The following is a 71,464-nucleotide window of genomic DNA, read 5'->3' on the forward strand; positions in this document are numbered from 1 at the left end:
ATACAAAGTAAGAAAAACACAAGGGCACCAAACTTGGAGTTTTGGGTTTTCTTATTTTTTTTTTTTTAATAATCTGAAGGATTGGAAGATAATTAAGCAGGAATGGCCTTCCTTTCTTTGTTATTGGACAGCATCAGCTTATTTTTTTTCCACTGATGGTGTCACAGGGCACCCGTTGGGATACACACATGAGGGATTGGCAAGAGCAGACCCATCTGGTGCACAGAGCCCCTGGTTGTTGGGTGGGGAACGAAAGGGAGTCTGCATGGAGTCAAGGAGACCTGGTTAATCCATGGCAGAGTCCAAATTAGGACTCCAACCCTATCCTGGACTCCATGTATCATAGTATGCCCACCGTCTAGTCCTTGGGGCCTCCAGTGCAGTGGGGACAGTGCCAGCCCTACCACTCCTTGTGTCCAGTGGGCCTTGGTCTGAGTTTCTCCCCACTGTGACTTGGGATAGGCTCCTGACTCGCAGCCTCACAAGCAGCTACTTGCCCAGCTCAAGTACTGCTTGCCGCTGAGGTTGTGAATATAAAGGTCAGGGGAATTCTCTTTAGGCTCTAGAAGTCAGGAGGTGCATAGGCCCTGAGGGTCACAGAGGCCCACAGGGCCATCCTGTGGGATACTTGAAGGTACATGTGAGTGTCTGCAGAATGTAAGACAATTTCAGGGCTGTGTGGTTCTCTCTCTCTCTCCCTCACAGACACACACACAAACACACACACACACACGCTTAATCACAGAAACCATTAAGGTCATCTGTGCTTGATTGGCTAAGCGTGCTCACGGCTGGCCATTTTCTGAAGCCCGTGGAGCTGAGTGGGGAATGGGGCCTCCCAGACTGCTGCTCTGGGGATGGTTGTGAAAGGCACAACATGTTACCACAAGATGAAGCTCACAGCTCAGCAGTCACCAGACTTCGCTTGTGGCTAGATCTGGGCACACAATGGAGATGATGTCACTAGAGCTTCACGTTATTTCATCCAATTAACCAAGAGTTAATTAGTATGTCCGGAGTGCTTTGAAGCTGAAGAGCGCTGTTTTTTCACGACTGGGGTGGAAGCAGTGAGCTGAGAGGCAGCACCAGGAGCATGGACACTGGAATGGGAAGATGGGCCAGGTTTCTGCCCCTGACTGGCTGTGAGGCTACTAGGATACAGGTGTCAAAGTGTTTGTATGAGTGTTCTGAAGCTGCCACAATAAAGTGCCACCATGGTGGGAGTAAGAGGGGAGCTTAAAACAACAGACATTTATCTTCTCAAAGTTCTGGAGGCCGGAAATCTGACATTAAGGTATGTGCTGGGCCATGCTCCTTCAGAAACCTCTTGGAGAGAATCCTTCCCACGTCTTCCAGCTTCTGGTGGCCCCAGGCTTTCCTTGGCTTGTGGCTGCATCCCTCCCACCCTCTGCCTCCATATCCACATGGCAGTCTGTGTCTCTCCTCTCCTCATTAGGGTCTCATCTTATTGCATTCCTCTCCTCATTAGGGTCTCATCTTATTGCATTAGGGTCCCCCTGAATGCCCTCATCTCAACCTGCTCTACCGAGACCCCATTGCCATGTCAGGTCATGTTCAGAGGTACTGGAGGTTACGGAGGAACACAGTGGCCCTTGAGTGCTCCATTCTTGTGACTTTCCCTCCCTTGCTACTTCCCTCAGCACAGGCTCCTACAAGGAACTAGACAGAAGACTCTAGGAGGAGATTATCATTATAATAGGTATTCTTTCATGAATAGGCTTTTCTTCTTAGACCAATCTCAGCCATCCCTGAGTGTTGGCCCCTTATCTGAGCAATGAAGGGGCTGACCTAGGTGCCCTCACTCAGTTACAGACCCTGGAGGAGAAAACTTGGCCAACTGGATGCTGGAGTTTGGCTCTGGCCCCAGAAGACTGCTACACAGAGCCTGGCTCTTCCCAGGCAGTCCTAGGCCAACTAGGATTCATGGAACATGGTCCTGGAGAAGTCCCTCAGCCCTGGATCATGCCTGTTTTCTCATTACTGTGTTGCTCAGTTTTCATGCCAGTGGCCTCCTACAGCAGAGGCCTCCTCTGGCTGATACCCCAGGAAGTTTCTGCCTCCCCTTCAGTTCCATTTAGCTCAGATCTATGGAGCACTCACACTGAGGTGGGGAGAGGTAGGCTCCATGGGGCTGGCACGGCAGGGGTCACAGGGAGCTTCTGAGCAGGCCCTGACTTGGAGGACTCTTTAGTCTAGGGGGACACAGAGAGAAGAGCCAGGAATCTTGGGCTAGAGCCATTGGTGGAGGAAGCAGGCACAGGGCGAGCTTCAATTGGCCAGGCTGCTGGCCCAGAAGAGACTTGTAGGAGTTTGCCAGCAAAGGGGACAGGAGGCATTCCAGGGAGAGTCCCTCTAATGATACCTGGCTGTAGATGTGAGAAGTTCTCTTGGGACCCCACACTGAAAACAGCCACTCAACATCCAGCGGTCTGAGCCAGAACTGGATTTGGAAAAGGGAGTAATCTGACAGTTGTGTTAACAGGACAGGGACCTCTGGAGCCCTTGAGCTGCAGTGGCACAGGGTGCCATCTCCCATCTCAGAGCCATAGGACCTTGGGGCTCGTCCCTGCCTCTCTTGCAGGGCCAAGTCTCTACAGGCTTGGTCTCGGTACCACTGGGGCTCATATTGGGAGCCCCTTCAGTTCACTGTGGCTAGATGGCCTTTGGCTGCATGGCCTTAGCTCAGCCTCTGAGCTTCTCTCTCCTGAATACTAATCCCAGCCCCAAAAAGGGCACAGAGAACATGTCCAAATCCCAGCCCCTCCCCTACTGGGACATGAGGCACAGCCCTAGGATCAGAGGCCTAGTCCTGGGCCTGGAGGCAGTGCTGAACAAAGACTTGTTCACCTGGGACATTGGATTCTCAGGCCTTTCTGAACCCACCCTACAGATCCACCCACATTTCCCAGCACCTTCTAAGCCCATGCCATCATACTAGTGACCTCTGTACAGGTTTGACAACTATCACTTGGTGCCAAACCAGCCCAGTGAATGATCTGAATAGTATTTGGCAGACAGGGCTCCAGGGATCTAGCACTTTACTCAAAGCCCTTGGCCCATCAGAGGCAGGTTAGAGCATTAGGTAGGCAGCCCTTTGGCACTTTACCCAGGGCCTCGCCTCTCCAAGCTCTGCGGGAGCTGCCCCACCCTGGATTCATGGCTGCTGAGCCTGCCAGGACTTGTCTGCCCTTTGGCCCCCTCTTCCAGATGGAGGCCTGCCACATACCAGGGCCTGCCTCAGTGGCCTGCTCAGCACCCTCTGTGTGCATCTACCCACAGGGCTTCAACTCCCCCTGGCCATTGCTTAAGTGAGTTGTCTCACTGTCTTGTCCTTGCATTCAGATAGAACCTCACGCTTGACTGGTTTTGGCAAACCTTAGAGGACCAGGACATTCCTGCCCCAGTGACCATCAGGCCACAGTAATCCTTTTCAGAATCCCATGTACCTCATTAGCTACTGTGATAGGTTGATTGATGGCTCCCAAAGATGTCTACACGTTGGGGAGAAAGAGATTGGCAATGGAAGCAGAGACCTCCACTTTGAAGATGGAGGAACCAGCTATAAGTCAAGGCTTACAGGCAGCCACTGGAAGCTGAAACAGGCAAGAGAATAGATTTTCCCCCTAGAGCCTCCAAAAGCAACCATCCTGTTGGCACTTTGACTTTTCTTCAGTGTAACTTATGTGGAACTTCTGACTTATAGTCCCTAAGAGAATAAGTTTGCATTGTTTCAAGCCACAATATGTAAATGAATGAACGTAGCTGTGTACCAAGAAAACTGTATTGACCAAAGCAGACAACAAGCAAGACTTGACCCTGACTTCACAGTTTGCAGACCTCTGCTCTTGAGGAAAGGAGCATTTGAGTTGTTACTTTGTCTGTGGGACTCTGAGTAAGGGCTGTCTTGGTCAATTGTGTATCCCTTTGGACTTAGCAGGGAGTCTGTTAATAGTTTCTGAATTGATGGTCCCCAACCCCTGCCACCCCACCCCCACCCCATGGAGAAGAAAGCCAATGGCTTTTGCATCTCCTAGTACCTGCTAGACAAGGTATCTTGCAAGAGTTGGGAGATATGCTGCAGTATAAGACAAAAGGAGGGACATTCTTCTCTCCTTTTCTCCCCTACCTAGGTCCCGCCAGAAAGTTCTCTGGGCTGAAGGAGCTAATGTGAAAAAAACTCCTGGGGCTGAGTGAGAGTCAGGCCCAACAAAGGGAAGTCTAATTTGGAGTCTTCTGAGACCATCAACTAGGCAATGCTTGTGAAAAGAGGTGGATGCTGGTGATGGAAGGTTGTAGTGTTTCCATTCCTAAACATCTATTTGTGTTCATTGGGCCCTTCACTTTGGAAAGCCTGAGATGAGAACCTCTGTCCCTTGATCTACAGCGTAAGGTTGGGTGCACTGGCCTGGGGAACTAGGAGCAGTGCTCAGTGCATTTGCCTGAGGCTCCCCCAGGTGGTCAATGTGGCTATTACCGCCTTTCTCCTCTCAATGCCCATGAGTCTAGTGACAATTACTGATCACGTTCTCAGCTATGCTTCCCTCATAGCTCAGTTGGTAAAGAATCTGCCTGCAGTCAGAAGACCCCGGTTTGATTCCTGGGTCGGGAAGATTCCCTGGAGAAGGGATAGGCTACCCACTCCAGTATTCTGGCCTGGAGTATTGCATGGACTATACAAAGAGTTGGACTCGACTGAGTGACTTTCACTTTTCTCAGGAGTAAGCACCACCCAGGACTTCAGGGACAGAGAAATGCATCAAAAGCCCCTGGCCCCTGGCTCAGAAGAGAATGGGAAGCTAAGCCCATGAGTACTGTATGACTGAGGAAGGGCTTAGATGGCATGTAGGGCAGGCTCTGTGGGAAGCCAGAAGAGAGACATCTTCATGGGGGAGAAAACAATGTTGGAGGTGAGGGTTGAAAGCAGAGGCTGCAGGCCCAGTTGTGCAGGGGAGAGTGGTGCTCAGGAGCACAAGGAGCTGCAAGCTTAACTTGCTGGATTGGTGGAGGGATGGAAGGTGAGGGAGGTCACAGAGAGAGGCATTTCAGTTCAGTAGAAGGGAGAGCTTCTAACACCAAGCTGTCTCACCCAGCAAGCAGAGAGGAGGCCGAGAGCTCCTGTCAGTGGGTAGAAATGCACACCATAGTTTGGAGGGTTGTGGTCAAAGGCCTGAACCATTGCTGCACTGTCTGCCAAGCCAGCCTCTGCCTTGGTTCCAGTCCTTCCCTGGTTTGGAGTCAGGGACCCCACAGATGGAGGAGCTGGCCATAGGCAGCCCCCATCCCAGGCAAACACTCTGGCCTCTGCCCCCTTGGCTTTTCCCCTTTGGACCCTCCGCCCGAATCAGGCTTCTCTGCAGCTGCTGGCCCCCATCCCCACTGGCTCTAATTTTGTGTTGGGCCACAGTTATGTTTGAAAAGCTGATGACGGCTATGTGCCTCACCTGCCAAAAGACACACACTCACAGATGCCCCAAAGCCTGCTTCCAATTTATGGGGTTCACAAGACATCCTGAATCCACACAAGAATGCCAGGCCTGGAACCTCTGCTCCAACTAGGCCCACTGGCTGCCCTGTTCCCCATTCCTTGGGCTGCTTCCTTTGCTTGCAGCTGTTATTCTAGGATGCCAGGCCAGGCAGGTGGTGACCTGTCTCCTGAGCTCCGGTCTCCACTGTGGGGACACTAGTTGGCTCTGCCTGCAAGGAGCTCCTGGTCCGGGTGGGGAGACCAGAGGAAAGACAATTTCCAGTCAGGAGAATCAGGGTAGCATGCATGACAGGGGCAGAGAAGGTTGGCTGGAGCATGGCAGGTGTCAAGCCAGGGGGAAAAGCTGGCAAGGTGGGCTGGGCACAGGCTGTTATGGATAGGCCGCAGAATGGATTCAGGAGAAAACTGCTGCTGCTGCTAAGTCGCTTCAGTCGTGTCCGACTCTGTGTGACCCCACAGACGGCAGCCCACCAGGCTCCCCCATCCCTGGGATTCTCCAGGCAAGAATACTGGAGTGGGTTGCCATTTCCTCCTCCAATGCATGAAAGTGAAAAGTGAAAGTGAAGTCGCTCAGTCGTGTCCGACTCTTAGTGATGCCATGGACTGCAGCCCACCAGGCTCCTCCATCTGTGGGATTTTCCAGGCAAGAGTATTGGAGTGGGGTGCCATTGCCTTTTCTGCAGGAGAAAACTGGGCCCCACTAAAGTGTTTTTGGCAGAAGAGAGGCAGGGTGTAGATCTGTTTTAGGGGAGGACACCTGGATGGGTGTAGAGTCTGGACCAAAGCAGGCAGACAGATCAGCTCAGCCGTCCCAGTATCTGACCCAGGTGTGGATGGGCCAGGGGCAGAACTAGGTCAGCCCAGCTGGGGAGGGGAGAAGGCCTGAAATGAGAGAGCTCCCCAATGGACATGCAGCACTGGGTCTGTAGCTGTTCCCAAGCTTGGAAACAAGGGCCTTCCCTCAGGCCTGATTCTGCAGACAGAGGTGCCAAGGGGGAGAGGCACAGACTGGGTCAGTTACCCAGGGGTCATTTTAGGGATGTGTGCTCCGAGGCTATGATGGCGGGAAAGAAAACAGGATGGTGAGGTGGGTATGTTCAGCCTTACAGGGGCTGAGGTGAGGTTCTAGCTGGACTCACTGACCTGCTGGGAGACCACTTCAGTGGTTCAGAACCAAAGGTGGGGCTTGTGAAACAGAATCAGTTCTTTGGTGGCCCCCCACTTTCTGACAAGTCCCCAGGGGTGTGTGGAGCCCGTGGTTCCCTGGTGGTCACACTTTCCCCAAACAGGTGGGGGCCCAGAGCATTTTGGTCCTCAGTGCTCCTCAATGAGGTCCACCACCTTCAGTCTTCCCGGCCTGAGACCTTCCTTCCAGTGGCTCCAAAAGTGGAGTCTTCCATTCTGTGCCCTGGCCTTCTCCTCCCTCTCACCCAGCAGAGGAATCCTACAGCAAGCTGACTCCTTTTCAGGGCCTTCCACCAAAACTCCATTTCTAGTTCCATGGATGGCTGCATCACTGCTTGAAGTGTTACTTCCTATCTGGGCTCCCAGGCTCTTTTTAGGGTGGTTAGAATGTTGGTGGCTTTTTGCCCCATTGCTTGAACTGTCAATGATTTCCCAGGCTGATAAGATAAAGTTCACCCAACCTCTTTAGCTTGACCAAACTTCTACTAGGGCTTCCCTGACGGCTCAGTTGGTAAAGATCTGCCTACAATGCAGGGGACCCCATTTTGATTCCTGAGTCGGGAAGATCCGCTGAAGAAAGGATAGTCTACCCATTCCAGTATTCTTGGGCTTCCCTGGTGGCTCAGCTGGTAAAGAATCTTTCTGCAATGCAGGAGACCTGGGTTCAATCCCTGGGTTGGGAAGATCCCCTGGAGAAGGGAAAGGCTACCCACTTCAGTATTCTGGCCTGGAGAATTCCATGGACTGTATAGTCCATGGAGTTGCAAAGAGTCAGACACGACTGAGCAACTTTCACTTTCAAACTCCTACTGCTCCATGTTCCTCCAAGTCACAGGATGCGTCCATACTTCAGAGACACAACACACTGCTAATGAAACTATGACAAATCAATACCCGTGAACCTGACCTTTTACCTTGAAACACCATCTAGGGGCCTGTACCCAGTGACTCTTCAACCTACACGGTCTTGGCTGGAAGCCATGTATCCCTCCTCAGAACTTACACCACCTGATCTTATTTCCTGCCTTGTATTACAGGGCCTTCTGAATGTATCTTAACTCCTCTATTCTAAGTGCCTTAGGCCAAAGATCTGTCTTATTTCTGTCTGTGTTCCCTCACCCTGGCAGTTCAGTTTCCCCCTAGGTTGAGATGAAGTTTGTATCACACACACTGCATGGCATGTACAATACCTTCAGTTTATTCCAGTCTTCCCAGGTGCCTCCCCACCCTTGGACAGAGGTAGAGGAAAAAAAATAGACATCTTTAAGATTACATTTAAATAAGTCTAAGAAGAAACCAGGTTCTGTAAGAACAACAGAAAATAAAGAACACTGATTCACTATACGTGCTGATTTTGGGGAACTGCCCTAAAGGGTTCTGTGAGCATGAGCTGTGAGGAAATAGCCCTTTCTGTACCATCTCCAAGCAGATAAAGGAGAGGCTCTTCTCTCTGACCTTTCCCATGGCTTCCTGTCCACTGGACAAGTGTCCCACCTTGCCATTAAAAGGACAAGAGGGCTCTGTGGATGATAAGAAAGGTGTACACGAAAGAATGCTTTATGAAAAATAACGCAGGCAGGCACAGCAGCTGTACCTGAGAGAGAACTCCGGGGCATGCAAGGAGGTGAAAAACCAGCAGTCTTTTCCCCATGGGGATTGGGGGTTTATAGTTGTTCAAGCTTTCTAAGCTTTTTCTCTCAACTGTGTCTATTTGAAATGTACATTTGATGCCTCACATAACTTCTGCTTTTCTCTAGAGTATTTGTCATCTGTGGCTCCTTGAACAGTCTGCATGGAAATAAATCTAGGACCCCCTCCTCAATCAGCAAATGGCTGTTTCTTCCCTACAGCTTCTTCGGTTGTGCACAGGGGACACTGGAATGATTAAGGAACCCAGGAGTGGAGAGAACACAAAACACTTAGAATAGGAAGCTGCTGCCCTGTTTTAAGAAATCAACATCCAGTCCCACGAAGAAGACGTGTCTGCTAATTTAACTGTCCTCTTGGTCACGGAAGGGTAGATGTGCTGTCATCAAACTGGCCGGGGTAGACCTAAGCTAAGAAGATGATCACTGGAAGGAGGTTAGTTTATTGGTCTCCAGGGGAGAGAGTTATCAGCTAGGGAATGCATCAAAGGGCCAGGGCTGGGGGCACCTCACATGACCTTGCGCAGGTGGTGAAAGCTCCTCACGGTCTTGTCCACAGCATCATCCATGGTGACCAGCGGCCGGTAGCCCATGAGTTTTTTGGCTTTCTCGCAGCTGTAGTAGTGGAAAGTGCCGGCCAGTGCAACCCGCATGGGCGTGAAAGTGGGCTGAAGCTGGATGACAGGACTGATCACCATCACCAGGAGGGACACAAGGAGGGCTAGATAGTAGGCCAGCCAGTAGGGGATGTGGTACTTGGGGGCTTCGTAATTGAGGCCTGTCAGGATTCGGGACAGGAAAGTCCAGAAGGGGATGGGCTCGTCGTTGGTGATGTGAAAAGCCTGCAGAGAGAACCAGAAACTAGGAACTGCTTCCCAGCAGCGTGGGGAGCAGGCCATGCTTGGAGTTCAGCCGCAGCCTGCTGGCTTAGCCAAGACCAATATTTTGAGAAGCCAGGGGCCGCTCCCTACCTGCCCACCCCAGTTCCTTCGCAGGGCAGCTCAAAAATAAGGTGGAGATTAAGCCCACACAGAGTGCAGCATTTCTCGTGGTCCTCAAGTCTGCAAATGTCAGCCAGTGAGTGACAGGCCTTTTGGGTTTGCAGCTACAGGCAACTTTCCGGTGTAGTGGGGAAGGTGATCAAAGTTTAGCTGTGGGCCAGGATTTCAAGTGAAGCTTAGACTGTACTTGGGAAGGTATGTTGGTTGTTTTAATAACTGTGTTAATCATGGTAAAGGATCTTATCTTCAGATGCTATGAATGGGTCGTATGACCTTTCCCAAATGTGCTCCCTCCCCCCTCCACATTGAGAGTTCTGGGTCAGAAAAGGGCCGAAATCCAGGAAAGAAAAATGAGACCCCAATGGGGAGGGGATTCCAAAATTGGGAGTGAGAAACAAGGAAGGGGGACCTAGGAGTGTGGTCTCCCATCTCTGTGTAAGAGCAGACCGTCCCTTGTCAGAGGGCTTGACCATGGCCCAGTGGGATCCTAAGGTAGGTCTTCCAGGAAGCAGGGTCAGAGAAGCAGTGTGCCAGCAGATGGCATCACAGGGACACACAGGGGCAGGAGGGCCAGCTACTGTTGAGCAGGTGGAAGCAGGTGCATTACCTTCCCACCCAAGGCGGTGTCCTGGGAGAGGTGCTCTGCAGCCAGGATGTGTCCGTGGACCACGTTCTCCACAAAGGTAAAGTCTACCAAGTTCTTTCCGTTCCTGCAGGTGCACAAGGAATGAGTCCCCTGTGCCTGGAGCACTCAGCTGCACACCTGGCAGAGTCCCTAAGCGTGGACCCAGGGCTGCGACCCACCTTGGCAATGCCAGCCCAGGTACACCTGGGCATCCATGAAGATGTGCTGGAGGCCAGGGCTCCTGGGCCTTCAGGGCCAGAGGGATATTTAGGGGCCAACCCATGAATCTGAAAGCCCCTAGCCCTGCCTGCCCCATCCTGGCATAGCCTATGCTGGTGGTGTCTTCTCTGGGCTCCAGTTTGGACAGCAGCTCTCAACTCCCTCCAGGGCACTGTAGGCCAATCCATTGCTCTGGCCTCAAGAGTTCTCTACTAACTCTTTCTAGTCCTGTGGCAGGGAGGCTGAGCGAGAGGCAGGGAGGCAAGGTGGCAAAGCACAAGAATAAGGGTGGAAAGAAAGGAAGAAAGGAGAATGAAGGAAGAAAGGATGGATGGATGAATAGAAGGAAGGAGGGAAGGAAAGCTGTACTGGGGACACAGAACCACTCTCATCACCTGCAGAGGCCCAGAGGAGGAATGTTAACACCTCCCCTTGCCTTCCTAGATGCAAGGAAAGTGGAGGGCCTAGCCCTTGACCCTGGGACAATTGTTTCCCCTCTGAGTCAGTTTCCTGAATTTCCAAACATGGACACAAATATTTTTCCAGCCTGCCTGAGAGGGTCATGGGGCAGAAATCAATGTCTCCCTGGAACCTGTGACTATGACCGTATCTGGAGATGAGGTCTTTGAATACATAATTAGTTAAGACGAGGTTGTGCTAGAGTAGGGTGGCCTTAAACCTAATGACTGGTGTCCTTATAAGAGGAGGGATCTTTTGGAAAAGACACACAGAGAAAAGCATGTCATGTGAAGATTAGGCTGAGATTGAAGTGACATGTCTACAAGCTAAGGGTTGCTGACAGCCATGTGAGGCTGGGAGCAAGGCCTGGAACAGACCCCCTCAGAGCCTCCACAGGGAGCCAACCCCACCAACACCTGGATTTTGGAGTCCTGGACTCCAGCACAGGGAGTGAATCCATTTTTGTTATTCTCCACCTCATTTCTTGTGGCAGCCACAGGAAACGGACAACAGGCAGAAGACAAGGCCACAGGAGAAAAGGGCCGATGGTGACTGACCCTTGTTTCAGGGGCCGGGGGGCATGGAGGGGGGCAGTCAGGGGCCAACTTACCCAATCATGAACTTCATCTTGCCTTTCTTGGCTGCCTCAATGAGAATGGGGACTAACTGGGGGTCCCTTGGGCCAAAAATACCATGAGGGCGGATGGCTGTGGTCAGGAAATTCTTCTCGGGATCATGGGCACCCAGGACTGCCTGCAGGAGAGCAAAGGGAGTGTGTGGGTTGCAGACACTGAAGAATTCTAGACTACTTCTCTGTCCCTTTCTCCACCCCAACACCCACATCTGAAGACACAGGACAGAGAGCTGTGTCAAAGCCGGTAAGATCCAATAGAAAGGACTGGCCTTAAAGTACAGAGAAACAGGGTTTGTCTCAAAAGGAACAAAACTTCCCAAAGATCTGTTAGGTTGTTGCTAAAAATGGAGATCGTGATGAAACGAGATGGCCCATGTCAACTCATTCTACCGCCTCACTGAGGGTTTCTACTCTACTGTGGCAAAATCCTTGCTCATGTTTTAGTCCGAGCGAGTTCAAGTTACCTGCCGACTGTTCACAATGATCGGAGTTACCCAAAGGGGTCTCACTTGTGTTGACTTGTTGGGTACTCTGCTGGAAATAAGGTAAGCCTGTAAACGCCTCTGGGAGGCTCTCTGTGCTCCAAGAAGCAAGGGGACAGACCCAGGATTGGAGCTTGCAAATGGCGAGGCCTCCACCCCTGCACTGAAAGGCCCTTGGGTTTCCCAGCAGATGAGCTCTTCTGGGACATTCCAAATTGGAATAATAGCAAACAGATGGGGGGCAGCTGGTGCTCAGGCCATGCAGGGAGACTCAGACCAATTCAGTGTTAAGCTTTTCTTCCACATGTACTGGCTATGAAAGGAAACCTCAGTGGGTGCGGTCCACTACCAACACCTGGGAGGGTCACTCACAGCTGCCCAGCTAAGGTAAGCTGCCCGTAGCTGATGAACACCCAGGGTCTGCAGTGTAGGGTGTCCGCCTGGTAATATTCTCCTGGACATTAGTCCTGGAGCTGGCAACTGTCAGAGTCTCCGTTATGTGGCCCAGACCACTGCTAAAATCAGGAGCTCCCTAGTGAAGCTGAGTTGCCAAGTGGAAAACCACTTTCCCTTAAAATAAAGCAAGATCCTTCCATTGTTTGCTTTTTTTTTTAAAGAGTAGGGGGTGCAAGAGTACTAGGAAGGTGTATTCAAATGAAAACACACTTGAGTGTTTAGCTGAATTTTGCCTGCCACTTTGGATTATCATCAATTGTCTGATTTCTGGAGCAGAGGTTGAGTGCAGGCTCTAGAGCTGCATGGCCTCAGGAAGCTTAGAACCTCTGTGTATCAGCTGTCCTCAAGTGTCTTCTGTAACCTGGTGAAGATCATAGTACCTGCCTTAAGGGGTCACCATGAAGCTTGCCTGGAAAATCCCATGGACGGAGAAGCCTGGTAGGCTGCAGTCCATGGGGTTGCTAAGAGTCGGACATGACTGAGCAACTTCACTTTCACTTTTCACTTTCATGCACTGGAGAAGGAAATGGCAACCCACTCCAGTGTTCTTGCCTGGAGAATCCCAGGGACTGGGAGCCTGGTGGGCTGCTGTCTCTGGGGTTGCACAGAGTTGGACACGACTGAAGGGACTTAGCAGCAGCATGAAGCTTAAATGAAGCAATCCCCTGTAAAACACACAGAGTAGCGTCTGGCCACATTAGGATATTCTGTTACTATTTTTTCTGTTATCATCTTTAGAACTGAATTTCATCCACAAATTTTATTTCACAAGTTATGTAGTTAGGCTTCAGAATACTAACATTCTATGTTCATAAACATTCTTCTTAAGAATCTAAATCCTAAAGAAAAGAAGGAAAAAAAAAAAGAAAAAAAAAACAAGGTCAAAAAAATTATAAAAAATATATATATGAAGTTTGCTTTTAAAAAAAGAATAGGGTCTTCTCTCTCTTTTTTTTTTTTTTTGCAAAGTAATCGGTTATAAAAGTGAAAATTAAAGGAATAATAGCGGACTTAAAAATTTTTTTTAAAAAAATAAAAAAAAAGAAAGAAAGAATGATCGTAAAAATAGTAAAAATATATCTAGGACTTTCTCCGGTTTTGTTGTGAGTATTGTGGGTTCAGTTCATTTTTGGCTAGTTCCTTGGTCCGACTTATATTTCTCAAGATCTATAGGCCCCTTCCTATGTAGTTGGTAGTAACCACAGGGTTTTAATCTATTGCCTGTCGCTTCCAAGGCGGTTCCCTCTGTTATAGCTTCTTCTGTTTGCTGGTCTCTTCAGTGTCTGGTTTCCGCCCTGACACAAGGGGGACGATGGAGGACACTTTTTTTTTTTTTTTAAGGCTCACTTGTTCAGTCGCGCTGTGGGGAGGTAGGGAGGGATGCTGCAAACAAATAACACTGGTGTGTGCTCGCAGTGCCTCAGCCACACTGGGTCTGCCCCCTGTTCACGGCACGTGTAGCCTCCCTGTCCACACTGCTCAGGCTCTAGGTTGCTCCGCCGGGAACCATCCGAGGCCGGCCCTGGGCTGCCTGCACTTCCCAGGTCCAAGCCGCACACATGAAAAGATGCTCAACATCACTCATTATCAGAGAAATGCAAATCAAAACCACTATGAGGTACCATTTCATGCCAGTCAGAATGGCTGCGATCCAAAAGTCTACAAGCAATAAATGCTGGAGAGGGTGTGGAGAAAAGGGAACCCTCTTACACTGTTGGTGGGAATGCAAACTAGTACAGCCACTATGGAGAACAGTGTGGAGATTCCTTAAAAAATTGGAAATAGAACTGCCTTATGATCCAGCAATCCCACTGCTGGGCATACACACTGAGGAAACCAGAAGGGAAAGAGACATGTGTACCCCAATGTTCATCGCAGCACTGTTTATAATAGCCAGGACATGGAAGCAACCTAGATGCCCATCAGCAGATGAATGGATAAGAAAGCTGTGGTACATATACACAATGGAGTATTACTCAGCCATTAAAAAGAATACATTTGAATCAGTTCTAATGAGGTGGATGAACCTGGAGCCTATTATACAGAGTGAAGTAAGCCAGAAAGAAAAACACCAATACAGTATACTAACGCATATATATGGAATTTAGAAAGATGGTAACAATAACCCTGTGTACGAGACAGCAAAAGAGACACTGATGTATAGAACAGTCATGGACTCTGCGGGAGAGGGAGAGGGTGGGGAGATTTGGGAGAATGGCATTGAAACATGTATAATATCATGTATGAACAAGTCGCCAGTCCAGGTTCGATGCATGATACTGGATGCTTGGGGCTGGTGCACTGGGACGACCCAGGGGGAGGGTGTGGGGAGGGGGGGGTTCAGGATGGGGGCACGGGTGTACCTGTGGCGGATTCATTTCGATGTTTGGCAGAGCTAGTACAATATTGTAAAGTTTAAAAATAATATAAAATAAAATAAAAATAAATAAATAAATAAATCCTACAGATGTTCATGGAACTCGTTTGTCACTGACTCAACCAGTTGTCAGGTACGTACTTTCTCTTGTAAGATCTTTGTCTCCGTGTAGTAGTCAATGGGTTTCATGGCATAAGGGAGGTCTTCAGTTCCATTCTTGATGTCAACACCCTCAAAGGTGACACTGGCACTGCTGGTTAAAATGAGTTTCTGGCAGAGGAGAAAATTAGATGTAAAAAAATGAGTCGGGAATGATCACTATATAAACACCATGAAGGTCACATAGGAAAGGAAATCAAACGGCACGTGTTCACTTTCTTACTACGATGCCTTCCCTTTTCAGGCCTTCTTAAAACAATGCAAAGATCACTATCTTTTGCAGGTATGAGGATTTGAGACACATTATGGTATGACATTCTAAAAGAGTAGATTTTACATTTTCCCTCATCTTATCACACTGAGGGACAGAAGACACTTCTGCTCCCAACCTTGGCATATCAGTATACACGCATAGGCGTGCATGCTGAAATGCTATTTGACAGGAAGGTGCTTTCTTATGAGGGTCCCCAGCTTTCAGCTATCTGGTTAAGGGCAGCCCATCCTAAACTGAATAACACTAGCTCAAATCACATCTCTATCACTTTTATTCAACATGGTCCTGCAAGTCCTAGCCAGCATGGTAGGATAAGGCACACAAGAAACTATTAAATATAATGATTTGAAAAGAAGAAACAAAACTATCACCATTTTCAAGTGTTGGAAATGTCTATATACAAAACACTACAAACATACAGAAAAAGTTAGACTTCAGCAAATTGCAGAGTACAAAATCGATACACAAAAATTAACTGTGTTTCTATGCAGTAGCAGTGGAAAATGAAAGATATTTCAATTACCAGAAGTGAGGCATATGGAATAAATTTAACAAAAGATGTACAGAACCTTTATGAAGTAAAGTAAAACGTCTACTGAAAGGCATTAGAGAGAGAGAGAAATACATAGCAAGACTCCATATTGGAAAAGATGTCCATTCTCTACCAAATTAGTTTTAGGTTTGATGCAATTACACTAACATTTCCAATAGGCTTTATCAAGAACTTGACAAGCTGGTTCTAAAATGTATATGAATGAGCAAAGGGCTAGGAATAGTCAAGCAGAATAGAGTTGGGGAGTGACTTGTCCTACACTAGATACTGAGGTTCATCCTAGGGCAGGGCACAAGGGCCTGGGCACAGACAGGGCCACAAAGAATGAGAGCCAGAAACAGGCCTGCAGAGACAAGCTGCATAGGGCTCTAAATATCAGGGAAGGGATGATGGTACAGTACATGCTGCTGAGCACCCAAACATCCTCTGCTTACCTCAGAACATATACAGACAGAAATTCCTAGTGGATTAGAGATGTAAATGTGGGAAGTAACACTTTAAGCCTTTGAGAAGAAAAGCAGTCAACGATTGTTTCATCTCTGTTGAGAGAGATTCCCTAAATACCACACAAAACCCCCATTTCCTGCACTGCTACCCACTTAGCTAACCTGCCACTTCAGTGATTATACCAGACTGTACTGTATTTCAAGAAAAAGAAATCTCAAAAACATAATGCTGTGGCAAGAACAAGTGCTTTATGAAAGAAGGCAAAAAAGGAATCAAGAAGAAAGTGGTTGACCCATTTTTCTAAAAAAGACTGGTGTGATGTGAAAGCATCAGCTATGTTCATTATAAGGAATATTGCAAAAACACTGGTCATGAGGACTCAAGGAACCAAAATCGCATCTGATGGCCTCAAAGGTCGTGTTTTTGAAGTGAGTCTTGCTGATCTGCAGAATGACAAAGTAGCATTTAAAAAATTTAAGCTAATTACTGAGGATGTTAAGGGCAAAACTGCCTAATTTCCATGCTATGGATCTTACTTGTGACAAAATGTGCTCCATGGTCAAAACATGGCAGACCATGATGACTGAAGCTCATGTTGATGTCAAGACTACTGATGGTTACTTGCTTCGTCTGTTCTGTGTGGGTTCTACTAAAAAACACAACAATCAGATTCAGAAGACCTCTTAAGCTCAGCACCAGCAGGGTGCTTACCTTAGCTGGGCAGCTGTGAGTGATTCTCCCAGGTGTTGGTAGTGGACCGCAGCCACTGAGGTTTCCTTTCATAGCCAGTACATATGGAAGCAAAGCTTAACACTGAATTGGCCTGAGTCTCCCCGTATGGCCTGAGCACCAGCTGCCCCCCATCTATTTGCTATTACTCCATCAACAAGAAGATGATAGAAATCATGACCTGAGAGGTGCAAACAAATGACTTGAAAGAGGTGGTCAATAAATTGATTCCAGATAGCACTGGAAAAGACATAGAAAAGGCTTGCCAATCTATTTATCCACTCCATGATGTCTTTGTTAGAACATTAAAAATGTTGAAGAAGCTCAAATTTGAATTGGGAAAACTCATGGAGCTACATGGTAAAGGGAGTAGTTCTGGAAAAGCTACTGGGGACAAGACAGGTGCTAAAGTTGAATAAGCTGATGGATACGAGCCACCAATTCAAGAATCTGTTTAAAATGCAGATTTTTAATGGTGACAAATAAAAGATCTAATTTGTGGTAAAAACAAAAACAAAAACATAATGTTGAGGGGAAAAAAAGCAAGTTGCAGGAAGATATATTCAGTATATTATTTTTACAAAGTTTTAGAATTTCTGTTTTGGCTGTAGTACCACATAGCATGCAGAAGGACAGCAGTGGCACTGAGGATGGGTCAGGGCAGGGCTGCAGCATCACTAGTAATACTGTCACCTCAACGTTGTGCTATATTATTCTCAGATCTTTTCTGCACGCCTGGGATGGTTGAATGAAAAACAGCAGAGTGTAATTCACAGAGCTCCAGTTAATACAGGCACAGTACAAAGTAGTAAGGAGTATGAGATTTACAACTGTCACTTGATTTGCTCCTCCACAAGTAACCAGGGACTACTAATGTTGCTTAATAGGTGAGGAACTAGATTTGGAGAACTAAGTGATGCCTTTCTGCTTGTAACTCAGACCAGAGAAGGTACAATTTCCACCATAATGTAGCTTGCTGCATTGTTATAAACCCTGGTTCTCTGGATCATCGTAATGGAGTACCAGCCACTAGCAAAACAGCGCCCCTATCAGCCAAGCCCTTGATGCTTGGGGCAGTGACAGTGACATATGCCACAGATGCCTTGCGAACAAGAGAAGAAAGCTGTTGACCAGCCTCTGGCATCACCAGTTGGGACAATAAGAACAGGCAACGTCTGGAAAAATATATGACAGCTCCTTCAGACAGTAACGATGATCCTATATGCAAGGTAGCAAAAGAGACACAGATGTAAAGAACAGACTTTTGGACTCTGTGGGAAAAGGCGAGGGGGATGATTTGAGAGAACAGCATTGAAACATGTATATTACCATAAGTAAAATAAATGACCAATATAAGTTTGATGCATGAAGCAGGGTACTCAAAGCCGCTGCTCTGGGGCAACTCAGAGGGATGAGGTGGGGAGGGAGGGGGGTTCAGGATGGGGGACACATGTGCACCCGTGGCTGATTCATGTCGATGTATGGCAAAAACCATCACAATATTGTAAAATACCTATCCTCCAATTAAAATAAATAAATTAATTAAAAAAAATAAAAGCTTAAACACAGAATTACTATATGATCCAGGAATTTCACTCCTGGATATTTACCCCAAAGAAGTGAAAGCAGAAAGTGGAGCAGATTACTTGAATACCCATGCTCACAGCAGCATGATTCACAATAGTCAAAACAGCCCAGGAATCCACCAAACGATGAATGAAGAAACAAAATGCAGCATAGCTCTCCAATAGGCTGTTATTCAGGCTTAAAAAAGAAGGAAATTTTGATCCCATTACAGCATGGATAAACCTGGAAGGTGTTATGCCAAGTAAAGTAAGTCAGACACAAAAGGGCACGTGTTGTATGACTACACTTGTGTGGGGTCCTTAGAGGAGTCTTATTCATAGAGACAGACAGAAGGATGATGGGTGCCAGGGGCAGGGAGAGGGGGAGTTAGTATTTAATTGGTACAGATTTCAGCCTCCTTAGGAAGATGAAAAAGTTCTGGAGATGGATGATGGTGGTGGTTGACAGCAGTGTGAATGTGCTTAATGCCACTGAACTGTACACTTAAAAATGGTTAAGATGGTAAATTTTATGTATGATATATATTATTTATGTTAAAAACATGCTTTTTAAAGCATAACAAAAAACACAAGCAATTTCTAAATTTTGTCACTCTTTAACCAAAGACTAATAAGGCTTAGGGTCTTCATATGGTTTGCTCAGCAGCTCCCAGGGCCGAAATTTTAGGCTCTTTGCAACACTTTAGGAAGCAGGCCTGGCTAGCCCAGGAAGTGAACAAAAGCCTTGGCCCCCATGCACTTGGGAAAAGCCATCACATGTTCTTGACAGCACTCATTCCAGCTTCCCCCTTACCTGAACCCCAGCCTCTTTGCAGGTTTCAATGACATTCTTGGTGCCAATGTAATTCACTCTATAAAAGAGTTCCTTGTTGTTATTGGATGGTGGGGGCGATGCACAGTGGAAAACTGTGCTTACACCTTTCAGAGCTGGGTACAGGTCCTGGAAAGCAAACAAAGACAAAAAAAAAATCACTCCTGCTTTATACAAGTAGACAGCCTCCTTACATTCCCAGTGTCCAATCTGGGGCATGAAGGTGTCTTGCCCTTTTATAAATCTCCAATCAACACAGAAATACATTCTCACTGTAAAAGATTCAAAGACACAGAAGTATATGAGGTAGAAACCATAATGTCCCTTTAACCACCTCCCTCCCCACTACCGTCGCCCCAATAAAAATTGGTTTGGGGCATGAGAAGCCTGTGGGATCCAGTAAAAATCAACATCTGTGCCTTTGTGCCTCATGGGTGGTGGATGGCGGGTGCCAGGTGGGTGGGAAAATCCAGGGCACCTGGAGTTAAGATTCTTGGGGAAGATGAGCCCAAAGATATAGATTATGCATCATATGAAAGTCCCATACTTCAACAGACAGTGTAAATATCCTATACACAGGAGTAATCCTTTCTGTGAAACTAGACATACAACAAAGAGTAACCAGAGATGGATTGCTACAGGGAAGCAGAGCTCCTGAGAGAAATGGTTGATTGCAGATCTGGGGTTGGAAACAGACAAGAATGAAAAGGACTCCAGAGCCAACCTGAAGACATGCCCACTGACAAAAGAAAGATGGGACAATCTGATCAAGCAATAGTCATGGACGGATGTGAGAGTTGGAGTACAAAGAAAGCTGAGTGCCAAAGAATTGATGCTTTTGAACTGTGGTGTTGGAGAAGACTCTTGAGAGTCCCTTGGACAGCAAGGAGATCCAACCAGTCAATCCTAAAGGAAATCAGTCCTGAACATTGATTGGAAGGACTGATGCTGAAGCTGAAACTCCAATACTTTGGCCACCTGATGCAAAGAACTGACTCATTTGAAAAGACCTTGATGCTGGGTAAGACTGAAAGCAGGAGGAAAAGGGGACGACAGAGGATGAGATGGTTGGATGCCATTACCCATCAGTGGACATGCTGCTGCTGCTGCTAAGTCGCTTCAGTTGTGTCTGACTCTGTGCGACCTCATAGACGGCAGCCCACCAGGCTCCGCCGTCCCTGGGATTCTCCAGGCAAGAACACTGGAGTGGGTTGCCATTTCCTTCTCCAGTGCATGAAGGTGAAAAGTGAAAGTGAAGTCACTCAGTTGTGTCCAACTCTTTGCGACCCCATGGACTTCAGCCTACCAGGCTCCTCCGTCCATGGGATTTTCCAGGCAACAAGGGACATGAGTTTGAGTAAACTCCATGAGTTGGTGATGGACAGGGAGGCCTGGCATGCTGCAGTCCATGGGGTCGCAAAGAGTCAGACATGACTGAGCGACTGAACTGAACTGTACTAAAGAATAAGAATTCCTTTTGCAAAGTGGCAAATAGAGTCAAGCATTGAAAAAATTTGCTGGAGTGGCAGCTGCGTGGTGGTAGAGTGGCTGTGAGGAGATAACCCACATCCAAGGGCAAAGGAGAAGCCCTAGCAAAATGATAGGAGGGGCGAAACTGCATTTAGAATCAAACACCATACCTGCCAGGGACACTCAGAGGGCTCAAACAAACCTTGTATGCATCAGGACCCAGAGACTCCACAGAAACTGAGACAGAACTGTGTTTGAACGTGTCCTGTGGAGGTACGGGTCAGCAGTGGACTTCCACAGAATAGGGGCTCTGGGTGCAGCAGACCTGGGTATGGCATAAGCCCTCTTGGAGGAGGTTGCCATTAACCCACCATAGAGCTGCCAGAACTTACACAGGACTGGGGAAACTGACTCTGGGAAGGCACAAACAGAACCTTGTGCACCAGGAGAAAGGAGCAGTGACCCCACAAGGGACTGACCCAGACTTTCCTGCGTGTCCAGGAGTCTCTGGCGGAAGCAAGTTTTAGCAGTGGCCTGCTGCAGGTTTGGGGGCACTGAGTGTAGCAGTGCTTGCATGGGACCTTTTGAAGGAGGTCTCCATTATCTTCATTACCTCCACCATAGTTTTAGTTCAGTTCAGTTCAGTTACTCAGTTGTGTCCGACTCCTTGCGACCCCATGAACCGCAGCACGCCAGGCCTCCCTGTCCATCACCAACTCCAGGACTTTACTCAAACTCATGTCCATTGAGTCGGTGATGCCATCCAACCATCTCATCCTCTGTCATCTCCTTCTCCTCCTGCCCTCAATCTTGCCCAGCATCAGAGTCTTTTCAAATGAGTCAGCTCTTCGCATCAGGTGGCCAAAGTATTGGAATTTCAGCTTCAACATCAGTCCTTCCAATGAACACCCAGGGCTGATCTCCTTTAGGATGGACTGGTTGGATCTTCTTGCAATCCAAGGACTCTCAAGACTCTTCTCCAACACCACAGTTCAAAAGCATCAGTTCTTCGGTGCTCAGCTTTCTTCACAGTCCAACTCTCACGTCCATACATGACCACTGGAAAAACCATAGCCTTGACTAGACGGACCTTTGTTGGCAAACTAATATCTCTGCTTTTGAATATGCTATCTAGGTTGGTCATAACTTTCCTTCCAAGGAGTAAGCGTCTTTTAATTTCATGGCTGCAATCACCATCTGCAGTGATTTTGGAGCCCCAGAAAATAAAGTCTGACACTGCTTCCACTGTTTCCCCATCTATTTCCATGAAGTGAAATAGAAGGCTAAGGTATAAAGAGAGAATAATAGCATGTTACCATTTTGTGACGTTTTGTGAAGCTTTCCTGTAGCTTAGATAGTAAAGAATCTGTCTGCAATGCAGGAGACCTGGTTTTCATCCCTAGGTCAGAAAGATCCCCTGGAGAAGGAAATGACAATCCACTACATTATTCTTGCCTGGAGAATTCCATGGACAGAGGAATCTGGTGGGGTACAGTCCGTGGGGTTAAAAGAGTTGGACACAACTGAGTGACTAACACTACTACTACCATTTTGTGAAATCTTAACTATTAATAATAAAATCTAAGAATGATCAATAGATACTAACATCGCCAAAAGAAAACCATGAATTATGTCCCTAGATACACTGATTATTAGCATTTTGCCACAACTTTCTCTATGTAGACACGATTTTTTCTTTGAAACCATTTGAGAGTAAGCTGCACATAGCATGCCACTCTGCCTCTCAAGTCTACCCCAGGCCTGTTCTAAGAACTGGTAATCTTCTTCATGATTAGATTAAGTCTTAATACTTTTGGCAAGAACATCACACCAGTGACATCATGCCTTCTCAGGGCATCACCCTAGGAGGATCAAGATGGCAGTTTGTCACATTGTTGCTAATGTTGATCCAATCATTTGGTTAAGGTGATGGCTGCCAGATTTGGGCCATCAAAAAAGTATCTTTCTCTCTGAGCAATCCAAAAGTAATCTATGGGGTGATCATTAGAGATCCTGTGAATATCTTACTCCCCAGCAACCTTCCACCAATTGATTTCAGCATTCATTCTTGATCCTTGCTTGGAACAACTTATTAACATGCTACTTGCAAATTGGTAAAATGTTTTTAAGTTTTATTTTTTAATTGGAATGAATTGCTTTACAATGTTGTGTTGGTTTCTGTCATACAACAATGTGAATCAGCCACCCCAACCCCAACCCCACCCCACCCCACAGCGGGCTACAATTCTTGGGGTTCCAAGAGTTGGACACAGATTAGTGACTAAACAAAAATGGTGAACTTTTAATTTTAGCTTTCATTTTTACTTCTTTACTTGGCATTCCTCTGTAATCTTTTTTCAGTAATTCTATGGATGCAGGGATTCTTGTTCAATTCATTACAATCCACTACTATTATCTTTTGTGAGGCTCAAAATGTCCCAAATTTGGCCAGCAGAGGCTCTTGAAATTGGTTCCTGTGTCCTTTTAACATGTTCTAAATTAGTTTTTGAGTACTTTGTTAGTTTCATCCTAAGAAAAATGTCCCAGGCTCACCTTGTACTACCTACCTCTCCCCCAGATTCCTGAATAGGATATTTTCCCAAGGATCCCTGGTTCGTTTTATGGGCAATGGTTATAGAAAGTAAAATCTGAGTACTACAAGTGCTTATTGCTATTGGGGTATCAATCTATGATGCCCCAAAGGAAAATAACCAAACCAGAATCAGATCCAACTTTTACCCCTTTATTCCACTAGAAATATGATACAAAGCATAGACATGACTTTTAAGTTTGTAGTACCCACATTAAAAAAGTAAAAAGAGGCAATTCCCTGCTGGTCCAGTGGTTGGGACTGTGTGCTTCCAGTGTAGGGAACCTGGGTTCAATCCCTGGTCTAAGAACGAGGATTCTGTGACCCTTACAGAGCAACCAAAAAAAATAAAATGCTCAGATTGAGCAATGGGGGAGGAGATGGGGGAGGAGGATTATAACCCTAGAATGCCACTCGCAGCAAAACTAACATTTGTGAGTGAGGGGAAAATAGCAACGATAGCATGGGAGTCGGGGGGAGTGGTTTGAAGGGGAGCTGCCTTCATGGAGCACATGTTCTCTGGGTGGGGGGACAAATACTTAAGTTGACACAGAATATATCAGCTATGCCAAGTGTTATGCAGAAAGACAAAGTCCAGGGAGTACCAGGTGGCTCAATGGCAAAGAATCCACCTGCCAGTGTTGGAGATACAGGTTTGAGCCCTGGTTGGGCGAATACTCCATATGCCTGTGGAGCAACTAAGCCCGTGGGCCTCAGCTACTGAAGCCTGCACCCTAGAGCCCCTGTTCCACAAGCCAGTGCAATGAGAAGTATGTGCACCACAATGAGGAGTAACTCCCACTCACCAAAACTAGAGAAAAGCCCAAGCAGCAATGAAGATCCAGCACAGCCATAAATAAATAAATAAATAACCACACAAACAAACAAAAATTATTAAAAAAAAAAAAAGAAACACAAAGCCTAGCAATTTCACTTTTGGATGTATACTCTGGAGTAGCAGTCGGCACACTACAGCCTGTGGACCTTTTGTCAATAAAGTTTTATTGGTACGCAGCTGCCACCACTCATTTATGTATTGGCCATGGTTGCTTTTGAACTATCTGTGCAGAGTGCAGTAGTAGCAACAGAAATAACAGTTACTGATTCTCACTAGTAACAATAGGTGTGTGTGTTAAATTCTTTTGTATAACTTCACAAGTTTTCAAAAAAAATTTCTCTTTTGGAAACAACTGGGCTGGCCTCTGAGCAAGGGAAGTCTGGTGGTCTCCCTTCAAGGGGCCTGGCATAATCAGAAAGGCTAAATGGTCTGTTACCTGTTGGCTGCAAAGGTCACCCAGGAAAAACTGCACGCGAGGATTGTCAAACCCTTGCCGAATGTCAAATACATTGACAGCATAGCCTCTTGCTAGCAACTGCTCCACCATGTGCTGACCCAGGAACCCACAGCCTCCAATCACTGTGCACCTCTTGGCCTGCAGAAAGAGAGGGATGGCAGGGGGTAAGGGTGTGCTGAGAATTGGAAGCTCTAAGAGCCTGGATTCACGCACCATGAGCCACTGAAATAGCAGGTCCATCTCTTAGTTTGAAAGTTTTCTTGAATCAAGTTGGAAGTTTCAAATAATTCTGGTGTTTTATCGCCCATGGCAACCTTCTCTCCTGGGATTAGTAAGGAGGGACGAGATAGCAAATTATACTGAGGCAGACTTTGGTCACACTGGATGACCTGAGGCAAGTTCCCTGGCTGTCCAGTGGTTAGGACTTGATACTTTCGCTGTGGTGGCCTGAGTTCAATCCCTGATCAGGGAACTAGGATTTTACAAACCATGGTGCGACCAGCCCCCCACCCCCACCAAAGTGATACTTTCTTGCTCCCGATAGCCGATCCCTGGGCACTTTTAAAGCAAAAAACAAACCACACACACACACAAACACACACACACAAATCCAAACATGCCATCTGCTCAATTGACAGTGTGCACTTAGAACATCAGAAAAAAGAAAGTAGTTTCCTTCCATGTCCTGGCTATTATAAACAGTGCTGCGATGAACATTGGGGTACTCGTGTCTCTTTCCCTTCTGGTTTTCTCAGTGTGTATGCCCAGCAGTGGGATTGCTGGATCATAAGGCATGTCTATTTCCAGTTTTTTAAGGAATCTCCACACTGTTCTCCATAGTGGCTGTACTAGTTTGCATTCCCACCAACAGTGTAAGAGGGTTCCCTTTTCTCCACACCCTCTCCAGCATTTATTACTTGTAGACTTTTGGATCGCAGCCATTCTGACTGGTGTGAAATGGTACCTCATAGAGGTTTTGATTTGCATTTCTCTGATAATGAGTGATGCTGAGCATCTTTTCATGTGTTTGTTAGCCATCTGTATGTCTTCTTTGGAGAAATGTCTGTTTAGTTCTTTGGCCCATTTTTTGATTGGGTCATTTATTTTTCAGAGACACTGATGTATAGAACAGTCTTATGGACTCTGTGGGAGAGGGAGAGGGTGGGAAGATTTGGGAGAATGGCATTGAAACATGTAAAATATCATGTATGAAATGAGTTGCCAGTCCAGGTTCGATGCACGATACTGGATGCTTGGGGCTGGTGCACTGGGACGATCCAGAGGGATGGAATGGGGAGGGAGGAGGGAGGAGGGTTCAGGATGGGGAACACATGTATACCTGTGGCGGATTCATTTTGATATTTGGCAAATCTAATACAGTTATGTTAAGTTTAAAAATAAAATAAAATTTAAAAAAAAAAAAAAAAAAAAAGAAAGTAGTTTCCATACTTGCAGGGGAAAGTAAGGCCCCTTTTCTCTCCAACCACTACAGGGCTGGGCTCTGTGGCTTTGGGCTCATCACCTAAACCCTTCTCCCCTTAGCACATCCATCTAAGACTATGCTGTTGCCTGATGGGATCTCCTGGTGGGGATGCAGGGACGATCAGTGAGCTGTTCACCAGCCAGGCCCAGGGCTTTGCTTTCCCTTCTCTGAGCTCTGAGGAAGTTGACATATCAGGTGAAAGCTATGATGCTTGCATTTCAGCTCTGCAATACAGGTACATCATGCAAAATGTCTTCAGACTGTGGTGTTGGAGAAGACTCTTAAGAGTCCCTTGGACTGCAAGGAGATCCAACCAGTCAATCCTAAAGGAAATCAGTCCTGAATATTCATTGAAAGGACTGATGTTGAAGCTGAAACTCCAATACTTTGGCCACCTGATGCAAAGAACTGACTCCTGTGAAAAGACCCCGATGCTGGGAAAAACTGAAGGTGGGAGGAGAAGGAGATGACAGAGGATGAGATGGCTGGATGGCATCAGTGACTCAGTGCACGTGAGTTTGAGCAAACTCCGGGTGATAGTGAAGGACAGGGAAGCCTAGCGTGCTGCAGTCCATGGGGTTACAAAGAGTTGGGCATGACTGAGCGACTGAACAACAACCACCCATGTACTCTTTTGGCTAAATTCCAACTCTGTTAACTGGCGATAATGGAAGGACAGAGCACCACATGCAGGACTTAAATATTCTGACTCCAGGGAGCTGATGCAAAACTGTAGATGGTGCACGCTGATGAAGCTGGGTACAAGGGGCCCCAGAGGAGGACTTGTTATACCTCTCCTCCTTGGGGTCTTTCTAAAACCATATCTGGGCTTCCTTAAGATGATAAACCCCCATTTTCTCTGAACTTCTGTATAGTAAAGTTGGGGATAGAAAGTAGAGATTTTAAAGAAATTCTGCTGATTAAAAAACCAACCAACCAACCTGCTATGTATTCCTTAAATACCTATATAATTGGGATATGCAGGAGACTGTAGGGGAGCCAGAGCCTCTTCTATAGATCTGCCCCTCTCAACCTGGCATCCCACCTGCAATGGAGATGGCTCTGAAGCTTCAGCATCATTTGTTCAGGCATTCATAATCTCCTGACAGAGTCAGCCTCACTATGCTACCCTCTCCACCAAAGTATCTTTTAAGCCCACTGTTGTCTATGCTTAGATGACTGCCATATATCATAGCATGCTACATTATTTACACCTTTACTAAAATTTCTAACACACGCCCAGTGCACAGGCAAATGAAATCCAAATTCCACTCAATCTCCCTGTTGGCAATTCCTTCTCTTCCTGCTCTCCCCAAGACAGCTGCACAGGGAAAGCCAGCTTTTTAGAATAACTCCAAAGGAGTTCAGAGTCTCTTGTTTATAGTATTTGGAGTCAAAAGTTACAAATTGCTTCAAAAGGTTGACAGTCTAATTTAAGAAAAATCAAATAACCTTGCTATCATATGTAGCGTAATTTCTTTTTAAAAAACATTTATTGGAGTACAGTTGCTTTACAATGCTGTGTTTATCCAGTACAATTTCATTTCATGATTTTAAAGTAATTCTCTCTTTGACAGAGTGATGTGGATTCTTATATTGAAATGTTGCACCCATATTGCCTGGGAAGCATGGGTCAGTGGCTATGCCAGAGAGTTTTATAACGATGAGAACAGAGCTGGCATTTACCCCAGAGAAGTCAGATTGTGATGGGGCCATGGTCCTTGGTTACAGGAGATTATGTGAAATCATCACTTACTTTTCATGGCCATGAAAGATGATGCAGTTCAAGTGGGTCTAACAGACAAGAAGGAATATATACTAATAAATAAGAATGAAATTCCAGATTGGAAACAGGTAGTGAGACTCAAGAATGGGTTATTGCGGGGAGTTAAGCACTAAGCACCTTGGAGACAGTTTTAAGAATAGGGAAGAAAGCCATCTAGAAAAACTATTTCATTGCAAAATGATCTGGAGATAACAGAATGTTGTAGGTCCCTGGATTTCTTCCAATCTTTTCTGTTTTCCCTTGTTTTTAGCAGTGGGCCCTTTACTCAGAGAAGTCTTACACAGAATGTATGTGTAAGTTAGGATAAAACTGTTCTTTTTCTTATAGTAGTTTAAATGTGTAACTTTTACTTTATACTATAAAGTCAATTGATGAAAAAAAAAAAAAAACACCATCCTAATCAAGACTGTTTTTAGTTGCTGAGTATCAGTAAAACCCTGATGCACACAAATGAACTACAGATTGCAAGGACCTCTGGTGGTTTGTCTGAGCAGTAGAATCTCAGATTAATCCTCAATTACAGAGGCACAGAGAAGGCCTTACTCTGAGCTGTACACTAAAACCAATGTGATCTGGTGACCTGTGGCAACCTCTTGGGAAGCTTTGATTAAGTAACATCTGATATGAACACATTTTACCTCAGTGTGATTTCATGTCTGAGGTGTTAGTTCATTGCAAGTGTAATGAATCCTCCCTTCATAGATCTCTGTAAAGCGTCTCTAGGAGGCCTGACAATTCCTTCAAGTCCCTTCTGACACTGGCAAGGTTAGAGTTTAGGAGGCCTTGCTAATACCCTTGCTGGCCCTGGGAAGGCTTCTGCGATTATATCCAGAAGCACAGTCTAACCTGCTGGAGGCCACATGAGGGCACCTAGGTGACAGGCAGTAGTTACTGCCACCTGTGTGAGTGAGGCTGCCTGGAACATATACCTCAGGGACCCCATGACTGCAACTGTGTGTGCGAGCCCAGGGCAGACCAGTGGAGGAACCCCCACTCCTCACCACAAGCTGGGCCCAGCCCAACCTGCAGAATTGTGAACAAAGAAACGGGTGTTGTTTTAAACTGCTAAGTTCTGATAGGGTTTGTTACAGAGCAGTAATTGATGCCTTAAATAAGGACATATCTTCTATAAAGAAACACTTACTCAATACTAATTACTTTAATATGGGTAACCGAGAGCTATGTTTCAATGGCGTGCTGTTATGTATGTGCTAGACTTTCCCCTTATCTGGTTTCGGTTAACCTTTTTTTGTGTCAATACTCACTTTTGGAATGTCTTCTGTCAAACATGTCCTTGTTGGCTCACCAGCTGCTTGTTCCATTTTTGCTCCAAATGTGGCCCTGTCTGCAATCAACATTTGTCTCCTTAAAAACATATTTAGAGGCAGACATTTATGTTGTATAAACTGAAACATATTTAAGCTATTAGTGTGTTGTGTAGATAACATCCCCCCCACCCTCGACCCCTGAGTTTTCACGGAGTGCTCAACTGTAGCTGCAGCTGCTGGAAGAAGCACTCAGGGAACATTCCTGGGATGCAGACTGTCCTCTGAGATGGGCCTGGGTGGCCCCATAACTCACTATCATATACCTGGACTAGAGGCAGAATGGTGTCCTCTGTGGCAAGAAGACGCCTATCTGCACAAGAAAAAGGCCAACAGGATTGAAGGCTTCCCCTTACTTCTCCAAAGGACTCAATCAGCTCCATCTTGTCCTTTCTGTCACTCATTCATCTCTCCACTAGTCTGTTGACTTTTAGGACAGAAAGGCCCTGGCTTTGAATCTGATGACAAAATCAGCAGCCTGTCTGAGAGCTTCAGCTTATGCTGTTCCTCCACCTGGAGGTGCTGCTCCCTGTCCTCTCCATGGTGAGCAGCTCTGCAGCCTTCAAGGCCTTGCTCAGTTGTCACCTCTAGGAAACTTCCTCCTCCTCTCCAGGCCAGACTAGCAGCTTCCTCAGCACCTCAGCATTGGTTTCTGTTTTCATTCTAACACTGTACACAACTGTAGGCTCCCCACTCACCCCAGCCCCCGCCCCATGTCCGTCTTGGCTTGCTGGGGTTGAGCCCCTGGAGGGCCAGCAAGGAGTCCAGAATGGAGTATGGGTGGAATTGTGCTGCAGCAGCTGGTCTGAGAGGCCTCAACCATAGAGCAAGAATCCTTCTGCTGACCTCAGTGGATGTACGTACACGCCCCAAGGATAAAAAGGGAGCTGCAAATTGTAAAAAAAAGTTGTAGAAAAGCACTCTGGTGCCAGCTCACTCCTCCACCTTTACAAGGCCACTGCCAAATAGAACCTGCAGAAGGCACAGCACCAACCTTCAGGGAGCCCAGCCTCTGGGGTGGGACACAGGCTTAGCAGAACATTGCAGAAGTGCCTCTGAGTTCTGATGAGAGAAAGCCCAGGCAGGGAGGCGATCCCTGAGTCAAGTTCTAGAGCCCTGGAGGCGTGAGTCAAAGAAGAGGTGGGTGTCCTGAGAGATATTCCAAGGCCAGGGGTGGGAAGCATGAGGCGTTGGCACGGCCAGCCTGTTCTGCGACAAGTTGTGACAAAGTGAGATCGAAGTCAGATCGGGAGCAAAGTTCAGAAGGTGCAGGTGCTGTGTCAGGCTAAGGAGTCACCCTATGGGAGATGCGGGAGGCTTTGGAAGTTAAAATCAAGGGTGAGTGTCAGATCACTCTGGCTACAGCATGGAGAAGACTTAACACAGGGTCTGAGGCTCTGCATGTGTCATATAAGGGGAATGACAAGAGTGAATCAGAGAAAAGAATTAACAATGCCTGAAAACTGGCTAAATTTCAGAACCTTTTACAGATGAGCACAACAGTTCCTCAGTATCCATGGGGCACTGGTTCCAGGAGCCCCCGCAGACACCGAAATCCAAGGAAACTCAATGTCTCTTAGATAAAATGACACAGTATTTGCATATAACCTATGCACATTCTCTCATATAGTTCCAACAATCTCTAGATTACTCCTAATACCTAATACAATGTCAATGCTATGTAAATAGCTGTAAATACTATGTTAATGCCATATAAATTGTTGCCTATGAAGCAAATTTGATTTCTGCTTTTGAACCTTTCTGGAATTTTTCTATTCAATATTTTCAATCCATGGATGGTTGTGAAGGAGGAAACAGAATAGGCTCCATCTTGAAAGCAGGACTCCATCTTGGCCCAGACTGTGGACTTTGAGCTATATGTCCAGTATCTATGGAAATGACATACCAACTGGAAAACCAGACTCCTCCAGATGGAAGAGCACCAGGGCTCATACCTAGACTTTCCATTGCCTAAAAGAATACCCTAATTATCTGTGTAACCAAATAGAAAAAAATTCTATTATGCTTATTGGGGTATGACCACAGGCTTATTGATAATTGTCCACTGTTAACTACCTAGGCTTAAGGCATACGAATCATGGGTTTAAGGCACAGGCATACGAATCACGGGTTTAAGGCACAGGCATATGAATCATGGGTTAACTTTGATTGTATCTTTCTTTTCCTTTGTTCAGACTAGTTTCAGAGAATTTGGGGAGGTGGGTTTGAGCACGTACAATTAGGGTATATAAGGTTTTCACAAAAACTGGTCGGGGTCCTTGGCTAAGAGGAGACTCTGCCTTGGGCCAGCCAGTGTAATAAACTGCACTCCACTATCTGCATTGTCCTTCTGAGTGAGTTTGTTTCCTGGAACACGTGGCTATAACAATTGAATCCATGGATATGGAACCTGCAGATATGAAGGACTAACCATGTATTATACCACCAAGATCCCAAAAGCAACCAGTTGGGAACACAGTACTGGTCTCATTCAACAGATAAGAAACTGAGGCTTGGAGAGGTCAAGTGACTTGCCCAAAGTCACAATGCTGGTACAAGGCCAAGGCAGAACTTGTGGTTGCTCCTACACTGCCAGGCTGTCACCCTGCAGACCCACTGGGAAACAGGCTGTGGAATGACACAAAGTTGGAAGGTCCAGGAGGGGCAAAACTGGGCAGGAGGCTCAGATGCCAGGCTGAGTCTGGACTTCAGTCTGCAGTCACGAGAAACCTCTGAGGGTTTAAGAGCATGGGGGTGACCTGACCAGAACTGTTCAGTCAGGTTAACCTGGTGAAGCAGAGTGGACTAGACAGGTGAGAAGCAGGAAACAGGGAGACCACTCACCACTTGTTCAACCAAGATTTACTGAGTACCTAATGTGTGTCCCCTCACTGTTCCACATCCTGGCGTGTCAGCAGTGAACAAAACAGAGATGCCTGCACTCACAGATTCTTTTCTAGTGGATGGGCAGTAAAGAGCAAAATAAACAAGTAAAATACACAATGACAAGCAGTATGGGATTGTGGACTTAAAAATACTCACAACCTAAAAGTTGAGAGTTATGTTTTATTTGGTGGGAATATTTAGGACTTCAAGCCTCAGCCTCGGGACAGCACCTCAAGTAACACTGAGAGAACCGGTCCCAGGAGGCGAGAAGGGTAGCCAGGTTATATAAAAGTTCTGCAACAAAGGGCAGGTAGTCTGAATATCAAAAGATTATTATTAATTAAAGAAAACTAGACATCTCAAGTTAAGGAACTTAGCACTTTTCTGTGTATGGGAATATGCAAGACATGAAAGAGGCTGGGCTCACTTCGATTTGCATCTCAACATATCTGGGGCTGGTTTCCTGTTTCCTCAAGGCTCACCATAGGGTGGCTGCAGTCTGATGGCTGCTTGATGGCAGGTATTCTTTCTTTCCTAAATTCTCTCACGGTTCACCAACCCATGACATCCTTTGTTTATTGATATAGCAGGAAATATTTCATTTTTCAGGAGAGCAAGGTGTGGAGTTTGGGTGTCCTTGGGGATGCAATGCTAAAGAAGGTGCTCAATGGGGATTCACTGAGAAAGGCGATAGTAGAGCAAAGACCTACAGGAGGAAAAGAAGTGGAGGAAGCATGCAGAAGGGGCAGCTAGAGCAAAAGTTCGAAGGCAGGAGTGAGTCTGCACATTTGAATCCATTCAGGGACTGAAGAGAGCCAGGGAAGAGGAAGCCCATAAGGAAGGGCCTTGCAGATTACGGTCAGAACTCTGCCCTGCACTCATAGGGTGGTTGCTGCTGAAGGCCTTAAGTGGGAGAGGAGCAGCAGAGGTGGAAAAATGGATAGAACTTGAAGGCTGGTAAATGGGAAAGGGGCAGAAAACTAGTCAAATATGACCGAAAGGTTGTGAACCTGGTTTATGCTCCAAGAGGGTAAAGGGCAGAAGGTCAGAGAACACTTTCGTTTAATAAATGTCAATAAACCTCAGGCTTTTTTTCAGCCTGAGAAACGTCTGCTCTGGTTCGCTGTCTCCCTAAATATACTGTGCCAACGCCCAGAGGGGAAGCAGGTTAAGTGCTGAGAGATCTGCCCCCTAACGCGCACTCATGCTTCCTTCACTCCCTTCAAAGTCCGTTCTCAGGCCCCCAGGTCACCTTCCTAGGCTGCTTTTAGTCAGGTAAGAACTAAAGTGATCCTGTCCTGGAACCTACTTTGAGGGTGGGGAGTGCTCTTGAACGCACACTCTCAAAGAAAAAGCCTCGGCTGGATTAGACTTCTAAGTCCCAGACGTTCGAACCTCTGCGACAAGGCTCGGCACGTCCCTTCCCTTTTTTGGATCTCAGATGCCCTGTGGGTACAGCGTCTGCTCCAACACGAAAGCTTAGGTCTTCTCTGGCCCCTCGGACCCTAACCCATCGGACCCTAACTCAAGTCTCAGGTCAGACCAGGAAGTCCCCGTCCCGGATAGTCCCACCCAACCCCTTGCCTTCTAGTCCTGTCGCCAACACAAGGGTGAGGTCGCAAACCTTACCGGTCCGTAGGCGCCCCGCTGGTTGGCCTCAGCTTGTCCACAGCCTGCACCCTTAGAGCTCGAGCTGCCGGTAGCCACCTTTTTATCCCTGCCCGCGTGAGGCGAGGATCTGCCGAGGCTCCTCCACCAAGCTGATTGGCTTGGTTCGGCGCGGGCTCCGCTAATCTGCGCTCGCGGTGTAGTCCTGCCCAATGAGGCCGGGCCGCGACGGTACTGCCCCCCGCCCTGTGCCGGGTGTTCGTCGGGTTAGCCCCACCCACCCCAGCCCTGAGCCAATGGGGAGCGGCGGCTAGCGGTCCGCCAATGGAGAGTGAGGCCACGCGCGCGGGGCGGTGGGAACGGCGCCGAGTCGGTGTGTACGTCGGTTGCCGTAACAACGGGAAGTGGAATCCGTCCGGGATGGTGAGTGCTTGCTTTGGTCTCGAGCCCCGCATTCAGAGGCTGAGCCCTTCTCAGGCCTTGCAGGGCCCCGCCGCCTCTCCTGCGCGGTTCTTGGCTTCTCTGAGAGCTTTCGCCGAAGGGTAGGGTAGGGATGCCTGCCGTCCTGCTGGGCCTGTGATTCGCCACCGCCTCCCCTTCAGCCGCCACAGCCGCTCCCTTCCCGCCCCCACGGGTTCCCCTGGCCTTCTCCAGCCCCTTTGGAGACCGTCCCTGGGCAAAAAAGACTCGGATTCTCCCGAGGCCGCGACCAGTCTCAGACTGTGGCCTCCTGGCCACCTCTACCAAAAGTTTCCGCACGGAGATGGGGCTGGGGGGGTGGGTAGTTTATTATGTTTGGTTGTTAATGTGTATTTAAAATGTTAAATATAGGGACTTAGGGAAACGCTTTGAGCTTCTTGGAGAAGGCTCAGGTGTACTAAGAGAACTGAATTTTATTATTCTATATTGACAGAATATACATCTTACCTTAGTAATATTTGGCCAAATCTAGAAGTAATCAGAAAATTGGAGAAATTAGAGCAAAGCGGAGCAGCGTTCTAGGACCTTTTTAAAATTAAGGATCCCCAAATTGGGAGAACTGATTATCCGTACAGTTGTTCCCAGTCAGCTCCTTGGCTAGCTCTCTTTGGGGATGATTTTCAATAAGAGGTCCAAAAGAACAAGGGATCTTCTTGCTTATACAAACAATAGTAAAGAAGGAGGGACAGACCGTGCATAGAAAGATTTATTGCTTTTTCCAGCAAACCCTGATATCTCTCCTGTTACGTAAAGTTTTGAAATCCGTTGGTATAAACTATTTTAAATAGATGTGGTTGTAACTGTTTTCTTTGTAAAATGTGGACTCTATTACATAATATTTTGCTTCTGTGTTTGTAAAACTTATAAAGGCCTCTAACTTTAAGAAGGCAAACATGGCTTCAACTACCCAGCGAAAAAGGATGAGTCCTAAACCTGAGCTTACCGAAGAGCAGAAACAGGAAATTCGAGAAGCCTTTGATCTCTTTGATGCTGATGGAACTGGGACAATTGATGTTAAGGAACTTAAGGCAAGCTTTGTATATTCCTGCTTTGCTGCCTCGAATTTCCTCTGCCTCTTTGTCTTCTGTGCTGTTTTCCTGTCTTTATTTACCTCAAGAATTATTAAATAAAATTAAGTGCACATATCAATTTGCTTAATGTTATAGTGATTCCTATTCATTTTAACAGGATTGTAGCAGAGGCTGGCTTACTGCTGTCAGCACTGTCATTGGTTCTGCTCCTGGGTTTAGATGTGCATGTTAAGATGATCCTATTTTCATTGTAGGTGGCAATGAGGGCGCTGGGCTTTGAACCGAAAAAAGAAGAGATCAAGAAAATGATAAGTGAAATTGATAAAGAAGGGACAGGAAAAATGAACTTTAGTGACTTTTTAACTGTGATGACTCAGAAAATGGTAAGTTAGCTAAGATGATCAGCATATTTTCCACCAATAATGGTGGACAAATTTGAATCTAGATATGAAAATGTCTTCACTGAAGAAAAGTTAATGCAGACTGGAGAGTTTAACTGATAAAAGAGAGTATCTGTGACTGAGGAGTAGGATGTTTAGGTTCTACTTGGCTTTTTTCAAGGCCACAAAGTCAAAGTCATTTTACCCTCTGCAAAGAAGTAAAAGTGTGATCTTCTGTGACCCAGTACCTGTAGTCATGGAGGCTGTCACCAAGACCATGTGACATCCAGGCAGGGCAGAGGGGATGGGCTGTCACTTTTTTTGCTCTTTCTCCAACCAGTATGTCAGTGTGATAAGCACAAGCAGTAAAACCTTTAATAGTACAAGTAATATTACAGTGTCTCACATTTTGACAAGGCAAAGTCCCTGTACTTTAAAGTTTGAAATTCTTTCCTCTCCCATTTGTTAGTATTCTGGATAGCCTCAGCCTGAGGCTATGTTTTTTACTGCAGTGAGGATTTGGTCTTTCACCACTTCCAAGGTTGAATTCACCCATTCTCTAGTCTCCAAATGGTCCAGAGAGATGCTAAGATGTCACCTCACCTGTCACCCTCAGTCCCTTGAGTGTCCCACATAAGAAGGGTGTTCCCTTTGATCCATTTCTCTTTGGCCTCCTGGCTTCTCCTTAGTTTGGCTCATCTACATTCTACTGGCCTATGGAAAAGTAGCTCCATCAGTGTGTCAGGTGAGCCTCCCAATGCCCAGGCCTGTTCCTCCTCTAATAATCCTGTTGCTTTGAAATCATCTAATCACATCTATATTTTTCTTCAGGGACTGATTTAAGAGTTCAGGAAGTTTAACATTCTGTAATAACCTAGTAAAGCTGTCCTGCATTCAGAGTTGGTTTCCAGATTGCTCTTATTAGGAGCTCTTACTACCTTTAGCTACCATTCAGGAATATTTGAAGTTGGAGCTCTTTGAATTTTACTCTTTTCCTCTGTAGAGTACTGGGGATCCCAATAACACTTTGTGATCTCATAACAAGTGAAATAGCCTTTTCTTTCCTTCCTTCCCCTCCATCCCCACCAAGAAAATCCCGCTTCTAGCAGCTTAAACAGTATATTTCCCCTAAGTCTAACTCCACCTTCTGTTCCCATAATTTAAAAACAAATCTACTTTCTCTTTGGTTTGTACAGAAAATGTTCTAAATGCAAACCTTTATATTTCCTTTTTAACCTCTGGGTTTGTAATAATTTCATTGTTTATCTTCTTTTTCTGCCCTGGTTGCTGTGTAATCTCCTGTGACCCAGCACCTGTAGTCATGGAGGCTGTCACCAAGATCCATATGACATCCGAGCAGGGCAGAGGGGATGGGCAGTGGTGGGGCTGCAGGACACAAGTCAATATGAATCACGAGTGTCTCCCTGTTGTCATGTGTTTTATGTTCTGCTTGTTAAGTCTGAGAAGGATACCAAAGAAGAAATCCTGAAAGCCTTCAAGCTCTTTGATGATGATGAGACTGGGAAGATATCGTTCAAAAACCTCAAACGTGTGGCCAAGGAGTTGGGTGAGAACCTCTCTGACGAGGAGCTGCAGGTTTGTGATGCTCAGCCTGGAGTCCCGTGTGACTTTTTTGAGTTCCATTTTCTCAGGTTACATTTGAAGAAAAACGAGTGTTCTCTTGTCACCCTGCTGACTACTTAATTTCTCTTTTCCTAGTGAGACAAACCTATGGATGCTGCTCCCAGAAAAATATACCCGTGGATAGTTTTAGGTTTTAAGAATTTCCCTAGTCAGGGCGGCTTTTGAGCTACTTTCTAGGCGATGCACATGTGGCATAGCATGACTTGGTTTTCAAATGACTTTTCAGGAACCAACCTTATTATAAAAGTCAGCCCATTTGCAGCAGGTGAACCACATTGTCTATTCGTGCATCATTATGAAAGCTGATTACTTAGTCACACTTTTGTTATATTTATGAATTGCTCTAAGTGGAATCCTTCCTGTCCTGCAGGAAATGATTGATGAAGCTGATCGAGATGGAGACGGAGAAGTCAATGAGCAGGAGTTCCTGCGCATCATGAAGAAGACGAGCCTTTATTAAGATCAGTCTCAGCTTTTCTACCATGAGCACAGGGAACTCGGTTTAGTGCCTGCCATTGTGTGAAGCCTGGTTTTTGAAAATGTAAATTATTTTTCCCCACTGACATCTCAGTATAACTTTAGTAACAACTCTAAATCTATTTTCAACTTTTGAAAGTGTTCTTTGAAATTGAGGTTCTTTGTAAGGTGACCGGGTGACTGCTTTAATTCCCCAGGGCAGAAAAAAAGCATATTAGAATGGAGAAAAGGGTCTTTGAGCTTTTGCCCACCTGCCATTCTGCTTTGTATTGCTTAACTCTTGTCCTGCATTCCCACATTTATGCCACCGCCAAACAACTTCTTCTCAAGCACACATTGTACCCATGTCACCACAAGCAGGGAGCATCTCTTCAATGGTTCCAATTTTAATTGACACCTGAGTGCAGCTTTCTCTTTTATAAAACCCAGTGAACTCTTACTTGCATTTGGATGTGTGTGTGTGTGTGTGTATGGGCTATTTGTTTTATTTTCAAATAAAGCCTTTCTTATTTGAGCTCTTATTCTCTAAGGATGAGTTCTTTAGCCTTGACTATGAGTTCAGCTTCTAAATCATTTTGTTGAAGGTAGCCTGGTAGATCCCAAACTCCTTGCCAGCCCGAGAACAGAAAACAAAATAACCCTTTGCTACTGACATGAATTGGTTTTTGCCTTGGGAACCTGTCAGTTTGTGAAATTAGTTGATCATTTTGCATCAGCCTAAATGATGCCCTAAAAATAGTTTTGGCAAAGTGTACAGCTGGAAAAGGGTCTTACTGGTAATTTGTGCTTAGGAAAAATTGGTGAGAGCCAGGTGATTATGACAGTAGGTAGAGCTTAGCCAACCTCTTGTTAGTTGATTTGCTGGGTGGTGTCTCAGAATCTCAGTGTGGGTTGGGTCCAGTGACCTTGTCCAGCTCCCTATTGGCCCTATTGGGATGAACTACAAGAGAAATCCTGGCAGATGCCATTAAAGTCTCTGCCCCAGACTGAAGGTGGGGAGCAAGAAGGGATGAGGATGAATGAAAAATGACCAACATTCACCCGCACGTGGGTTTCAGACTTCTGGTAGGGCATCCTAATCCTGGAGAGGGTTGCCTGATTTAGCCAATAAAAAGAGGACACCTAGGTCAGTTTGAATTTCCGATCAATTTTTTTTTTTTTTAGTATAAGTATATCCCATTTGGCCATTTTGTTGTTTATTCATCATTGATCTGAAATTCAGATCAATTTACCTGGGTGTCCTATATTTGAACTAGTAGCCCTATGTGTGCTGCATGTTAAAGAGGAGTGACCCCAGGCCTTGTCTCTGGACAGTAGCATCCTGGAGGGACTGCTCCTTGAGAAACACTGAGATGTGGGGGGGAGTCTTGGAGCAGGGTTCTCACGTGGGCTTCACCTCTTCCTGGCTGTGTAATTTGCTGCAGGTGACTTCTCTGGGCACCCCAGGCCTCTTGTCTGTCGGGAGAAGAGTTCTGCTTAACTCAAAATCATTGGGGGGGGTTCAATGAAAACTTAACAACAAAGGCCTGGATTTACAGTGTCTGGGAAGGAGGCATTTCAAAAGTATTCATTCTCACTTATTCCTTTGTTGTGTTTGTCACAAGCTTTTTGTTAAATGTGGGTCCATTAAGCTTTTTTAATTATTGTCCCCACAGTTGAGTTGACAGCATTTCCTGTGAGGATTTGACCTTCGTCATATTGATGTTTTTTAATAAGAGGCATATGATCTGATAAAAGATATACAGTATTGGAAAGGAGTGAAAAAAGTAGGCCCCACTTGCCATTTCACTGTTAACTGTCACCCTGGAAACATTCTTATCTCCTTCTGCCTAATGTTCTCCTAAATGAAATAAAGTCAGAATTTCTTGGAGGAAGGTAGAGTGGCAAGTAACATGTTATCCCAAAGGATAGTGAAAGTGAAGTTGCTCAGTCATGTCTGACTCTTTGCGACTCCATGGATTGTAGCCCACAGAATTTTCCAGGCAAGAGTACTAGAATGGGTTGCCATTTCCTGCTCCAGGGGATCTTCCTGACTCGGATCAAACCCGGGTCTCCTGCATTGCAGGCAGAGGCTTCACCCCTGAGCCACCAGGGAAGCCCTAAGGATAAGGACACACAATGTTCTTACCAAATCTGTGCAGTTGCTCAGTGGAGGGTCAGAAAGATGGGGATGGAGAAGGATCTGGGGCCAGTTCATGGCAGAAGAGAGCTGCAAGGGGGTAGGGAGCTGTGGACAGAGAGGAGGCTGGGGTCAGTTAGCTGGAGGGGATGGTAGGTGAGGGTAGTGAAAAGAGAAGGGAGTAGAGGTTAGTTCATAGGAGGCTGGCCCAAGAGGTGTAGGGGGAGTGGTTGGGTAAACTCTGGGCAGTGTGGGGTAGGGGATAGGAAGGGAGGGGCAAGGTAGCTCAGTTCCTGAGGATGGTCTGCAGAGCTGGAGGGGGATAGTGGGGATGGGCAGAGAAAGAGAGGGAACAGGGGTCTGTCCCGTGAGTGAACCAGAGAGATGTAGGGGCAGTAAGACAGAGTGGACTGGGAGGGGTAGCAGAGGTCAAATCAACTGGGGATGGGTCAGAAAGATATTGGGGACTACAAGGGGACTGGGAAGTAAGGGACTGCAGTCCATCCATGTGAGTAGGATAAAGTGATGGGAGGGGAAAGGAGAGGGAGGGGGAGCAAGGGTTGGTTTCTGTGCACATGGATCAAGGCTGTAGGAGCTTGGGGGTGCTGAGGGGAAGGTATGAGATCGTGTTCAGTTGGAACAGAGAACTAGAGTGTGATCAGAGGTAATGGGAAGGGATAGGGTACAGAGTTTGGTCCATGTTGGACCAGAGAGCTGTGGGAGAGTGGGTGTGGAATTTTCCTGATACAAGATTTTGACAGAGACCAGTTCACAGGAGGATGGACTAGAGAGCTGTATGAGAGTTGTGGGGAGGGGGAAAGAGGGAAGAGGAGGGAGCAGGGATTCCTACATCGGTGCTTTCGAACTGTGCTGCTGAAGAGGACTCTTGAGAGTCCCTTGGACTTCAAGGAGATCCAACCAGTCAATCCTAAAGGAAATCAGCCCTGAATATTCATTGGAAGGACAGATACTGAAGTTCCAATACTTTGGCCACCTAATGCAAAGAGCTGACTCATTGGAAGAGACCCTGATGCTGGGAAAGATGGAAGGCAGGAGAAGGGGGGGACAGGAAAGCCTGGTGTGCTGCAGTCCATGGAGTCGCAAAGAGTCGGACACAACTGAGCGACTGAAGTGAACTGAACTGAGGAGGACTTGTGGGCTGCTTAAAACTTGGACAACAGCCTTGCAGATATGTCTCTTGCCACTAGGTGGAGTCCCAGGACAGAGAGGCTCCAAGGAACGTTATTACGTGGAGCCCAGTGATTTAAGCTGGATCTTCTCAGGTGCCTTGAGAGGGCTGTGGTTCCACCCAGCCTTGGAGTGTGATGGAGAGGATGCCACAGTGTCTAGAATCCTGGCAGGGCTGTGGACCCCTCAGAAAAGCTACCAGGTGTGAACACTGATGGAATGATAGCTTGTCTAGTTGGATACTTGAGTAAATCTAATTAAAAGATAATAAAATGATATGTTTGCATTTCTGAGTGTTTGCAGGGCAAAATTGTTTTATCTCCTACATGGCCTTATTGAGATTTCCCAGCTACACTGAACATTTCTCAAGGGAAGGGTACAAACGTGCTTTTGACTTCTTCATAGCCATGCTTTGTGCCCAGTAAGATGCTCTATTCACAATCAGTCCTCCTCATTTGCCAGCACTGGGTATCCTGTAGCAAGGGTTTATTAACTGATTGAGGATTCTAACATTCTGTGGCTTTTTTCTGTTCATTGTGCCTTCTTATGGCCTGAATTGTCTTTCTTTAAAAGATATGTTGCAGTCCTAGCCCTCAGGACCTCAGGGCTGAATATGACTGAACATGAATATGAATATGACTGAATATAGAATGTGACTATATTTGGAGATATAATGAGTTCACTAAGGTGGGCCCCCATCCAATCTGACTGGAAAAGGTAAATTTGGAAATCTGTATGCAGGCATGCATAGAGGGAAGCCAATGAGGAGACAGAGACAATTATCTGTAAGCTAATGAGAGAAGCCTGGACTAGATCCTTTCCTCACAGCCTTAGACAGAACCAGTTCTACCAGTGCTTTGAATTTGCACTTCTAGGTTCCAGAACTGGGAGACAATACATGTCTGTTGTTTAAGGCCCTGAATCTGTGGGACTTTGTTGTTTCCGCCCCAGCAAACTCATACGTGTCTCTCTCACTGAAAAAACTTCCTTTATTCCTCCAAGTGTATGGATGTGAGAGTTGGACTGTGAGGAAAGCTGAGCGCCGAAGAATTGATGCTTTTGAACTGTGGTGTTGGAGAAGACTCTTGAGAGTCCCTTGGACTGCAAGGCGATCCAACCACTCTATTCTAAAGGAGATGAGTCCTGGGTGTTCTTTGGAAGGAATGATGCTAAAGCTGAAACTCCAGTACTTTGGCCACTTCATGTGAAGAGTTGACTCATTGGAAAAGACTCTGATGCTGGGAGGGATTGGGGGCAGGAGGAGAAGGGGACGACAGAGGATGAGATGGCTGGATGGCATCACTGACTCGATGGATGTAAGTCTGAGTGAACTCCGGGAGTTGGTGATGGACAGGGAGGCCTGACGTGCTATGATTCATGGGGTCGCAAAGAGTCGGACACGGCTGAGCGACTGAACTGAACTGAGTGTGTATATGTCAGTCTCAAATTCCTGATTTACCCTTTGCTCCATGTTTCCCCTTTGGTAACCATAAGTTTATTTTCAAAATCAGTGAGTCTGTTTCTGTTTTGTAAATAAGTTCATTTATATTATTTTTTAAAAATTAGAATCCCTGTGTGAGTGATATTGTATGATGTTTATCTTTCTCTTTCTGACTTAAGTCTGTATGACAGTCTCTAGCTTCATCCATGTCTCTACAAATGAAACAATTTTGTTCCTTTTTATTGGCTGAGTAATAGTCCATATATGTATACCACATCTTCTTTATTCATTCCTCTGTTGATGGGCATTTAGGTTGCTTCCACGTCCTGGCTGTTGTAAATAGTGCTGCCATGAACATTGGGGTGCAAGTACCTTTTCAAATTATACTTTTCTCCAGATATATGCCCAGTAATGGGATTATTGAATCACATGGTAGTTCCATTTTTAGTTCTTTAGTGGACCTCTATACTATTCTCCATAGTGGCTGCATCAATTTACACTCCCAAAAACAGTGTAGGAGGGTTCAAAGAGGGTTTATTAATAGAATCTACCTCAAGGACACTTGTAAGGATTAAATAACCCAATATATCTAAAGAGCTTAGAACAATACATTGCACATAGTAGGCATTCAAAAATATTTGGTGAACAAGGAAATTCAGAATTTGGCTAAAATCCTCAACTATTGGGTTTGGTAGTTACACCATTTATCCCAGTGGTACAATTTAGGGAGATACGTTTAGAACAAGAATTCCTAACCTGGGACACTTTTGCTTCAGAGGTCCATGAATTACCCCAAGGAGGTTCTTAAACCTCTTAAATAGCATGCATGATTTGTAGGTACAGGCAGATGGGAAACTTTCATCAGAACTAAAGAGATTCTGACACACTGCCTCAGAATTGGGCATTGCCATTTGGTGTGTGGAGGGAAATACATAAACCTGTAACATTATGTTGAATTTCTTCATTCACCAAATGTTTTTTGAATCCATACCATGTGCTATACACTGTTCTAAGCTCTTTATATATATTGGAATATTTAATCCTTACTTGTGTAGTAGTAATAATAGTCATAGTGTGTGAGACCTGGTTTGTGGTCCTCTGTCGACACAGGTATTGCCTGAAATCTGCCTGTTTCTTGGCTCTGCCCTGGTATTCACATGGGTGAGCCCCAGCATCATTTCCATGCAGAGCCTGAGACTGATGCTTTCTTGCCACCCTGGGGTCTGAGAATCTCTACCACACGGTCTCTGTCCCTGTCTAGACCTCCTCTCCCAACCCTTTTAGCCTTTATTAGCTTGAAAGTCAATCTTCTTGAAGGAAAATACTAATAAAAGATTATCTATTTTCTTTAAGAAGTTTTTCTTTCTCCATACTGATTAAAAAGCCTTTTATTTATTTGTCTTCTGCAATTTTTGAAAGCTTCAATCCATTTTCAGGTCTAGCCTTCCTGAAATTGTTCTTTGGGATTCATACCATTGCTTTTATTAAAAAAAAAATCAAGCAGTATCTCTTATCTTTAATTCTATCTTTTCAATTTATTTATCATTTTTCCCTTCCCTGGTAGCTGCTGGAGAAGGGATAGGCTACTCACTCCAGTGTTCTTGGACTTTCCTGGTGGCTCAGTCGGTAAAGAATCTGCATGCAGTGTGGGAGACCTGGGTTCGATCTCTGGGTTGGAAAGGTCCTGGAGGAGGGCATGGCAACCCACTCCAGTATTCCTGCCTGGAGAATCCCCATGAACAGAGAAGCCTGGTGGGCTCCATGGGGGTTGCAAAGAGTCGGACACAACTGAGCAACTAAGCACAGCACAGCACAGCATGTCATTTATTCAGCAATAATGAGCATCTATTTTGACTCAGGCCCTTAAGAAAACAAAATACATACTCATGGGATTTACATTCTGGTGAAGGAGACAGAAAAATGATCTCAATAAAATAAAGCGAGAAAAAAAGATAGAAAAGGATGAAGGGTTGCTATTTTAGACAGGATGGTCAGAGAAGGACTCTGAGGGGATGTTGTTGTTCAGTTGCTCAATTGTGTCTGACTCTTTGCAACCCCATGGACTACAGCACACCAGGCTACCCTGTCCTTCACCATCTCCCTGAGCTTGTTCAAACTCAGTTCTATCGAGTGGGTGATTCCATCCAAGCATCTCATCCTCTGTCATCCCCTTCTCCTCCTGCCTTCAGTCTTTCCCAACATCAAGGTCTTTTCCAATGAGTCAGCTCCTTGCATCAGGTGGCCAAAAGTATTGGAGCGTCAGCTTCAGCATCAGTCCCTCCAATTCATGGTGATTTCCTGTAGGATTGACTGTGGGGATGACATTCAAGCAAAGACCTGAAGCCATGAGAAGATCTGGGGAAAGAGTACTGCAGCAGAGACAACGCCAAGTATAAAGGCCTGTGGAACAGTGAGGAGGTCTATGTGGCTGTAGCAAAGTGAACAAAGCGAAAAATGTCAGGTTGCAGAAGGCAAGGGTTGGGTAAGGTAAGGCCTCATAAACCCCATAAGTAAGGGTTATATTTTGCAGACAGTGGACTATCATCACTGAGAACTGAGCAGGAAGATAACCTGCATTGTACTGAAAAGTATCACACTGGTAGCTGTGTTGAGAACTGCGTATAGGAGCAAGGGTGGAAGTATATATCTTTCTGTAATATGAGCTCATTTCCCTGCATAGCCACATGGCTGACTTTTAAAAATCTCCTTTGCATTATCTGAGATTGGGAAATTTCTGGGATAGTATTTGCTGTGGAATTTGAAGTAATGAAGGCAGAGTTCCCCTTTTTACAATCCTCCTCTTTCAGAGTCCTCTTCCCTTCTAGAGTCTTTGGCAGTAGTGCTGCAAATTGTGTTGTGTGCTCTTTTGCTTTCTTCCTTTTTCTTCCTGGAGTCTTCTTTCTCAGGTCCTCTAATCTAAGTTCATGTTTGATGTCCACCCACGCTTGGCTGTCATTGTTGTAAACCTCAAAATGTCATTATTATTTTTCTCCCAAATTCTGGTCATTTCCTTATCCATAGTCAGAATTCATCAATCATTCTACAGACAGTGGTCTATAACACCCAGACCCATGATATCCCAAACTCTTAGTCCTTTATAAACCATAAAGAATTGGGGCAATCTTGATCCTTGAATCATCAGCATTGGGCAGGAACTATTATTACCCCATATTACAGATAAAATACCTGAGGCTCAGAAAGGTTAAGCACAGCAGCCAAGACTCAAGCTCAGAGTTTCTGGCTCTAGAGTTCATGATATTTCTACTCTATCACTCTGCTGTCTAAGACAACATGCTCCTTGTTTCAATTAGCTTAAATACTTTTAAGTGAAAACTAGATGGTTGAGCCTATTCTTTTTCTATCTGGGTTGATTAACATGTTTTTCTATTCTTAATTTCTTACTTAGAATTTTGATTGCTTATAACACCTATCAAGGAAATTGCTTAAATACACCACAGCTTTCTGCTATGGGTTTGGTCTCCAAAGCAGATCATATGACCAGTCCAATTATTAATTTTTTGTGTCAACTTGACTGAATCATGGAGTGTCAAATGTTATTTTGGGTGTTTCTATGATGATGTTTTTGGATGAGATTAACATTTACATCTATGGACTAAGAAAAGCAGATTGCTCTCCTTAATGTGGTTGGGCCTCATTCAATCAGTGGAAGGCATGAGTAGAGCAAAAAAGGCTGACAATTCCACCGAGTCACAGAGAAAGAATCTCTTCTTTGAACTGGGACTCTGGCTCTTCCTGGGTCTTGAATCTGCCAGTTTTCAGACTGGAACCACACCACTGGCTGTCCTCATTTCTAGATCTTCACACTCAGACTAAAACGTATGCCATCAGCTCTCCTGAGTCTCCAGCTTGCTGACTCACCCTGCAGATCTTGAGATAAGTCAGCCTCTGTAATCCTTCCAGCTAATCTGTCCCTGTCTGTCTTTTTATCTTTCTCTCTCTCTCTCTCTCTCTCTCTCTCTATATATATATATATATATATGTATATGTATATATATGTAAAACGAAACCAATAAGTGATGATTTATATATATAAAACCTTCTATTCTGGAGAACCTCAACTAATACAGCCAGCAGAGGGCAATGTCTTCTCAAATACTACCTGCTACCCATTTGAAACTGTTGGACATTTGTTTTAAGAGGGAGAAAATCTTTCTTTTTTTTTTTTTTTTTCCCCCAGATGAAGCAATTTCAAAGAAGGAAAGGAGCATAAAGAATTGTTAGTATATGTGATAGGGAAATATACCCAAGACTTCCTAGGTGATATTTTCTGCATGAAAGTGAAAGTGAAGTCACTCAGTCATGTCTAACTCTTTGCGACCCCAAGGACTGTAGCCTACCAGGCTTCTCCATCCATGGGATTTTCCAGACAAGAATACTGGAATGCATTGCCATTTCCTTCTCCATGAGAAAGATACTAAAATTCTGCTGCTAGTGATAAAACTAGTCAACACGGCTTATTCTTCCAGGACATCAATGACTACATTATAACCAGTGGGGTAAGCTATAGGGTAAGATTTCAGGGGTGGAATTTCTCTAACAGAAAGAACAGTGGAAAGGGTGGAAAGAAGGATTGAAATTTATATTAATTACATAATGTATATATACTTTATGTATAATTTTACATTCATGCCTATATAAGAATATAAATATAGATTACAAGTTTTGAAAGGATGCACACCAAACTTTTAACAGTGGTTTTCTCTGGGGAGCAGAAGGAGGGGGCTTTTGTGAAATGGACTTCTTCCTTTTAACATGCTTTGGGCTTGAATTTCTTAAAACAAGATTGTATAAATCTTATATGACTTTTCTGTTTAAAAATATTAGTAAATAACACTTCACACGCACTAGGATGGCCAGAAGAAATGGAAAATAAGTGTTGGGAAGGATGTGAAAACATTGGAACCCTGGTTCATTGCTGGTAGGAGTATAAAATGGTGCAGATATTTTGGAAAATAATTTGGTGATTTATCAGAAGATTAGATATTAAACTACCATATGACCCAACAATTCCACTCTTAGATGTATCACAAAAAGAACTGAAAGTACAGACCTAGAAAGAGTTTGCACATTCATGTTCATAGCAACATTATTTACAATAACCAAAAGGTGGAAACTCAAGTGTCCATCAACAGATGAATGGATAAACAAAACATGGTTTATATAATACAATGGAATATTATTCATCTGTAAAAAGGAATGAAAATTTGATACATGCTATAATATGGGTGGACTCTGAAAACATTTTGCTTAGGGAGAAAAGTCAGACACAGAAAGACAAATATTGTGTTTTTCCACTTGTATCAGGTACCTAGATTAGACAAATACATAGAGATAGAAAGTAGAATGGGCTTCCTTGGTGGCTCAGTGGTAAAGAATCCACCTGCAATACAGGAGATGCAGCTTTGATCCCTGTGTCAGAAAGATTCACTGGAGGAGGGCGTGGCAACCCACTCTAGTATTCTTGCCTGGAGAATCTCACGGACAGAGGAGGCTGCCACACTACAGTCTATAGGGTTGCAAAGAGTCAGTCAGACATGACTGATGTGACTGAGCACAAGCGTGAAAAAATAGAATACAAGTTACCAGGGGCTGAGGGGAGAGGAGGGAGAGATATTATTTAATGGAGACAGAGTTTTCACTTGTGATGATGAAGTTTTTGAGTATAGATAGTTGCAATGGTAACTCGGAGAAGGCGATGGCACCCCATTCCAGTACTCTTGCCTGGAAAATCCCATGGAAGGAGAAGCATAGTGGGCTCCAGTCCATGGGGTTGATAAAGGTCGGACACGACTGAGCGACTTCACTTTCACTTTTCACTTTTCACTTTTCACTTTCATGCATTGGAGAGGGAAATGGCAACCCACTCCAGTGTTCTTGCCTGGAGAGTCCCAGGGATGGGAGAGCCTGGTGGGCTGCCATCTATGGGGTCACACAGAGTCGGACATGACTGAAGCGATTTAGCAGCAGCAGCAATGGTAACTATTTATGTCATGAAATTGTACACTTATAAACAGTTTAAATGACAAATATTATGTTATGTATATTTCACTGCAGTAAAGCAACCTGAACAATTCTTAAGAGCGAGGCCTGGACCTGTGTTTGTTCATCATTGCATATGTAGAGCCTAGTACAGTGCCTGGTGCACAGTAGGTACTCAATAGATACTTGTTGCATGAAAAATAAATGACTAATAAACTTAAAAAACTGTCTTCTCATTTGGGCAACCATTGTCAATTGTCAATTATTTGATGCACAATAAGAAGTATCAATACAAGCCTGAAATTCATATATTTGGTTGTTGTTAGTGAAAGGTTGTTGTTGAATCACATGAATACACCAGGATTCTTGGCCCCCGGAGGAGAAGAATTCAATCCGGGGCCAGAGACGAGGCTTGATCGCTCAGAGCTTTTGTGTAATAAAGTTTTATTAAAGTATAAAGGAGATAGAGAAAGCTTCTGACATAGGCATCAGAAGGGGGCAGAAAGAGCACCCCCTTGCTAGTCTTTAGCTGGATGTTATATAGTCACTAGCAGTCTGTTAATGAAAGAAAGGAATGTCTTAAAATTTAGAATGGCACCAAATGGTTTATCTTGGGCCATAAAATAATTAACTTGAATCTTAAAGAAGGGCAGACCACCATACAAATAGTTTCATTTACATAGATTAGGGGAACAATATCTGAGTATAACATACTGGTTTGTCAAGTAGGTTCTGGGCCCAGAGGCGGAACCGACTTGGAGACCGAGATTGGGGTAAAGGCGTAGTACATTAGCATAGCTTAAGACAAACATTTCCATAAGAAAAAGGCATTGGTTATCTCTAGGCTCAAGAATAGCTAACTTCAGGAGAAACCAGGTGTCATTATGGCAACACAGTATTTTAAGAGAAACCTCTCTTTAAATTTGTATAGAGAAGGAAAAAAATATTGCTAGTTTGTTTCCTCCTGCCACTTAAGAGAGATAAAAATGTCTGACACTTGCAGGCTATTTCCTCCATTTGGAGACCCCTGGCCTTCCTACCTGTTACCCTCTCATTAGCATAAAGATGGTATATCAGTTAGTGAGAGTTAACTGCTGTATCAAACAATCTTTGTTCTCAGTGAGCTAACTCAAGAAAGTATTATTTTTCACTCATGTCATAGTTCAAATCACTGGAGATGGCTTGGGATGCTGCCTAGGCTTGACTCCGTACAGGATATCAGGGACCAAGCTTCCTTCTGTCCAGTAGCTCCAAAGTCCCCTAGGAGCTTCAAAATCTCCACTGACTTCTTTGTACCTGGCTGGAAGATGAGTAAAGAGACAAATCTTGGAGGACCACATGTGAGATTTGAGTGGCCAGACCTGCAAGTTTCATAGTCTCTTTCCCCTACATTCATTTGGTGAGAAATCAGTCACATGTCTACACTGAATCAGAAGGGATTCTGGGAAATGTATCCTAGCCACAAGTAAAGTAGGAAAAAGAAATGGTGTTTGATGAACATGTAGAATCTCCTGTGTCACAGATAATATAGCTGTGGGGAGCCGTCCTAGGGTAACTGTGTAGTGTGCATACTAAGAGAAGGCTACCCAGGACCAAAGTCCTGGGAACTTCAGTGTTTAAGAAATGGAAAGAGGAGGAGAGGCAAAGTAAAGAGACTGAAAATAAGGAAAGTGACTGCAGAAAATTTAAGGGAATGAAAATGTCATAAAAGCAAGGGGAGGGTGTGTCAGGAGACAGACCTTAGCAAGAAGATTTCTGTGGAAACCAAAATGTGGGGTCCTAGGATGATGGTAAGTAGAGGAATGTATGTAGAACATTTTTGAGAAAGTTGACTATAAAAGGATAAGAAGAGAAGGATAGTACCAGTGGTCATGTGGAAGTGTCACAGGAATGAACTTTTATTATTTTGTTTTTAATGGGAGAGAGTTGAGAATGTTTGAAAGTTTAAAGGGAAATAACCATAGTAAATAAAACCAGTGTGGTATAAAACCAGGAAAAAAATTGATTATTGGAACAGAAGTAATGGTCTTGAAACAGACTTGAGTGTATATAACAGTTAGGTTTATGTCAGGGATGCTGGAAAAGGATGGACTGTTTCTGATGTACATATGTATGTGACTATTTAGGTGTTTATTTTTCTTTTTTTTTTTCAGAAAGGATTTAAGGACACTTGAAAAGATATGTTCTGGTGACAAAATAAAACAAATGATTAAAGAAGGAGAAAATGATATGCTGGGACAATGAGGTGAAACATGCATTTAGGTTTGTTGAGTTTAAACATCTTTGACCATTTTAAACATCAGTGCTGAGCTGATTTTAGATACCTTGATCAATTTGTGCTGTGATTGATTAGATGAGTAATTCCATTTATATAACTTGCTCTGCAATATCACTTGTCAGGCAGAGACTCACATTTATTCTGAATGTTGCTGTGAGAATCCTGCAGTCCCTGCTCTTTGCCCTGTGTATTGTGTAACAGCCTTTGACCACAGCAATAAAATCTGACATGAACATTAGGCACTAACTGTTCTGACTTCAGAAACAGCTTCTAAGTCACACAAGAATCTTGCTTTCATTTCTCTATAATTATATCTTGTTTCTGACCCCAAGTGAGCCATCCTATGCTGTTTTTACCCTGAAGTCTTTCTCCTAAACTGTTTGATACCCTTAAGCCTCCACACACTCTTATGTCTACAATATCCACTTATTTCTTCTCTTCCCCAGCAGACTCATTCTTATCCTACATGATCCAGCTTATCTGTCACATACTCAAAGGGAATCTTTCATGATGGCTTGACTTGGATCTATGCTCCTCTCTGTGTTTCCCTATCCCCTGATCTCTGTCATCGCTCTGCTTCTACTAGGTTAGCAAGGTCATCTACTCCACTGACCTTCAACTCTGCATCCTTGGGGCCCAACCTCGCACAATCAGAGTTGTCACACTATGCATGGAAATTTTGTTGTAGAGAGGTGGGAATTTCCACTTAGCAACCACAACTATCATTTTGACCTGCATGATGATCACAGATTTCTCAAGTGTTACACTTCTGATTTGTGCAATTTTTTGTTCTCCTTATTTTTAAAAACTTTTTATTTTATATTGGGGTATAGACAATTAACAATGTTCTGATAGTTTCAGGTAAACAGGAATGGACTCAGCCATGCATATACATGTATCTGTTCTCCCCCATACTCCCCTCCCATCCAGGCTGCCATATCTATGCAATTTTTTTCCCTGTGGTTTTGTAGGTACATTGTACCTTGATAAAGCACTGTTAACAAAAAATCCATCCTCTTAACCAACTGCAGTTGCTTTTGCTTTCCAGGGGAGAGCCATGATTTTCTCTGGGTAGGTAGTTCTTTGCTTAGGGAGATACTTGGCTGTCTTGGGGATGAAAGGGGAGAGTCACAGAGAGCTGAATTTCACTCCACCCCCACCCCCGCATGAAGGCAGCAGAATTTGCATTTTTCTGGTACAGTCACTTTAACACTAAAGAAAAGTATCTTCTAGTGTTGAAGGGCTTAGGGACCCCATGCAACTGCTACTTTTGCTACTGACACTTTTCAAAGGCCTTTTATGTCCACTCTTTTGTTTTGTATTCTGGACAGAAAATGTCAATATGGCCTCATTGTCCTTCTGTGAAAGGTGTCCTTCTATCCAGGGTGATCATCTCAGCCTGGAGCACAGGTGCCAATGACCAGGAAGCTTTGAGAAACTGGAATCTTGGGCAGAAATGTGCTGGTCATGGGCCCTGGGACAGGAGAGTCATGTCAGACACCCCTTAGCCTACGGGACAGCAAAGAGAAACAGATCCAGATGTTCTGAATTGGATAAGCTTCAGTGCAACCCACTCAGGCTGCCTGAGATATCAACACAGCCTTGAGTGTCAGACTAAGCTGAATCTGAGTCCTGGTTTGGGCTGCTTGGTAGCTTGCATGAGCCCAAGCAAGGTACTTAATCTTTCCGAGTTGCAGGTACTGCTCTGTGAGATACCTGTGGTCTGTACCTCACACAAATGGGAGCACTGAAGGACACATTAGTCTGTTGTGTGTGTGTTAGTCACTCAGTCATGTCTGACTCATTGTGACCCCATGGACTGGAGCCCGCCAGGCTCCTCTGTCCATGGAATTCTCCAGGCAAGAATACTGGAGTGGGTTGCCATTTCCTTCTCAGGGGGATCTTCCTGAACCAGGGCTCAAACCTGGGTCTCCTGCATTGCCGGCAGGTTCTTTACCATCTGAGCTACCAGGGAAGCCCCCTATTATCTGTTGGGGCTGCCATAATGAAATACCAACCACTGAGGGGCTTAAACAGGCTACCATAATGAAATACCAATGACTGAGGGGCTTAAACCTATTGTCTCCCACTTCTGGAGGCTGGAAGTCTGAGATCAAGGGTCAGTACACCTGTTCCTTCTGAGGCCTCTCTCCTTGGCATGTAGATGGCAACCTTTTCCCTGTGTCCTCATGTGGTCTTCCCTCTGCCTGTCTGTGTCCTAATCTCTTCTTCTCATAAGGACACCAGTCATATTGAGTTAGGGCCCATCCTAAAGACCTCATTTAACTTTAATAACCTCTTTAAAGATCTTATCTGAAAATCCAGTCACATTCTGAGGTACTAGTGTTGGGACTTCAACATAGGAATTTTGGGGGACTGAAATTCAGCCTTGAGCACATATCCCAGGGTCTGGCAAACAGGTGGTTGTTGTTATTCAGTTGCTCATTCATGTCCAACTCTTTATAACCCCATGGACTGCAGCATGCCAGGCTTCCCTGTCCTTCAGTATTTCCCTGAGTTTTCTCAAATGTATGCTGCTGCTGCTAAGTCGCTTCAATCGTGTCTGACTCTTAGCGACCCCATGGACTACAGCCTACCAGGTTCCTCTGCCCATGGGATTTTCCAGGCAAGAGTACTGGAATGGGTTGCCATTGCCTTCTCTGGCTCAAATGTATAGTGTAGGATAAAAGAAATGAGCAAGTATGTTATAATCTAATTCAATGTGTGTATGTATGTGTGCATAAAAAAGTGTTAAATAAACTTACTCTGTAATCTTGAATATGAATGGAAATTATCACTATGAACTATGAGATATTTTATTTTTAACCTTTGTGTGTATATAATTCCTAGCACCAAACATTGATGCGATCTAGAAATCAGCCCGGCAGCAATGAGCCTTCTTGAAATTCCATTTCCCACTTAAAACAAAACAACAGCAAAAACAAAAATGGAGGTCTTTGAGAAAATAGCTTGTTCCAAGTGTGAGGCAAGGAACATAACAGATAAGCATGGAACATCTGTTATACTGCAAAATGACGATTAGTAGGGTGGTGTTCAAAAGTCTTAGGATCCCAACTACCTGAAAGGGACTCATACTGGTCACAGAGGAGACCACTTCATGATCAGTAAGAATGAAACTGTAATTGATTAAGATAGATAAAATTTGTCTAAATATACAAGCTCAAAATGATATTTTAAAATGACAATTTTGGGAGGATACTAGAAGATTAATACTTTCTTTTGGAAATTGGGAAATAAAGGGAAAGATTCAAGCATTTGTCAGTCCTTTCTTATACAAACTGTAGATGAGGGAAAGAGTGTCTTTATAATAGTATTCCAACAAAGAAATGAAGGAGTACGATAGCCTTGGATTATTACTATTTGCAACCTCTAATAAATTAAAGATGTAAGCATTAAGAATCAGTGGGTACTGACAATACAAAAACAGACAAGATACAATGTGCCTCTTGATGAAGAATGCTGTTCCACCTACAATGTAGTCTTCCCCACAAAATATCAAACTTGAGTCTGATTATAACTCTAAATCCAACTGCCAATGTGCAACACATGTTGAGGATACTTGGGCCTGTTAAACTATGACATGAGCATGCAACTGATGGAATGCTGCTAAGGGAAACTCCTCAGGGCAAAGGATTTGGTTCCTTTTACAAACAAATTATGGAAGGGAATAAAAGAGAGAGGGAACATCTATAGATTAAAAGACTCTGAAAATATGTTTATGTATGTGTGTGTATGTGAGGGGCTTCCCAGGTGGTGCTAGTGGTAAAGAACCTGCCTGCTGATGAAGGAGATGCAAGAAACGTGGGTTTGATCCCTGGGTCAGGAAGATTCCCTGGAGGAGGGAATGGCAACCCACTCCAGTATTCTTGTGCAGAGAATCCCATGGACAGAGGAGCCTGGCAGGCTGCTGTCCATGGGATCACACAGAGTTGGACATGACTAAAGTGACTTAGCATGCACACACACATTGCAAAATAAAAATTCAGGGCTGCTAGTTTAAAAATTAAATTTCAAAATGGTGAGAACAGAGCATTATAACAAGCATGCAGAGCACTTCTAAGCGTAGGGCCCTTTGGGACCACCTACATTGTATACTCTCATCCATGAGACTAGCTTAGTTCTAACCTTGGGCCTGCTCCTTAACCCAAGCAGGTGTGTACTATGTGATCATCTTGGGGAAACTGCTTTACAAACTGCCAAGTTCTGGGCTTGAAGACTGAAGAACTTCCTGAAGCCCAGCATGATCTAGTTCTTGGTATCTTTGGGGCTCATTTTGGACTTTTCTCATTAGTTTGTGTACTCTACTGCAATCCTTCCTCATCATCCTCTCAAGACCTCTTGCCCAGTATGCAGCCCCCTTTCACTTGGCTATTGGCCAGGTCCTTCAATCTGAAAGGATCAGAGTGAAGGGGTACATATCATCCATTCCTGTGGCTCAGATTCACAGCTGTGCTCACGCCTCTGCCTTTGGGCTAGAGCAGTCTTGTTCTTGTGGCAGCCTGGGAAATCCCAGTGTTCCCTAGCAACAAGGCTGAACCAGAGCTGTTGCTGGGGAAACCCTGGGATTTCCATAGTTACCGAGAGCTCAGTGAGCATCTCCATTTCCATAGCTGAATATATTTGGTGTCAGCAGAAGAGTAGAAAGGAGAGCTGATGTTCTGCTGCCAAGTGGGGCTGGGCTGGTTCTTCTGAATCTCATTACCTGCACAAAGAGGAGTGAAAACATCATCAGCAGGGACAGAATCACTCCTCAAGACTGACAAATGGCTGATCTCTCTTTTTACACAGACCTCCAAAAAATGATGCTCAACTTGGTGTTAAGTAGTCTGCTGGGATCCCACCATAATATGTTGCATCTACACACATGTGTGCCCTCCCACTCCTAGTGGCTGGATCCTACTGAGACTGTGTCCCCAGGGCCCTACATAGGGCAGGGCATATTAACCTCTTTGCTCATCTAGGGAAGCCTGTAGTGTCTGTCTCAGAATAATGTTTCTGAATGTATTAAATAAAATAAGAAGGGTTACAAAGGAAAGCAATTTTATTGAAATACAGTTATCAAAATATTAAAAAACACAATTGTGATATTGTAAAATATAAGTGCATCTTCATTGATGCATTAAATAATATGATCGAATGATAGGTCTAGTAATTATTGTAATTAGGAAGTGGTGACAAGTGTAAAGAATGTTTAGAGAGAGCTGCTGCCATGGAGACATGATATGAAAATACCAGGTATTTCTCTTGGTGACAAAGTTGCTAATCTTCCTGTAGTTGGTTGCCTGCACTAGTGAAAATAAAGAATATTCTTTTACCCATCTAATATCACAGAACTTCCTAAATTTTACTAGGCTGTGGGCTCTAATTTTTGACACTGCATGCTGTATGAATGAATGAATGCATGAATAGGTGATAAAAAAATAGCTGAGTAAATTTTCCAGGTTCCGTGAGCAAGTGAGTAGCACAGTGACCCACTTACCTTCAGATACCCTGCTTCCTTTAAGAGCTAAGGAATATCAACAAATGGCTTGGAATGAAACAGTAGGGTAACTACATGCAAAAGAATGTTGTACCCTCATCTTAGCCATATAAAAAATTAACTCAAGATTGATCAAAAACCCTAACATAAGTGCTAAAACTAAAACTCTTAGAAAACATAGAGGAGAAACTTCATGAAATCAGATATGGTAGTGGTTTTTTGGATATGACACTAAAAGCACAGACAACAAAAAGACAAATAGATAAATTGGACTACATAAAAAATTAAAACTTCTGTGCAACAAAGGAAGCAACCAACAGAGTGAAAAGGCAACCCATGGAATGGGAGAAAATATTTGCAAATCAGATATGTGGTACAGGGTTACTCTCTAGAATATATAAAGAACTTTACAACTGAATATTAACAAAACAAACAACCCAATTTGAAAATAGGCAATGGACTTGAATAGAAATTTCTCCAAACAAGATATACAAAGGGCAAATAAATGCATGAAAAGATGTTGAACATCACTAGTCATTAGAGAAATGCAAATCAAAACCACAATGAGATACCACCTCATATCCATTAGGATGGCAACTATTAAAAAAACAACAGAAAATAACAAGTGTTGGCAAGAATGTGGAGAACTATCATACTGATCCAGCAATTTCTCTTTGGGTACATATCCCAAAGAATTGGAAGCAGGGTCTTAAAAAGATATTTGCACACTCATATTCTTAGCAGAACTATTCATAATTAACCAAGAGGTGAAAGTAACTCAAGTGTCTATCAATGGATAACTGGGTAAACAAAATGTAATATATAAATACAATGAAATAGTACTTGGTCTTAAAGGGAAGGAAACTCTAACATCTGCTACAACATGGATGAAATTTGAGGACATTATACTCATTGAAAGAAGCCAAGCCCAAAAGGACAAATGGAATATAATTTTACTTCTATGAGGTCCCTACAGTACTCAAGTTCATTGAGACAGAAAAGTAGAATGGTGTTTGCAGGGGCTGGGGGAGGGGGTGGGAAATTAGTGTTTAATGGGAACAGAATTTCAATTTTGCAAGATGAAAAGAGTTCTAGAAGTGGATGGTGGTAATGGCTGAACAATAATGTGAATGTGCTTAATGCCACTAAACTGGGCACTTAACAACAGTCATGACAGCAAATTTTATGTTATATATATTTTACCACAATTGGAAACATTGGAGGGAAAGGAGGAGGCACCCTCTTGATTTGAGAATGCCTTGTCAGGGAAAAAGGTGCCCATGAATCCTGGCAGGGGACCAACAAGAAATCAACAGCATCTCTTCATTGTCCTGCAACCTGATAATGAGTGAGCCAGTATTTGGGACAGACGAACTGTACAACACAACTGCCTCATGTGACATCAGAGAAGGATGCCTGCTACAAGGAAGTCTTTGGAGGGCCCTGAGGGATCTGTCAATAGCTTGCTGCTCTCAGGTTTTCTACACTTCTCACTCTCAGCTCCTCAAGTCCTGCAGACTGGGCTGAGACCCATGCAGCCTTATTGGCTTCTTAGCCAAACACTTGGGGAAGTGAAGCTACAGGAGGCATTGCCCCCAAATTCCACAACTGAGTCATCAGAAGGGTGGAGTGCCTGCACCAGGTTGCTCTCACAAGCCACAGAAGCTCAAGGGCACAAACGTTGTGTCCCTAGAGGGCCCCCAGCATGGCAGGTAAGAACCTTGCTTGAGGGGTGAGAGGACCCTTGGCCTCAGACTGTAAACAAGTAGGGAGAGTGGCAAGATGCAAGGCTGGCTATGGGGCCAACATCCTCAGTGTGCAGGACTCTGTGAGCCAGGGAAAGGGATTTGGAACTTACTCTGAGGAAAGCAGGGAGCCACTGGAAGGTTTAAGCAGGAAAGAAATGTTATCTAATTTATTTTTTAGTTAAGATCTGTCTAATCACTGTATAGAGAGCAAAAATGATACAGGCTGTGGGTGTGAGGCTCTTGCACAGCCCTCCCCACTAGGGGCAGCTCAGAGAACTGAGGCCCTGGCCCCATGGGCTTACATGGAACCAGCTGAGACACAGTGGGCAGAGATCCTAGCCTGCCATCCTCTTCCAGGTGGGCTTGTGCTCCTGACTTGGAAGTGGGAGTCAGGGTTCAGGCATCAGTTGCAAACTAGTAACTGTAGGAAGGGCAGGGAGCTTCCAGTGGGCTTGAACAGGTAGGGGCTGCTGAGAGGGCCAGTTGGGAAAGCAGAGGAGTCCCTCCTTGGACAGACTTCTGTAGGGCAGGGGTGCTGGCCGGCAAGTGCCTTAGTGGCAGAGGCAATCAGGTGACTAAAAGTGAGGAAGTGCCGGGGAGATATAAATGTTGCCACTTCTCTCCCCTAAGGTGGCCTTACCCTCAGGAAGAGGCTCCCTCTTATCAAGACGGTTGCCTCACGTGTCTTCCCGGGCTCTCCTGCAGAAACTTTGCTTCCTACCTCCAGCACTGTGGGCTCAGTTTACAGTGCAAATCATGCATTTCTAGGGATACCATCTGCCAAGTTTTGTGATTTTGATTTCTGGCCATCACTGTCATATTCTGAAGAATTATCCAATGAAGAAAGGACTGCAAACTTTCCACTTTATTTGGCAAAATAGAGACAGTGTAGGCTGAAGTTACATTCATTCATCCATCTGTTTAACTAAAATGTATTGAAAATCTGCTACTTGACACAGGAAAAATCATAAGAACAGGTAAGGAGCCAGGCTTCAAATAAAGTATAAAGTCCATGACTAAACCTGTGTCCCTTCTGCCCTCTAAATTCTTGAAAGGTGCCCTGACAGCCATGAGGCATACCAGCGGGCCTATATAACCCAGTTCATCTGCCTTCTTGTGAGCAGGCTTGCCCAGGTGGCAGGACCCTGGGAGATCATGGGCTCAAGTAGGCTGAGTGCAGAGCAGGGAACAGAGATGTTCTTCTACCCCTTCTGCTGGTGGGAGTCAGAATAAGGTATGAGGCAAGTTTCGGGGATCAGGTCCCACAGCCTGGCCTTCATAGACCTATCACACACACCTGCAAAGCATGCAGCAGTGTCCAGGGGCATCGATTTAGGACTTAGCACGCTACAGAACGACAGACCAGGGCTGGAGTGGCACGGCTTTTGCCGAGGGAGAAACCGCTGCTCTCTGCCTTTCTTCTGTTTCCATTTATTGTAATTATTGGTATATCTGGATTTCTTTCTACCATCCTATTTATTTTGGGCTTGCTCTTTCTATGCCTCTTTGTCCTTCTTTCCTGTCATCTTTTCTAAGTTCTTTTTAAAAAAATTTTAATTCCTCCCCCCTCCTACTAGTTTGGAAGCTAGACATTCTATTTTTTTTTTTTTAGTGGTTTATTCTAAATATTTGGAAATTGAAATAAACAACAATGTAATTTAAAATCGCTTTAGAAAATATGAAATGTTTAGAGATAAATCCAAAAAATATGTAGATCTATACCCTGAATACTACAAAACATTGCAGACATTACAGACATAGGTTAATTAAACTAATATACAATTTAAACTAATAAACTAAATATCCTTTTTTTTTTTTTTTTTTTTGGCTACACCAGGAATCCCACCCACACCCATTACAGTGGAAGTATGGAGTCTTAACAATTGGACCACCAGGGAAGTCCAGGTAGATGTCTTGTACAAAGATTAGAATATTTATATATTGTTAATATATAAATTCTTTCCAAATTCATTGCTGCTGCTGCTGCTAAGTCGCTTCAGTCGTGTCCGACTCTGTGCGACCCCATAGACGGCAGCCCACCAGGCTCCCCCATCCCTGGGACTCTCCAGGCAAGAACACTGGAGTGGGTTGCCATTTCCTTCTCCAGTGCATGAAAGTGAAAAGTGAAAGTGAAGTTGCTCAGGCGTGTCCGACCTTTATCAACCCCATGGACTGGAGCCCACTAGGCTCCTCCGTCCATGGGATTTCCAGGCAAGAGTACTGGAGTGGGGTGCCATTCATTGCTAGCTTAATGCAATTCCCAACTAAAAATCAAAAAAATTATAAGTAGAAATTGGCAGTTTGATTCTAACTTTCATATGGAAATGGATAGAACCTCCATAGCTAAAAAACTAAAAGAGGGAAGAAATATGGATGAAATTTCACTACCTGATTTTGAGGCTTTTTATGAAGTGAGGCTTATTATGAGTTTTAGAACAGGCAGAGGAACCAGAGATCAAATTGCCAACATCCGTTGAATTATTGAAAAAGCAAATAGAGTTCCAGAAAAACATCAAAACATCTACTTCTGCTTTATTGACTATGCCAAGGCCTTTGACTGTGTGGATCACAATAAACTGTGGAAAATTTTTAAAGAGTTGAGAATACCAGACCACTTGACCTGCCTCTTGAGAAACCTATATGCAGATCAGGAAGCAACAGTTAGAACTGGACATGGAACAACACAGTGGTTACAACACAGTGGGTACAAAGGAGTGCATCAAGGCTGTATATTGTCACCCTGCTTATTTAACTTATATGCAGAGTATATCATGAGAAACGCTGGGCTGCATGAAGCACAAGCTGGAATCAAGATTGCTGGGAGAAGTATCAATAACCTCAGATATGCTGATGACACCACCCTTATGGCAGAAAGTGAAGAAGAACTAAAGAGCCTCTTGATGAAAGTGAAAATGGAGAGTGAAAAAGTTGGCTTAACGCTCAACATTCAGAAAACTAAGATCACGGCATCTGGTCCCATCACTTCATGATAAATAGATGGGGAAACAGAGGAAACAGTGTCAGACTTTATTTTTTGGGGCTCCAAAATCACTGCAGATGGTGATTGCAGCCATGAAATTAAAAGACGCTTACTCCTTGGAAGGAAAGTTATGACCAGCCTAGATAGCATATTAAAAAGCAGAGACATTACTTTGTCAACAAAGGTCCATCTAGTCAAGGCTATGGTTTTTCCAGTGGTCATGTATGGATGTGAGAGTTGGACTGTGAAGAAAGCTGAGCACCAAAGAATTGATACTTTTGAACTGTGGTGTTGGAGAAGACTCTTGAGAGTCCCTTGGACTGCAAGGAGATCCAACCAGTCCATCCTAAAGGAGATCAATCCTGGGTATTCTTTGGAAGGACTGATGTTGAAGCCGAAATTCCAATACTTTGGCCACCTGATGCAAAGAGCTGACTCATTTGAGAAGACCTTGATGCTGGGAAAGATTGAGGGCAGGAGGAGAAGGGGGCAACAGAAGATAAGACGGTTGGATGGTGTCACCGACTCAATGGACATGGGTTTGGGTGGACTCCGGGAGTTGATGATGGACAGGGAGGCCTGGTGTGCTGTGGTTCATGGGGTTGCAAAGAGTTGGACACGACTGAGTGACTGAACTGAACTGATTCTGACCGGTGTGAGATGATACCTCATTGTGGTTTTGATTTGCATTTCTTCGATAATGAGTGATGCTGAGCATCTTTTCACGTGTTTATTAGCCATCTGTATGTCTTCTTTAGAGAAATGTCTCTTCAGTTCTTTTGCCCATTTTTTGATTGGGTTGTTTGTTTTTCTGATATTGAGCTGCATGAGCTGAATTAATTCTTTGACGCTAAGCCTTCTTTATGGTCCAACTCTCACAACCGTACATGACTACTGGAAAAATCATAGCTTTGACTAGATGGACTTTTGTTGGCAAAGTCAAGTCTCTGCTTTTTAATATGCTGTCTAGGTTTGTCATGGACTTCCCTGGTGGCTCGGATGGTAAAAAAATCTGCCTGCAATGTGGTAGACCTGGGTTCAATCCCTGGGTTGGAAAGATCTCCTGGAGATGGAAATGGCAACCCACTCCAGTAGTCTCACCTGGAGAATCCCATGGAGAGAGGAGCCTGGTGGGCTACAGTCCATGGGGTCGCCAAGAGGTAGACACAACTGAGCAACTAACACTTTCACTTTCACAGGTTTGTCATAGCTTTTCTTCCAAGGGACAGGTGTCTTTTAATTTCATGACTGCAGTTCTGTCCTCAGTGATTTTGAAGCCCAAGGAAATAAAGTTTGTCACTGTTCGCACTCTTTCCCCATCTATTTGCCATGAAGTGATGGGACTGGATGCCATGATCTTCATTTTTTGAATATTGAGTTTTAAGCCAACTTTTTCACTCTCCTCTTTTACCTTCATCAAGAGGCTCTTTTTGTGGGCTGCCGTCTATGGGGTTGCACAGAGTTGGACACGACTGAAGCGACTTAGCAGCAGCAGCAGCAGCAGCAGCAGAGGCTCTTTAGTTCCTCTTTGCTTTTTGACATAAGGATGGTGTCATCTGTATATCTGAGGTCACTGATATTTCACTCAGAAATCTTGATTCCAGCTTGTGCATCATCCAGCCTGGCATTTTGCATGATGTACTCTGCATATGAGTTAAATAAGTAGGGTGACAATATATATCCTTGATATACTCCTTTCCAAATTTTTGGAGGTTCCTTAAAAACCCCAAAATAGAGCTACGACAAGATTGAGCAATCCCACTCCTGGGCAAATATGCAGAGAAAACCATAATTCAAAAAGTTATGTGCACCCAATGTTCATAGCAGCACTATTTGCAATAGCCAGGATATCTAAGTAACCTAATTATTCATCAACAGATGAGTAGATAAAGAAGATGTGGTGCATATATACAATGGAATATTACTCAGCCATAAAAAGAATGAAATAAATCCATTTGCATTGACATGAATGGACTTAGAAATTGTTATACTGAGTGAAGTTAGAGAAAGACAAATATCATATGATATCACTTAGATGGAGAGATTCCCAGTGATTCCATCGGTAAAGAACCCACCTGCCATTGCAGGAGACACAAGAGATGTGAGTTTGATACCTGGGTCAGGAAGTCCCCTTGGAATAGGAAATGGCAACCCACTCTAATATGCTTGCCTAGAAAATTCCATGGACAGGGGAGCCTGGCAGCCTGTGACAGTCCATCGGGTCACAAAGAGTGGGACACAACTGAGTACGTGCACACACACACACACATACACACATCACCTAGATGTACAATCTAAAGAAAGAGTTTAGGAAAGTGAAGTCACTCAGTCGTGTCCAACTCTTTGCGACCCCATGGACTGTAGCCTACCAAGCTCCTCTGTCCATAGGATTTTCCAGGCAATAGTACTGGAGTGGATTGCCATTTCCTTCTCCAGGGGATCTTCCTGACCCAGGGATCAAACCCGGGTCTCCCGCATTGTAGACAGACGCTTTATTGTCTGAGCCACCAGGGTCTCCTCTATCAATCTAAAGAAATGGTACAAATGAACTTATTTACAGAACAGGAATAAAGTCACAGATATAGAAAACAAACTTATGGTTATAAAGAAGAAGGTAGGGGGAGGGATAAATTGAAAGATTGGGATTGACATATAATGACACTACTATATATAAAATAGATAATTAATAAGAACTTACTGTATAGTACAGGGAACTCTACTCAATACTCTGTAGTGATCTATATGGGAGAAGAATCTAAAAAAGAGTGGATACATGTATATATAGGACTGATTCACTTTGCTATACAGCAGAAAATAACACAACATTGTAAATCAACTATACTCCAATAAAAATTAATTTTAAAAAAGGAAAAGAAAGAAAAAGGAAAAAGTACTGTAAATCAACTACACTTCAATAAAAAAAATTGAGAGCACCTTGCTTCAAAAAATAAAAATCTTCTGCATAATGAAGGAAATCATTAAAGTGAAAAGCCAACATATCTAGTGGGAGAAGATTTTTGCAAAAGACATATCAGTTAAAGGTTAATATCTAAAATATATAAAGAACTCATGTAACTCAACAGCAACAAAAGACAAGCTACCCGATTTAAAAATGGGCAGAGGATCTGAATAGATATTTTTCCAAAGATGACAAACATGCAGATGGTGACAGGCACATGAAAATATGTTCAACATCACTAATTTTCAAGGAAATGCAAATCAAAACTACAATGAGTCATCACCTCACACTTGTTAGAATGGTTATTATCAAAAAGATAAGGAATAACAAATGTTGGAGAGGAATTAAAGAAAAGGAAACCTTTTCATACTGTTGGTGGGAATGTAAATTGGTGCAACCACTTTGGAAAACAGTACAGAAATTCCTTTAAAAATTAAGAATAGAATTACCATATAACTTAGCTATTTCACTTCTGGATATTTATCCAAAGAATGTGCTAAGTCACTTCAGTCATGTCCGACTCTTTGCGACCATTTGGACTGTAGCCTACCAGGCCCCTCTATCCATGGGATTCTCCAGGCAAGAATACTAGAGTGGATTGCCATGCTCTCCTCCAGGGTCTCTTCCCAACCCACGGATGGAACCTGTGTCTCTTATGTCTCCTACGTTGGCAGGTGGGTTCTTACCACTAGCGCCACCTGGGAAGCCCATCTGAAGAACATGAAAACACTAATTTGAAAATATATATGGAATCATATGTTCATCACAGCATTATTTACAAGAGTCAAGACATGAAAACAACCTAAGTTTTCATCAATGGGTGGCTGGATAAAAAAGATGTGAGACAACATGGCTGGGCCTTGAGGATATTATGCTAAGTGAAATAAGTCAGAAAGAGAAAGAGAAATACTGTATGATTTTACTCATATGTAAAATCTAAACAAAACAAAATGAATGAACAAACAAAACCAAAACAAATGCATAGATACACAGAACAAATTATCAGAGGGGAAGGGAATTGGAGGTGGGTGAAATGGATGAAGGAGGTCAATTGTACAGGGAGATGGTAATTAGACTTGTGTTGATTACTCTATACCATATATAGATGTTGAACTATAATGCTGTACATCTGACATTTATATAATAAAAATTATTTTCTCTGTAGGAAAAAATCCTAACTTTTGAAAAGAATAAATATAAAAGATTTGATGAGAGAGGAAATATTTAATCAGTGGAATTACTCAGAAATGAGGATTATGGTATTGATAAAATAAGAATTGCTTTTAAAAATAAACTATTTTTAGAACAGTTTTAGGTTCACAGCAAGACTGAATGGAAAGTTCAGTGAGTTCCCACATACCCTTTGCCCCACATGCACAAGCTCCCACACAATCCATATCCCACACTACATAGTACATTTGTTACAATTAACTAAAAACTATTCCAAACAGAAATCACCAGACCCAGATGGAGTTAGAAATTTAAAACACAGTGCAATTTAATGACCCGGATAACCATGATGGTGTTATCACTCACCTAGAACCAGGAATCCTGGAGTGTGAAGTTAATTGGGCCTTAGGAAGCATCATTATGAACAAAGCTAGGAGAGGTGATGGAATTCCAGCTGAGCTATTTCAAATCCTAAAAGATGAAGCTGTGAAGGTGATGCACTCAATATGCCAGCAAATTTGGAAAACTCAGCAGTGACCACAGGACTGGAAATGGTCAGTTTTCATTCCAATCCCAAAGAAAGGCAGTGCCAAAGAATGTTCAAACTACCAGACAATTGTGCTCATTTCACATGCTAGCAAGGTAATGCTCAAAATCCTTCAAGCTAGGCCTCAAAAGTACATGAACCGAGGATTTCCAGGTGTACAAGCTGGATTTAGAAAAGGCAGAGGAAACAGATCAAATTGCCAACATCTGCTGGATCATAGATAAAGCAAGAGAGTTACAGAAAAACATCTATATCTGCTTCATTGACTACGCTGAAGCCTTTGACTGTGTGTGTCACAACAAACTGTGGAAAATTCTTAAAGAGATGGGAATACAAGACCACCTTAGCTGCCTCCTGAGAAACCTGTTTCCAGGTCAAGAAGCAACAGTTAGAACTGGACATGGAACCACAGACTGGTTCCAAATTGGGAAAGGAGAACGTCAAAGCTATATATTGTCACCTTTATATGCAGAGTACATTATGCAAAATGCCAGGCTAGAAGACTCACAAGCTAGAATCAAGATTGCCATGAGAAATATCAACAACGTCAGACATGCAGATGACACCACTCTAATGGCAGAAAGTGAAGAGGACCTAAAGAGCTTCTTGATGAAGGTGAAGGAGAAGAGTGAAAAAGTTGGCTTAAAACTCAACATTCAGAAAACTATGATAATGGCATCTGATCCCATCACTTCGTGGCAAATAGATGGGGAAATAATGGAAACATGACAGACTTTATTTTCTTGGGCTCCAAAATCATTGTGGACAGTGACTGCAGCCATGAAATTAAAAGATGCTTGTTTCTTGGAAGAAAAGCTATGACAAACGTAGACAGAGTATTAAAAAGCAGAGACATTACTTTGCTGACAAAGGGCTGGATAGTCAAAGCTATGGTTTTTCCAGTAGTTCATAACTGATGGATTGCTATCTAAAATATACAAAGAACTCTTAAAACTCAGCAGCAAGAAAATTCACAACCTGATTAAGAAATGGCTTAAAGATCTGAACAGACACCTCAGCACTAAAGAGTTACAGATGGAAATAAGCATATGAAAAGATGCTCTACCTCATATGTCACCAGAGAAATATAAATTAAATAAATAATTAGATATCACTGCATATCATTAGAATTTATAAATTCTGAAACACCAATAACATCAACTGCTGGTGAGAATATGGAGCAACAGAAACTCTCATTCATTGCCAGTGGAAATGCAAGATGGTACAACCACTTTGGAAGACAGTTTGGAGGTTTCTTACAAAACTATACTCTTAATCACACAATCCAGCAATCATACTCATTGGTGTTTACTCAAAGTAATTGAAAACTTCTGTCCACAAAAAACCTGCACGTAGATGTTAACTCCTAATCGTCAAAACTTGAATGCAACCAAGGTATACTTCAGTAGGTAAATGAATACATAAACTATGGCTTATCCAGACAATGGGTTTATGGGAAGTCACTTCAGTCATGTCCAACTCTTTGCAACCCTTTGGACTGTAGCTGCCCGGCTCCTCTGTCCATGGGATTCTCCAAGCAAGAATACTGGTGTGGGTTTCATGCCCTCCTCCCAGGGATCTTCCTGACCCAGGGATCGAACCCTTGTCTATCGTGACTCTTGCATTGGCAGGTGGGTACTTTACCACTAATGCCACCTGGGAAGCCCATCCAAAGAACATGAAAACACTAATTTGAATATATATATGGACTCATATGTTCATCACAGCATTATTTACAAGAGCCAAGACATGAAAACAACCTAAATTTTCATCAATGGATGACTGGATAAAAAAGATGTAGAGACAACGTGGCTGGGCCTTGAGGATATTCTGCTAAGTGAAATAAGTCAGAAAGAGAAAGAGAAATACTGTATGACTTTACTCATATATAAAAAAATCTCTGTACCTCCCTCTAAGTTTTGCTGTGAATCTGAAACTGCTCTGAAAAGCTAATTATGTTTTAAAAAATTGTCAGACTCAAGTCCCAACATTTACATAATCACATTGAACCACATGGTCTAAATACATCAAGTAGATGGCAGAAAGTGGAAGAGTGAATTTTTAAAAAATGACTCAGTTGTATCATATGCTTGAGAAACATTTCAAATATAATGATTTAAGTATATTGAAAGCAAACAAAAATATCATTGAAGCTTTATTTGTAATAGTAAAAAAGTTGTAAACAATCAAATTGTCCTTTACTAAAGGAATGATTAAAGAAACTGCTTCTTGCATACCATGGATTACTTGTTCAGTCGCTCAGTCTTGTGTGACTCTTTGCGACCCCATGGACTGAAGCAAGCCAGGCTTCCCTGTCCATCATCAACTCCCGAAGCTTGCTCAAACTCATGTCCATTGAGTCAGTGATGCCATCCAACCATCTCGTCCTCTGTCATCCACATCTCCTCCTGCCTTCAATCTTTACCAGCATCATTCCCATAAGGTGGCCAAAATATTGGAGCTTCAGCTTCACTATCAGTCCTTCCAATGAATATTCAGGACTGATTTCATTTAGGATTTAAGATGGTAGGCACTGAGAGAGGGCATCAGAGAGCAGACAGACTGAAACCACAATCACAGACAACAGGTCAATCTGATCACATGGACCACAGCCTTGTCTAACTCAATGAAACTAAGCCATGCTGTGTGGGGCCACCCAAGATGGACAGGTCATGGTGGAGAGGTCTGACAGAATGTGGTCCACTGGAGAAGGGAATGGCAAACCACTTCAGTATTCTTGCCTTGAGAACCCCATGGACAGTATGAAAAGGCAAAAAGATAGGACACTGAAAGAGGAACTCCCCAGGTTGGTAGGTAGCCAATATGCTATTGGAGATCAGTGGAGAAATAACTCCAGAAAGAATGAAGGGATGGAGCCAAAGCAAAAACAACACCCAGTTGTGGATGGGACTGGTGATGGAAGCAAGGTTTGATGCTGTAAAGAGCAATATTGCATAGGAACCTGGAATGTTAGGTCAATGAATCAAGACAAGTTGGAAGTGGTCAAACAGGAGATGACAAGAGTGAACATCAATGTTCTAAGAATCAGCGGACTAAGATGGACTGGAAGGGGTGAATTTAACTCAGATGACCATTATATCTACCACTGTGGGCAGGAATCCCTTAGAAGAAATGGAGTAGCCATCAGAGTCAGCAAAAGAGTCCGAAATGCAGTACTTGGATGTAATCTCAAAAATGACAGAATGATCTCTGTTCGTTTCCAAAGCAAACCATTCAATATCATGGTAATCCAAGTCTATGACCCGACCAGTAATGCTGAAGAAGCTGAAGTTGAACAGTTCTATGAAGACCTACAAGACCTTCTAGAACTAACACCCCAAAAAAGATGTCTTTTTCATTATAGGGGACTGGAATGCAAAAGTAGGAAGTCAAGAAATACCTGGAATAACAGGCAAATTTGGCCTTGGAGTACAGAATAAAGCAGAGCAAAGGCTAATAGAGTTCTGCCAAGAGAACGCACTGGTCATAGCAAACACCCTCTTCCAACAACACAAGAGAAGACTCTATGCATGGACAGCACCAGATGGTCGACACTGAAATCAGACTGATTATATTCTTTGCAGCCAAAGATGGAGAAGCTCTATACAGTCAGCAAAAACAAGACCAGGAGCTGACTGTGGCTCAGATCAGATTATTGCCAAATTCAGACTGAAATTGAAGAAAGTGGAGAAAACCACTAGACCATTCAGGTGTGACCTAAATCATATCCCTTATGACTATATAGTGGAAGTGAGAAATAGATTTAAGGGACTAGATCTGATAGACAGAGTGCCTGATGAACTATGGACGGAGGTTCGTGACATTGTACAGGAGACAGGAATCAAACCATCCCCAAGAAAAAGAAATGCAAAAAAGCAAAATGGCTGTCTGAGGAGGCCTTACAAATAGCTATGAAAAGAGGGGAAGTAAAAAGCAAAGGAGAAAAGGAAAGATATACCCATTTGAATGCAGAGTTCCAAAGAATAGGAAGGAGAGATAAGAAAGCCTTCCTCAGACATCAATGCAAAGAAATAGAGGAAAACAATAGAATGGGAAAGACTAGTGATCTCTTCAAGAAAATTAGAGATACCACGGGAACATTTCATGCAAAAATGGGCTCAATACAGGACAGAAATGGTATGGACCTAACAGAAACATAATATATTAAGAAGAGGTGGCAAGAATACACAGAAGAACTGTACAAAAAACATCTTCACAACCCAGATAATCATGATAGTGTGATCACTCACCTAGAGCCAGATATCCTGGAATGTGAAGTCAAGAGGGCCTTAGAAAGCATCACTACGAACAAAGCTAGTGGAGGTGATGGAACTCCAGTTGAGCTATTTCAAATCCTGAAAGATGATGCTGTGACACTCAATATTCCAGCACATTTGGAAAACTCAGCAGTGGCCACAGGACTGGAAAAGGTTAGTTTTCATTCCAATCCCAAAGAAAGGCAATGCCAAAGAATGCTCAAACTACCACACAATTGCACTCATCTCACATGCTAGTAAAATGATGCTCAAAATTCTCCAAGCCAGGCTTCAGCAATACATAAACCATGAACTTCCAGATGCTTTTCTTCCAAGGAGCAAGAATCTTTTAATTTCATGGCTGCAGTCACCATCTGCAGTGATTTTGGAGCCCAGGAAAATAAAGTCTGTCACTCTGTCCACTGTTTCCATATCTATCTGCCATGAAGTGATGGGCCTGGATATGCCATGATATTCATTTTTTGAATATTGAGTTTTAAGCCAACTTTTTCACTCTTCTCTTTCAATTTCATTAAGAGGCTCCTAAGCTCCTCTTTGCTTTCTTCTGTAGGGTGGTGTCATCTGCATTTCTGAGGTTATTGGTCTTTCTAATGGCAATCTTGATTCCAGCTTGTGCATCATCCAGCCTGACATTTGGCATGAAGTATTCTGCATAGAAGTTAAGTAAGCAGGGTGGCAATATACAGCCTTGACATACTCCTTTCCTAATTTGGAACCAGTCTGTGGTTTCATGTCCAGTTCTAACTGTTGCTTGTTGACCTGCAAACAGGTTTCTCAGGAGAAAGCTTAGGTGGTCTTTTACTCCCATCTCCTTAAGAATTTTCCACAGTTTGCTGTGAGCTACACAGTCAAAGCCTTTAGTGTAGTCAATGAAGAAGAAGTAAATGTTTTTCTGGAATTCTCCTGATTTTTTGATAATCCAATGGATGTTGGAAATTTGATTTCTGTTTTCTCTGCCTTTTCTAAATCCAACTTGAATATCTGGAAGTTCTTGGTTTACGTACTGTTGAAGCCATTCAGGTAGGATCTAAATTAAATCCCTTATGATTACACAGTGAAAGTGACAAATAGATTCAAGGGATTAGATCTGATAGAGTCCCTGAAGAACTATGGGCAGAGGTTTGTAACATTGTACAGGAGGCGGTGATCAAAACCATCCCCAAGAAAAAGAAATGCAAAAAGGTTGCCTGAAGAGGCCTTACAAATAGCTGAGAAAAGAAGAGAAGTGAAAGGTAAAGGAGAAAAGGAAAGATATACCCATCTGAATGCAGAGTTTCAAAGAATAGCAAGAGATAAGAATGCCTTCTTAGGTGATCAGTGCAAAGAAATATGGAAAACAATAGAATAGGAAAGACTAGAGTTCTCTTCAAGGAAATTAGAGCTACCAAGGGAATATTGCATGTAAAGATGGGCACAATAAAGGACAGAAATTGTATGGACCTAACAGAAGCAAAAGAGATTAAGAAGAGGTGCCAAGAATACACAGAAGAACTACACAAAAAAGATCTTCATGGCTCAGATAACCATGATGGTGTGATTAATTACCTATAGCCAGACATCCTGGAGTGCAAAGTCAAGTGGGCTTTAGGAAGCATCACTACGAACAAAGCTAGTGGAGGTGATGGAATTCCAGCTGATCTATTTCAAATCCTA

At 44.0% G+C, this 71,464-nt stretch overlaps 2 protein-coding genes and 1 pseudogene across 6 annotated transcripts; 2 read left to right on the top strand and 1 right to left on the bottom strand.

The window, feature by feature from the left end:
- Positions 1–7,868: 7,868 nt before the first annotated feature.
- NSDHL (NAD(P) dependent steroid dehydrogenase-like) lies at positions 7,869–33,752 on the bottom strand. 4 transcript variants are annotated; one of them, XM_006055534.4, is made up of 8 exons: positions 33,614–33,752; positions 29,039–29,118; positions 24,484–24,642; positions 19,132–19,278; positions 14,732–14,860; positions 11,252–11,394; positions 9,946–10,048; positions 7,869–9,179 (listed from the first exon to the last, which is right to left on the bottom strand). In XM_006055534.4, the coding sequence occupies exons 2-8, from the start codon at positions 29,093–29,095 to the stop codon at positions 8,847–8,849; spliced, it is 1,071 nt and encodes a 356-aa protein (XP_006055596.1). In that variant the 5' UTR covers positions 29,096–29,118; positions 33,614–33,752; the 3' UTR covers positions 7,869–8,846. The 4 variants fall into 4 exon arrangements, with proteins under 4 accessions (XP_006055596.1, XP_025132935.1, XP_044793477.1 ...); XM_025277150.3 differs by having other exon boundaries at positions 29,039–29,138; positions 33,614–33,745; XM_044937542.2 differs by lacking the exon at positions 33,614–33,752 and adding an exon at positions 29,797–29,981.
- Positions 15,303–17,210, top strand: LOC102399110 (annotated as a pseudogene).
- A 117-nt stretch (positions 33,753–33,869) lies between the features above and the next one.
- CETN2 (centrin 2) lies at positions 33,870–38,118 on the top strand. 2 transcript variants are annotated; one of them, XM_006055535.3, is made up of 5 exons: positions 33,870–34,015; positions 34,942–35,100; positions 35,358–35,486; positions 36,942–37,079; positions 37,498–38,118. In XM_006055535.3, the coding sequence occupies exons 1-5, from the start codon at positions 33,917–33,919 to the stop codon at positions 37,585–37,587; spliced, it is 615 nt and encodes a 204-aa protein (XP_006055597.2). In that variant the 5' UTR covers positions 33,870–33,916; the 3' UTR covers positions 37,588–38,118. The 2 variants fall into 2 exon arrangements, with proteins under 2 accessions (XP_006055597.2, XP_044793479.1); XM_044937544.1 differs by having other exon boundaries at positions 34,012–34,134.
- The last annotated feature ends 33,346 nt before the right edge of the window (positions 38,119–71,464 follow it).

The sequence above is a fragment of the Bubalus bubalis genome, chromosome X (genome assembly GCF_019923935.1).
Source record: "Bubalus bubalis isolate 160015118507 breed Murrah chromosome X, NDDB_SH_1, whole genome shotgun sequence".
In the NCBI taxonomy this organism is placed as follows: domain Eukaryota; kingdom Metazoa; phylum Chordata; class Mammalia; order Artiodactyla; family Bovidae; genus Bubalus; species Bubalus bubalis.

Excerpts from the sequence above, each read along its gene's own strand:
- NSDHL (XM_025277150.3), bottom strand. The coding sequence starts at position 29,131 with ATGTTGATTGCAGACAGGGCCACATTTGGAGCAAAAATGGAACAAGCA. Across the intron at positions 24,643-29,038 it reads TGACAGAAGACATTCCAAAA|GCCAAGAGGTGCACAGTGAT; the intron begins GTGAGTATTGAC and ends CTCTTTCTGCAG. Across the intron at positions 14,861-19,131 it reads GCAAAGAGGCTGGGGTTCAG|AAACTCATTTTAACCAGCAG; the intron begins GTAAGGGGGAAG and ends CTCCTCTGCCAG.
- CETN2 (XM_006055535.3), top strand. The coding sequence starts at position 33,917 with ATGGAGAGTGAGGCCACGCGCGCGGGGCGGTGGGAACGGCGCCGAGTC. Across the intron at positions 34,016-34,941 it reads AGTGGAATCCGTCCGGGATG|GCCTCTAACTTTAAGAAGGC; the intron begins GTGAGTGCTTGC and ends AAACTTATAAAG. Across the intron at positions 35,101-35,357 it reads TTGATGTTAAGGAACTTAAG|GTGGCAATGAGGGCGCTGGG; the intron begins GCAAGCTTTGTA and ends TTTTCATTGTAG.